The sequence below is a fragment of the Dendrobium catenatum genome, unplaced genomic scaffold, assembly GCF_001605985.2.
Source record: "Dendrobium catenatum unplaced genomic scaffold, ASM160598v2 fragScaff_scaffold_72, whole genome shotgun sequence".
Classification (NCBI taxonomy): domain Eukaryota; kingdom Viridiplantae; phylum Streptophyta; class Magnoliopsida; order Asparagales; family Orchidaceae; genus Dendrobium; species Dendrobium catenatum.
The window spans coordinates 3,097,409-3,169,497 of record NW_021318534.1 but is presented as its reverse complement, the minus strand read 5'-3'; the positions used below and the strand labels follow the sequence as shown (position 1 = coordinate 3,169,497).

Genomic DNA, 72,089 nt, shown 5'->3' with positions numbered 1-72,089 from the left:
TCTGAGGTCCTCTATCTTCACCAGGAGGGTGAAAAAGGAGTGCGAGCATCTCTGCCTTCACCAGGAGGGTGAAAAAGAGGTCAAGGTTCTCTGTTGCACTAGGTTGGTGAAAGGATTGTAAGGGTTTCTCCGCCTAGCTATGGAGACTAAAGGAGAGACACTAAACTTTTAGTGCAATTCTCGAAGAGAAGGACTCTAGGGAGTGGACGTAGGTTATAGTTTGATCAAATCACTATAAAATTTTGGTGTGCTCTTTCTGAATTTTATTTTCTTACAACTTACTTTCTGCATTTTAATTTTTTAGAAATTACATGTTAGAAAGTTATCTATTTGTTAATATATTTATTTGAGCTACTCATCATCACCATAATTAAACATTTTGTTTTGTTATTTCACTTATGCAAATGGTGATAATATTATTTATCTTTAAGTTATTAAAAAAAAAACAAAAGTTTTATGTTTAAAGTAAATTTTTTAAAAACTACTAATTCACCCTCCCCCCCCCCACACTTGGTTGGCCTTCTATTTCATTTAGGCTTAACATCTTACATAAAACTTTCAATTAGTATCTGAGAGGTTCTTACAAGTAGCATTTTAGAAAACCTTTAAAAAAATGATTCATTGGACATTTCAATAATAGAAACACTACGGAGGGTTATTCTATAACTCATCCATCTTTATTTGATAACATACCATTTAATTTTTGAAAATTTTGCATGTCTACTTTCTTGCAATCTATTAATTTTTCATGTGGTTTTTGGCATAAGAAGGTTACTCTACACACTCCCATTTTATTAATGGCATCAAAATTGAAGTATCATTCAATGATTGGAGCAATGAGGATAGGGACTTAACTAAATACAAAATGTTTAACCTTTTTTTTTTATTCTTAAGTCTGAAGGTTACATAAGGGTTTCTACATGCACCACTAATAAAGACATTTGGGATAAACTGTTTATTAAATATAAAGGGACTAGTGAAGTCAAACAATATAGGTTGAACATCTTATTGTATGATTATAAACTTTTTTGTATGTAACCTAATGAAACTATCTTAAACATGTACACTAGATTTACTCAAATTATGACATCCTTGTATTTTTTAGGTAGAGCTTTCAAATTTTGAAAAGCAAAAAAAATTCTTCAATGGATGTATTCACTCTCCAAGGTGGATTTCATGATAGCTTGCATAGTTGTTTTTGAACATTATGTATTGATTTACATTCCTAACCAATTTGTTGATTTATCTTGTTCGGAATGGTGAATTAGTATTTGAACTTACATTTGCTTTATGTCACATGATATAGAGCTTAGGTGTAAACTATAAAAAGGCATGGGGGGCCATTTTTATCTTCCATTGAAACATTCATGTAAGGTGTTTGGTGAAATTCCTTTAACAATTTTTTGTGATATTTTGTGGGCGACTCATGAAGCATGTGAATCCACTTAACCAAATATTGGGTAGCATTTTTCTTTATGTTTCCCCTTGTAAGTTTAGACATCATTTTGCTTGTTAAGTCTTCTCCAAAGTTTCTCTAATGAAGAGTTTAGTTCCCTCTTGTTATTGATGTTTTCATGATGAGTTTTATTGAGCTCTTTTCCTAAGCTTGTGTTAATGATAGGTTTGAGCTATCATAACACATCTTTGTCTCAACATGTGGATTTCATGTCAGGTCTAATGATTGAAATCTTTTGGAATAAATGTAGTTGACTAGCCTTTATCTTTTATTGCAAAGTTGATGTTTTGAATGTCTCTTTGAATAAAAACTTTTTCAAAAATCATTGTTATGTGAATCATGAGAAGTTTTTTGTAGGTTGATAGGTTGAGTTCAATCTAGTAGGTGTAGAAATCATGACTTCCTTACCAACTTATTTTATGTGACTTTGCCAAGTTGTTTGTAAGATATCGTTGGAAAGAGTTCATGATTGTTTGATGTGCATTGGAACTTTGTATGGTGGTATCCTTTATTCAAAGTGTTTCTAATATAATATCTAGAGGTTTGCAAAGGAAATTCTAAGAAAAAAGTGTGGCTTCCTTGAGTAGTTCTTACCCATGAAATTTATAAGCATGCTTGTTGAGTTCGATCAAGCATTGTCTAATGCCTTGAAGGAGTATTTGGAATGAAAGTTTTATATATCATCTCTCTTGCTCTTCAGTGTAATATTTGATATAGATCGTTGGTTAAAGTTTGTCATATTTCAAGCATTTAAATGAATACTTAAAAACATGATTTCTATTTACTTTTGAAATAGAGTTTCAAACATGAGTTGCTCTTCTTTGCTAAGGCTTTCCAAAAGGGGAAACATTGTTGTTGTTGTTTTTTTAAGGAAATATTTGAGCATGGAAAATTTGAGATCATCTTTTCTTTACAAAGTTTAAACTTCTTGCAAATGATACATTGAGGTTCACTTTGCATATATCTTGAAGCATGAATGATTGGGATGTGATTATTATAGCTTTGTACTCAATGTCGTGGGCTAATTTGGAGGAGTATAGTTGATGTTAATTAGAACATTCTCTCTTCTCTTGAGTTTCAAAAATGAGGACATGATAATTTCTTTCTCTTTTCTAAGTATATTTGGCATAAGTGTTGAGTTTTATGCCATGCAATTTTGCTCTTACTCATTCATGTTTGGCATAAAAGAAAGAAGGGTTGAAGGATTACATAAGTGGTTTCTCTAATTTCTCTCATGAAGGCATATGTCTCTCTTACTTGCAATTACATTTATCCTTTGCAATGCTATGTAGTTGTTTATTTATTACCATATTTGGAGAAGTTTGAACTTATGAGTATTTCTCTATATCGCATATGTGATTGGCCATGATAGTTTATGTACTTATGTTGGAGGCTAGTTTATGTCATCATAAATGGATTTTCTTCTGTTAGCATTTAAATTAACATATGTTGATGGATTTCGGTATTTTTCTTTAACTTGTGTTGAAGAGATTGAATAGTCTTTTCTTTTTCTTCTCCTATAAATTAGTTCTCTGTTAGAAGAGTAAAAATGATTTGGAAATAGTATCATGAGTCTTCTTTTTATGCTAGAAGAGTTTTGTATATGGTCTTACTTTGCAAAGTTTTATGAGTTACTTAATGTTGAAGAGTTTTATGGTTTGTTTTATATTGAAGATATTTGTGATTTGCTTCATGATTGGGAAGATTTTCAAATGGCTTTATATTGAAAGGTTTTATGAGTCGTCTTTGGAAAGAGAGGTACTATAAGCTGTTTTATATTGGAAATACTTATGAGCATTTACTTTTATGGTTTGAAAGCTTTTGGATGAATTTTGTGAAGTGTATTTTGCGAATTGTCTTATGTTGAGAAGTTTGGTGATTTTAGTCTCATGAATGCTTTACAATAAGAGGTTTTATAAAACTTTCTTGTTGGAAAGCTTTATAGTTTTACCCCACACCAAATTTAAGAAAAGCACTTGATTATTTTTGTGTCAAAAAGAATTTTTGTAGACGATTTATGTTAGGTTTTATGTAGCATTTCATTTAGAAATTCTTACAAGTCATTTTGAGATTTATAATTTTGTGAATAGCTCTGTGTAGTAGGGTTCTTTAGTGTCTTTAGCGAACAAATGGTTCTTTCTTATTTGAGTTAAATTTCTTTAGTATTTGTTCCTAAAAGTTGGGTTTGGAAGAATGTTGAAGAAAACTTATTTTGGGTTTTATTTTTGGGAGTATGTTCTCCTTTGTTATTTCAAGCTTTATTTAGAGGATAATTAAATTGTTTGAGTTGGATATTTATTCAAGTGCTTTGTTTGGGATGTGGGGACAGGGAAGGGCATTGAAAATACCTTTTTCCCTATTCGTATCACATTGAATTGGGGAGAAGGTTGTTTTAGAGACACACTTGGCTTCAAAGAAGTGTGCCCAACAATAACAATGCCTACATTCCTTTCATTTTTGATCTTGCATTTCTTTTCTCTTTATTGCATTTCGTGGCCTATCTTTTCTTTGCATGTATCCTTTCTTTTGGTTATTTTTTTCTCGCTTGTAATTTAAAATCAAATGCACGTGAAAATGAGAGAACTCAAATGGCAAGTGGCCCGCTGGATGCACACATAATAAAAAGGTACGTTCTTTTTTTATTGCATTTTCATTTCTTTATATCATTATTTGCTTATTAAATAGAATATGTTCTAATACCCATCTTTTCTATGTTTTGCAAGGTACCTTTTGGAAAGCAAAGGATAAGGAGCACTGGAGCACTAGGCGGAGGAGCATGGACAGTCAGATCCGAGCATCAGTCGCCCCCATTCAATCTGATGGGGGCACTACGGGCGAAACCACTGGGTCATAGCCCCTGGTGCTGTAAGTTTTCTTAAAAACTTAGAAAACCTTTAGGGGTCTCAATGATTGTGCGCTCCCCACCCTTTAGGACCTTGTAGAAACTTCATTTTATAACTATGATTGCTTTTCTTATTTTAGATCCTTATACCTATTGACAAATGTATGAAAATTCCTAAGGGTTAGAAAATAAAATTGCTTTTAGTCTCATAACTTTAGTGACACCTAAGGATAAAACTTAAGGACCGAGTCTTAGATAACATATACTTAGGGTGTATGCTCCTTATATGATAGAAACATCAAAATAAAAACTTAGTGACACATTTTTTTATATTTATTTTTCCTTAATCTATTAATAATCAACCGATCAATCATAATCTAACTCTTAAAATGTATTAAAAAATAATTAATTCTTAATCAAAATATTATATATATATATATATAATCATTAAATGGCAAACCTAAACATACATCTAAATCAAATTTAACTAATCTAGTAATCAACTCCTAACCAACCTAAAGTTTAAAAGAGGTAGACTAAAATTAGGGGATCAAATATAAACTAAAATTCATTAGGATAAAATATTTCTAAAGATCAAACCTTATACTAATCTTTAAAATCAATCAACAAATTTGATTAATAAACTGCTTAATTCACTTTTCTTTTTCTAATTTATAACTAACAAAAAATAATTCAACAAAATTGGTTGCCACTGAGTAACCCAGACCTACGAGTCTATTAAGTTAGCTCCAAGAAAGGTGAAATAAATCTCATAGCCTCGGTGTGAAACAAAGGTGGTAATCAATCCGATACTAAAATAAAAAAAATTTAAAATCAATCTTAAAATATTAAGATTTAAACTTCAATTAAAATTTCCCTCTTAGCCCTTTAGCAAATCAAAGGTAGGAAACTATAATTAAATCAACCTACATAGGACATACCCAAAACTACACGACCTACTACACACACATAGACCTGTTTGCTAGGACATGACTTCTAGTTCTAGGTTAGGCTGATGTTCTGTTTTTCTTTCTATCTCTATGTTGTGACGACTTGCATGTGACCCCTTTGCTGTTTGTTTTCCTACTTGCTTTAGTTTTCTGTGATGTTTTACATGATGATTTTTAGTTCTTTTTTTGCACTGTGTTAAGAGCGATAGAATACCCATAGGTTAAGAACACTTTTTATATTGACATTATCTTCTTACAGATGGTCGTGCTCATACATCGCTAAAGCGGGATATAATTAATAATAAATGAAATATATAACTACTACAGGTGCTTTAGCTGCTTAGCTCCGAAATAATAAGAGCACAGCCAAGTATGATTGATTTTGAGCATTTTCATACATATATAACTGCTTGGATATTTTATTATAACTGATTAAGATAACCCTGCAGGAGAGTATAGACTTTTTTTACTTTTCCTGATGTAATTCATTCAGTGTCAAGAATTGTGAAAATTTTTAAAACACGGCATTTTAAAATATGGAGGGGTCCAAAGGGAAAAGAAAATTTTTGTAGAAAATTTCCATTTTCATTTGGGCATCTTTTTGGAGGATGTACTACGAGGAGCTCGAAGAAAGGAAGATGATTCATAGACGAATCAAGGAAGTGCACAATGAAGATGGAAGATAAAAAGCCTTATTTTAAAATTTGCATCATTCCTTAGGAGTAGAACCCAGGTTGTTGTCGGTGGAGCCCGGCCACCACTATTTTTTCTGTACTCTGCGATGTAATATTGTATGGCACTTGCCATGGACTTTGGACACTCTTTTCCATGGTTTTTTTGTTGTGATTATTTTGTTTACTTTATTTGCGTAGTAGAAATGGCATGCTTTTTATAGGTTTTTTTTTAAAATGTGCATGTGCCTAACTCGCTAGGCTCTTAGGAATAAAATTTTTCTACTCGTAATTAATAATAAAATTTTAAGAATTAAGTAACATAGAAACATAATGATTTAGGGAATAGTCAGAATCGTCCTGGGTCACATGCATCTTAATGTATTCTCTCTTCCTTGTTTAGACACTTCCCCGCTTGTGGGTAGAGTCCGAATAATCTGGCCTATGAGGATGACTTGTCGGACCTGGGGAAGCTTAGTCTTTCTAAAAAAATTATTTTTATAAGCCTTTTTAAAACTTTAAGCATATTTGATTTGGAGACTTTGACTAGCATACATCGTATTAGCAACCAACTAAAACTAAAATTTAAATGCATTAGTTTTAGGAGCATAACACCATTCATAAGTGTGGAGTCACTTAGGAAATTCTCTAGATGTTGACTCCAAATTCCAAAGTCTAACCACCCACCTGTCTTTCATATGGACCGGATGTCATGGATTTTATACGATTAGGTGGTTTTAGTTGGCTTCCCTTTTTAGGCAAGGGTATAAGTCCAGATTATATTAGCTAGGTCGTAGGTGTTAATATCGTATGTATGATATTACATCTCTTATAGATTTAGGATCTAAGGCTAGTGGTACAAGCGTACCATTGTATGTCTTATCGATGGGTAAACCTTCTTTTCTTTCGGAGGCTATAAATCCTACCCATCTACGTCACATAGATGACTCCACCTCCATCTTTCCCTCATGTATGTTTGAGGTGCAGTGTCTCTTCTTTTTCTCCAGTTTCCTCTTCTTTAGACTGGCCGAATGATGATTGAACCACATATAGATGATTAAGCCAAAATGAGCCTATCTTCCTTTTTGATTAATAAAGCCTAGAAACTCCTTTGCACTAAACCCATTTGAGAAGATAATCTAACATCCTTAATCAAGAGTTTTCTTAGACCGAGGTCTAAAATGTGATTAACTACGGGGGCTTGCGCCAGTAGGAAATCGATCCCCACATCAAATAAACCCCATTCGAGCTGATGTATCGAATAGGGGAAATCTCGTGAAATTTTGGGTTATATATATTATTATCCATCGAAGTGTGTAGGCAAAATCTGCTATCTCCCATGGCTAATCGTATGTATAACTCCGTCTGCTCTTCCATCGGCCTGCTTTGTCAAGTGTAAAGGCCTACGATCATTTTGTCTGATGGGATAGTGCGGTTATACTCTTTACATTCAAACCCCACAAGCAGAATCTATTCGAAGAACCACAAACATCCTAAAAGATCCATCTATAGGAGTAAGAATTAGGCATGGACTTAGAAAGGAGGTTAGACACTCTGCTTTCATCTCTATGGTAGAACCCTCAAACATAGAATCAAGCCTTATTTGATGAATTCTAGATCCTAGCCATACAAGAAGAATTAAATCAATTTGTTAGGAATAATGTTTGGGAGTTGGTTAGCAGACCTAAGGACCATTGTGTTATAGGAACTTAAGCGAGTTTTCAAGAATAAAATGAATAACTCTGACATAATAATTAGAAATAAGGTTAGACTAGTAGCTAAGGGATATAATTATATTGAAATAATTGACTTAGAAGAGACCTTTTCCCTTACATCTTAGTTAGGCCATTAGAGTACTATTAGCATTTTCTTGCTTTAGAAGATTCAATTTATATCAAATGGATGTTAAGAGTGTCTTCCTAAATGGGGTGATAAAGGAAGACATATATATTGAGAAACCCTTAAGCTTTGAGAACTCCCAATTTCCTAATCATGTATTCAAATTAAAGAATACAATATATGTATTAAAGCAAGCATCTAGATCCTAGTATAAGATGCTGAGTTCATTCCTCCTAGATATAACCTTTATTAAGGGTAGTGAAGACATCACCATATTCCTTAAGAAAGTAGGAGAAGATTTACTCATTGTTCAAATTTATATTGATGATATACTTTTTAGATCCACAAATAAGAATTTTTTTGATGAATTTTTAAAAATAATGAGTGAAGAGCTTGAGATGAGCATGATGGGAGAGCTTGCCTATTTCCTTGAATTTAGTGTGAAGCAAAGGTATGATGGAAACTTTCTTAGCCAACAAAATATATCAAAGTTATCCTTAAAAAAATATAAAATGGATAATTCTAAGGCAATAAATACTCCCATGAACTCTACCATTTATTTAAATAAGGATTATAATGAAAAATTAGTTGATCAGAAGAAATATAGAGAGATAATTGCATCACTTTTTTATTTAACTCCTAATAGACTTGATATTATATATAGTGTATATCTCTGTACTAGATTTCAAATTGATCCTAAAAAATCCCATATGAGTGTTGTTAAGATAATTCTTAGGTTCTTCTAGGAACCTAAAACCTACGAATTTGGTATCCTAGACATAACTCATCTTTTGAAATCATAGAATATTCTGATTCAGACTTTGCATGATGCATGATTGATAGAAAAAGTACCTATGGAACCTAACAATTCTTAGGATAATTTTTAGTTTCTTAGTCCATTAGAAAATAAAATTATATAGCCTTATCTACCGCTAAAGAAAAATATATCACTATAGGAAGCTGTGCTGCTTAAGTCCTATGGCTTAAATATTAAATCATTGACCTTGGACTCCCTATTAGAACTATTGCAATAATGTGTGATAATACTAGTGCCATGTATATCTCAAAAAATCCAATCCAACACTCTCAGATTAAACACATAGATTTTAGACACCATTTTATTAGAGATCATGTAACCAAGGGAGATATATAATTACATTATCTATTAGAATTCAATTAGCAAATATCTTTACAAAACCTTCTAGGAACCTAAAATAGAGGAATATATTATCCTATAAATAGCTTATATTTCAAAGTCATATGATATTCTAATTCAAACTTTATAGGATGTAAAGTTGATAAAAAAAGTATCTTTGGAACATGTCAATTCATAAGACAATTTTTAGTTTCTTGGTCTGTTAGAAAACAAAATTTTGTAGCCCTATCTACCACTAAAGAATAATATATAGTTATAGGAAGCTGTGATGCTGAAGTCTTATGTCTTAAACAATAAATCCTTGACCTTAGACTCCCTATCAGCACTATTACAATCATGTGTGATAACACTAACGTCATATATATCTTAAAAAATTTAATCTAATACTCCTGAACTAAACATATAGACATTAGAAACCATTTTATTAGAGATCATATAATGAAGGGAGATATAAAATTACATCATATAGCTATTAAAAATTAACTAGCATATATCTTTACAAAATCCTTTCCCGATGAAACCATTAACACCTTGAGAACTAGACTAAGTGTTATAAACATTTATGCTTAAATCAGGATGAATTGGAAGTTAAAAACTTAAATATTTTTTTTTTGCTTTTATGTAATTTATTTTGTGATTTTCATGTTTGTTATTTATGTTTGTGATATGCTTTGCATTAATTTTCCTTTTTTTTTCTTTTCATGAAGTTCTCTTAATTATCATACAAAAATTCAAAATTACTCACATTGTACTGTATGATGTCACCTCGTACTATAGGATCTTAAAAAAATATCATATCACTACTCATAGCATATCTAATGACTCTGATTAATCAATTATTAGTGATCGTATTATATGAACACATAATTCATATTATAATATACATGTGGCACTCGTCATTGGACAAATTGAACTAAGTCGATATAATATTAAATATCGTATCATACTATACAAAAACTTGTGCGTACTATACCATATTATGAATTAATAATCATACAGGGAGACGCCTTGGGATGACCATCTTAACATTGATCATCCAGTATGATTTTGATCGTAGTGTGTGCTCAGACTAACCTTTTTGATTGATTAGACTGGACAAATTAAATTCCCTGTATCATATTATATGATCACACATTATACTATATAATATGTATGATTTCTATTTAAAGGGAGTAATCATAAGTATTCTCTTCACTCCAATCCTTCCTCTCAATCTTACACCCTTTCTATATAGGTTCCTACTCTTTGCAATGGATGGTGGAAAGTTCTCAAGGTCTCTCATAGGAAGTTCTTCAAGATGTCTCATTGATCCCCATTTCCCTAAAGCAACTAATGAAGAAGCATATCATCATTATAAGGCTTCCAAGAACACCCCTTCTATAATCATAAATCAAGAAGTTCTGAACTTTTAGTTGCTTAATTATTTTCTTGCACCAACCTTCAATTCATTCTTACTCTTGTATTTCCATTCAACTTTGATATCCTCTTTTTAGCCATTGAATCAACAGTGAGGGCACTACCCTTCTATCATATATCAATAGAATGCCCATAGAGATCACCTTTTAGTACTTCAACCAAATCTTGAACCATTCTACAACCAATAAAAAAGTTCATTCTTTAGCTTTTCTTCCTAACTATAATCTGATTCCTATCAACATCACCCTTAGCAAGTCGTTAATAAATTTCCACTCATATTAACACCTTAGTTCAAGATGCCCGAATCATTCAACACATCTTTTAAAATTTAGTCATTTCAAAAGATAGTGATTGGATAAACATCACACATCTTCTATCCCTTACTACCTACTTTATCATGACTAAAATTGATTTCATTGCAGTTAATTTGATTATTCGATACATTGAAAACCTTACCCACATTAGAGATCTTAAAAATCAAAGAAATCCAAATTTTGAATTAGGTCATATCATTGCCTTTATTCTAGAATCTAGATATAATCTTAAATTTTGTACACCACCTAACCATTTTCCAAATTTTTTTTCAAATATCTATTTTCACATCCTTCATAGTACTCATCATCAAAATGTTCACTCCAAGCTAGAGTGTGGTCTAGCACAAGCACTTGTACACTAGCCTTCTTAGTATAAGATGTTAATTCAGAGATTTGACTAGTTGGAGATTTACTTTGATGCTTATTTCACAGAGCAGTACTAGCAGTATGAGACTAATATGGCATAGTTTGGAGAGTAGTTTCCATCCATTTATCGATACTTTCATCCACCACCACTTGATTAGGGACATTCTTATTTTTAGCATGCATTATTTTAGTGTTTATCTATGTTGTTTTTACCTTTTCATTATCATGTTTATTTTATTTTTGATGTTATGCTTAGTCATTCCTCCTTTTTGGTGATATCAAAAGGGGGAGTAGAATATTGTTGGTAGGTGTTGGTGGAATTTTGAAAACATGTTTTAAAAAAATGTTAGTTTTTTTTTTTGAAATTTAGAATCGACTTTAAATTTGAATCTTGAGACCAAACATCCCATTAGGAGAGTCATACCACTTCGTGAAGGGGAAATAAACCTCCAGAATGGGGTTTAAATCTAAGATTACAAATCCTACCTTGAATATCATGATTAAAGTTGAGAGAGAACCACATATGACCTTGGAAGATCAAAATGGGGTTCAGTCTAATTTCTAACCATGATATTCTAAGTAGATTGTCATTGATCTCATGCCTAGAACATTATAAATACATGATATATCTCCCCTAATGTAGAAGATACCACCGTTTGGTAATTATTCGGGCATGACTATATCGACCGTCGTTGATTGAAATTTTCCAAAGAATATTGATTTGAGCTTTGAAAATTTCTTTTGGGAAATTAAGTTTGAATTTTAATTCTGAAGTCAAACAGACCATTAGAGATGATATACCGCCTTGAAGGATGGAGATAAAATCTCCTAACAGGTTTAGATCCAGAATTATAGATTTTCTCTTAGCTATTGTAGTCTGATTTAAAGGAGAACCACATATAACCCTAAGAGGGTCAAAATGGGATTTAACCTAAAATTAAATAATGATAATTAATAGAAAAAGATCATTAATTTTATATTCAAATTGATGCTAACACATGATAAATATCTTTAAACAAAGAGAATATTATCTGTAACCATCATATGATTATGATGATAATGATCACTACGAAGTAGATTTCCCAAAAGAAGTATCAAGTGAATTTTGAAAATTAATACAGGTTATAAATCTCCAATGAGCGCAAGCCCTCATAGTTAATTACATCATAGGGGGATAGAGTCTTCCACAAAAACTCTCGATTAAAATAATGGCAAGATTTTGTTAAATATTTTCTATATGTGATATCAAAAGGAGGTGAAAATGAAATTTCAAATGGGATTGGAGCAAGACTGAATAGTTATTAATGAATTTAAAGAAAGAATAGTAGGGGACACTTTGAGATTTTGAAACCATCCGGAAGTGTCCCAACTTAATTTAAGTGTTATGTTTTATGTTTTAGATTGAAAGAAGATTTATTTTGAGTTGAATACTATATTAGAAATTTGGGATTATATTTTTGGAGGTTGTGGTCTTATATTTCAAGATCTGCTCTGGATCCTAAATCTAAATTTGGATACTGAACCACAGTTGTCCGAACTTAATTAATACAGTGTTGAACCTGGACTTACCGCAGCCTAGATTAGGGAGCTAGCTAATAACCTAATCGATTTTAAATACATGAGTTCGGTAAATTTTATGTAAGAGTGGTAGGGAAGTTTTCATTAAAGTTTTTTTGGAGAGTTGGGGCCAACATTTAGAGATGGTCCTAAGTGGCTCCTTTGACTTATATTAGGTGAAAATGTTAAATACTGATGCAATTAAAATTTAGACTCTTTTAAATATATTTATAATGCAATGCATGCTAGCCGACACATCCAAATCATGTATGCTTAAAATTTTTGAAAAAGGCTTAAAAATAATTTTTTAGAAGACTAGGATTCCTCAGGTCTGGCACCTCATCCTCATAGATTAGATTATCTGAACTTTACCCGTAAGTGGGGAAGTGTCTAAGGCAAGGAGAGAAGAAATGCAAAAATTATGCATGCGACCTCAGGGGTGATCCCCGGCTAATTCCCTAGATTCGTTATTTTTCTATATTGCTTAACTCATAAAATTTTAAATATTTAATTATGAGTAAAAAAATTTTACACACCCTCACGAGCCTCAAGTATCAAGGCTAAAATAAAGAGCGGCACAAAAACACCAAAAAAATTAAGAAAAATAAGCAATCCTATAGAAAATCAAATCAAATATAAATGAATTAATTAATAAATGTCCATAGGCAAACTTCCTTGCTTATTATATAACCTAGGGTCTGTAGAAAGTAAAGTGGCTGGGCACCACTTACAATAACCTGGATTCTAGTCCTAATAGCGATGTAAGTGACTATGAGTGAGATACTCTTCATCTTCAATTCTTTAGTCTTCTTCTCCTTTAGGTTCCTTGGATCCGTCGTAGTGGGCTACCCAAATAGAAAAGAGGGTACTTCCTTTAAGGGGAATCTTGCCCTTTTCACTTTGGGTGTCAAAAAAGGTGATCCAAATTTGGACTTCCAAATAGAAAAGGAGTATCCCCCTAAGGGGTATCCTTTTATCTTTGGAATCCAACCTTTGGATCTATATATCCCAAGTCAAAGTTCAACTTTACAACTCTTAACATTTTACACAAATTACATTTGATATAAAAATAAAAATTTTAGACTCTCCTGTAAGGTTATCCTAAGCATTTAATAAATCAAAATATATCCCAAGCAGTTGTATATATATTATATATATATATATATATATATAAAGAAGTAAACATACTGGTCACACTCTTTTATTGTTTGTGGGACTTTGGAGTTGAAGCACCTATACAATCATATTTATAATTAATTTTTATTTAGCCCCCTTCTTATTGCCCTGTATGAGCTTGGCCACCAAGAGAAAACTCAGTGAGCATTTAGATCATTCCTATCCTAAGAGTAATCTAATCGTCAAACACATCAATCCTCCATAAAGTATAGTAAAAGTAAGCAAATAAAGCAAGTATAATCATCCACATGTAGTAAAAAACTCAAAAATTCATAACACAACAGAAAAGTAAACACCAGCCTAGCCTAGATCTAAAGTTAGTTGTCATAGAAAACCATCTAAAGTGTGTGAAGAAGGTCGTGTGGCTGGGGTAGATATTAAGCTGGGTAGTTAGTTAGAGTTGTCTAAAGTTTGAATTCGTTACGGCTTAAAGAGTTTTATGTTAGAGTTTAAGTATTAATGTGTTAAGAATTAATTTAGATATATTTTAAAGGTTAAATAATTACTACCTTTATTTCACACCGAGTCCGTGAAGTTTATTTCACCTTTTGTGGGGCTAAGCTAATAGCCTCGTAGGCCTGAGTTACCTAGTAGCAATCGGAGTTAATTAAGTTAATTTAATTGGTTAAAATTAAAGTTAAATTAACATTAAATAATTTAGTTTGTTATCGATTTTAAGAATTTGGTTAAGCATCTTATTAATCAAATTAAAAATTCTAGAATTTTAATGAATTATCATTTTTTTTTCAATTATCAAAATGTGTTAATTAAGGTGTTAAAAGTTGACTTTTAAAATTAAAATTAATTTTGAAGGTTTCATAGTTTTAATAAATATTAGATCTTATAACAAGTATTTAGACTATTAGCAGGCTTAATTTGGAGTTTTTTATGAAAGTTATGAATTTTCGAAGTTTTAGCTTAGATTTTAACCTAGGTTTGACCAAACTTTTACTTTTTGACTTTGGCCAGATTTTGGAGGTTTGACATTTTTAGAAAATAGTAGATTTTAATTGAAGTTGAATGACACTAAATTTGGCCAATCTCAAATTTTCTACAATTACTTATAAATTTTCAAATTTCTCTTAATTATTTGAATTTTAAGATTGTTTAATTAGGAAGGTTTTGAGTTTTAATCCAAATGAACTCCAAACTTCATGGAATCACATCCAAAGGTCAATAATGACCAAAGGAGGTGTTTCCAAGTGTTTAAAATTTATTTGGGGTTTTTTTTAATTATTTTTAATTAATTAATTTATTTATTTATTAATTTTCATTAGAAATTAAATTAAGGATAAATTAGAGGTTAAGTATAGAGGCTTCTATTTTTCCTAGGTGGAGGACTATGTTCTGATCAATTTGAAATATTATTTAAATTTTTTTAACTTAATTTGGATTTATTACATTTTTTAATTTTTTGGGTCCTTAAAGGGGCTAAATTTTGATGAGGCTAATTTTATAACCTAATGATCTCCAAATTTAGTAAAATTTAAACCTATGATTCAAAATGTCACTAGGTTTACTATGTTCAAGTTTCACCCCTATTGGGTGTGTGTACATCTCCCTAGAAATTATTTAGATATTTTCCTAATTATTTTCCTTAGGTGTCTCTACTATTTAAATTGGCTTGAAACTTGGTGTGGCTAATCCTGGTATATATTGAATCACATTAAAAAATTTTCACAGCAAATTACTAAAAATATATGGAGTTATGAATTTTCAAAATTTAGTGTCCAAAATGGACCCATTACTTTGAAAATTCGCATCACAGAAAATTATAGAGCATCTAAACCTAGAAAAATAAAAAAAACATGCCTAAGATGCTCAAGAACATTCCACCAAAATTTGCAATCAATTTGATCAGTGGATTGTAAGAAAATTGGAGAAAATCAAATTATAACAAACTAAACATTTTTTATAATCCAAAGTTCAAAATAAATTAAAATTACTTTAAATAAATACTACATTAAATTATCTTTCCAACGAGCCCAAAAACGTCCAATTTGGTGGAAAATTTTAATTTTCTATCAATTTTGGAAGATTTAGGCATTTTTTGATTTTTTTAACCCAATTTGAGTTAAATCAGCCGCTGGCGCCAATCATTGGCAATGATTGGTGCTATAACGATGGCGGCGAATGGCAACGTGACATGTGGCATAGCGGGACCTGCCACTTAAATGACTCAGCAGTCGATCAGGACCACTGATCTTACCGCAAAAAGATATGACGACCAGAATTTAGCCACGTAGGCACCACAGTTTGGATCAATATGTGCTCGAACCAGGCTGAAAGCGGCGAGCAGTCAGGCTGATCCTGAGCCATCTGATTCTGATGAAAAGAAAATTGGACGACTATGATTGATCGTCGATTTTAGTTCAAAAATGAACTAAACCTTCAAACGCCAATATCTCCCAAAATACTCATCAAAATTTTAAACATAGCTAGAGGGCAATGTAATCTAGCAATGCTTGGAGTTTGAAGGCTCCATGCATTATATATTTGCTACAATTTCAAATTAAAATTTTAACTAAAAGTGAAGATATCTTATAATCTAGCTGATGGATTTCTACGATCTTGGACTCTTTTTTCTCCTATTGATACCCTCTATAGGCTTTTTGAAGAATATGGAGGATTCTAATGGGTGGATGGAAAGTTATCATGGAAACTCCAATTTCTCTAAATAGAGTGCTCTCTCCTCACTAAAATAGTGATTTGAGTCTTGGAAATGGTTGGGAGAAGCTTGGGAACGCCTTAGGGAGTGCTTGAAAAAGCTAGGGAAGGGCTTTGAAAGGTTGGAGGCTACTGAGGGTTAGGGAAAGTTCTCTACACGTAATCCCTTGCTTTTGAATTGGATGGTTAGGATTCGATCTAAGGTGTTTTGGATGCTTGCCATGTGTCCCATGAATAGCCCAAAACCAGGAGAAGGCTGGCACTTGCCTTGAGCCAAGAGAGGGGACCACACCTCTTTTCTTCCATTTGGCTAAACTAAGCCATGACTTGATTAAGAGGACAGGATTAGAAGTTAACTAGTAGAGAAAAAAGCTAACACCTAATAACCTAAAGAAGGTTTTAACTTGGAGAATGGATTTGCTTATGTGGCATGATGAGATGGCCATGGTTTGATCTCATTTCAAGGGTTTGTTAACCCATTGACTTGTTGACTAGTCAAATGGTTAAAGAAGGTTGAGGTGGCAAGGAGGGGGTGTATGTGTGCTGATTGAATCAAGTGGAAGGGACCAAAGGGTTTATAATTAATGCATGGATGAAAGCATAAAGGCTATGACCAAGATCTCAAAGTTGGCTTGATTAAATCAAAGGGTTTTGAGTCACCTCATTAATAAAATACTCCCAAGCCATAGAATGAAATGTATTTAAAGCCTTGGTGAGGTTTAAATGAGTCTTATTTGAATGAATGGTAGATTTGACCCAAATATGTTAGATTTGACCAGACTTTGATTGAGTTGACAAGTCAACCAATGACTGGGTCAAAGTGATCAATCAAAGTCCAAATAACTGGATCACATGTTTAAGGGAGTTTGAATGAGTTTGATGTTGATTTGAGCTTGAATTGAGTGAGTATGAAGTTTATGTTTGGGTTGGTCAACCTAGGCTGACTTGGTCAAGTAGGTTAACCCAGGGGCTATGATTGGGATTAGCAAGTTTGAAATAACATTTTGAATGTGTTGGAAGAGGTTCCAAGGCATGGGGAGGTCATTTTAGTCAAAATGACTATTTTGACCCTTAAAGGGCTTTTAGGTCAAACTAGGTTGACTTGGTCAACCATGTTGACCCACGGTTTGAGATTAGGTCTAATGGGTCCAAAATAATATTTAAAAATGATTGGAGGATGTTTCAAGGGTTGATTAGGCTAGATCACATTAAATTTTGGTCAAAAGTCAAAAAATCCCCTTAAGGGGCATTTTGTTCATTTTGGCCTCAAGTCCCTTCTAGGTCAAAGTGAATCCAAAAAAATGTAGATTAATGCTTAACAAATCAATATCAAAGGCCTGGAAGGGATCAAAAAAGATTTGGAAGGGACTCTAAGTTTAGTATCCACTGGGTGATAGGTTCGGTGGCATGGGTCATAAATATTTGAAAGTTTTGCAACCTTTGGAAATTAACCTGGTTTTTGGGGCTAGAGCCCTCCAAATGAGTCAAATTTGAAGGGTTGACACTAGAGACATGTCATATCAACATACTCTTGATATACTCTGAATCAGGGGTCAATTGACTAGGTTTTAAAGTGTTTAAGAAAACACTAGAAAAGGCTTTCAGGACTTAGGTTCTTAGCCATTAATTTTGGTATGGATTGACCTAAGATCTAAATTGATCCTAAGGTCTATGGACTAGAAGGATTCTAAGATCTAGATACTAAAAGGAGCCTAGGGTCTAGAGTCCAGGAAAGGGTCATAGTGACCTCATACAAAAGTGAGGTCAACAGTAAGTTATATTTCTACTTTACTATGAGTAGTCTAATAATTTATTTATTTCTTATTAATGATTATGCATCTTCTAATTCTTCTAATTTATTATTTTAAACTAAAAAACCTCTCTCGCTATTTTAAAAAAACTCAACTAGTAAAGGGGAGCTTTATACAACAACAACAACAACATCAAGCCTTTATCCCACTACGTGGGGTTGACTACATGAATCATTTTTCTCCATTTTATCTTATTAAAAGTCAATTTCTCGTTTAAATCTAATAAAGAAAGGTCATTTCTAATATTTTCTAACCAAGTCTTTTTAGGTCTGCCTCTACCTTTCTTAACATAAGTTAAATCTAATACCTCTACTCTCCTAACCGGGTCATTGGAAAGCCGCCGTTTTATGTGACCAAACCATCTAAGGTGACTCTCTCTAATCTTATCTTCTATTGGAGCTACTCCAACATTTTCATGTATATGCTCATTTTGTATCCTATCTCTAAGGCATCATATGGTTGGCTTTACATTTTAGAATCTAATTTTGGTTTAAGTTGATATTTTATTAAAAAGTTGGGGCTTACATTCCAACAACATATGTTGAAAGAATTGCCCGAAAGGTGAGGTCTTATAGGGTGATTTGGAATCAACCAACACCTCGTACCCTAAAACTAAGGTGAGGACTATCGACAGGTAGTGCCTCAAACTTAAATCTAACAAGTGCAAAAGGGACTTACAAATTATACCTCACATAAGGCGTAATCTGCCCGACCTTTGGATTTATTGTCCCACCTGGAAGGGACTACTAGCTAGACTCTCTTAATCACTTTTAAAACTGGCTCATCTGGTCTTAATGCAAATGTAGAGTGGGAAGGTTATTTTTATTTAGAAATATAGGGCTTATAGCTTGGCTTTTAGGCCAAGATGCCTAATTATGTGGGTATGTATATACTGACTCAAAAAAAGAAATATTTTTGTTATATAATCCTTAAGGGCTTTTCTGCATGAGACACTTTAGGCTATGCATGTTTATTTTAATTTCTTAAAAACTTGGCTCCTTGAAGGGAGCCATGTAAGTTTTCTTTTAATAGAAAAACATGGAGCCTAATTTCATTTTTTAGATTGCTTATATTTTAAGTGGTAAAAAAGTTATTATCCTAAGAGCCTACCGCAACAAAGTCTAGGCCACACCCAAACAATGTAATAGAAGAAACCTAGGAAAAATACATGCTTTTCTAATGCGCACCCAGTAAACACATCAACACATGCTTATATACAAATCAAAACAAGAGTGTAAATAGTGTCCCAATTATTACAAATATGTTTGACAGCTGAATTTCCTGCCATTATATAACCCAGTTAAATTTATTACATACTCTACTTGTGGGGTCTTTAAGCTTTTCAAAAAAAGATATTTGGGTTTCATCTCCAAAAAAGGTACATCCTTCATATTTCACTCCCTTCTTTTGCTCCAAACCCCCACAAGTTTTACATCCTACTTCTATCAAATATATTTGAAAATATAAAAGGCTCGAACTTGTAAAATAGAGTTAGACAGCAATTTATATAATCATCACATTATATTCCCAAAATTGGCCTAGCACTTAGAGTGCTAAGCACCTGCTTCTACCCTATTGTCCATGCCTCTTGGGGGGTTTTAAGCAGTGCTTGCAAGCAAACAGCATTAGCATAATCATGACATTTACCCCCTTTTTGGACATGGCCACCTGCACAAAAAAAGCATTTATATCTTTCTATACTAACCACTTAAAGGCAAATGCCCACAACGTAGACAATCCAAAAAGTAATCACTCCAGAACATCAATCATATGAGCACACAAAGAAAAATCCTAAACCTAGTATGCCTAAGGGGCTGTGCACCTAAGTGTGTGAGGTTTGTGTGATATGTCACGCTAAGGGTCCTCTTAAAATTTGGATCTAAGGAAGGAATGTCCAACATGTGGCTTTTGAGCTCAATGTTGGAGGAATTCTCCTCCAAACTTTTGGAGTTAGGAGAAGAGTGAATTCTTTTATCTTTGAGGCTAAATAATGAAAAGAAAGAGAGTCTAATACATGGCTTTTGGGCCAAGTGTTGGAAGAGTTCTCCTTAGCTTTTGGAGCTAAGAGGAGAAAGTAGGGATCTGACATTTAGCTTTTGGGCTAAATATTGGAAAACTCCCTCTAGCTTTTGGAGCTAAAGAGAGGAGAAATCTCCTTCAACTTTGGAGTTGGAGGGGGAAAAGAGAGATTGCAACTTATGGGTTGTAAAATCATGAAAATCTTTGAACACTTTGATGTCCAAAAAGAGGGTTGCACCCTTCCAACTTGAGTTTGGAAGAGTGGAGGGAAATAGGACTTTTGAATCCTATGTTTGGGATGAAAATACTTATTGCTTTTGGTTCAGCAAGCAAGATGATTTGGAACAAGATTGGACAACTCAACATGGGTTGAGTGTGAGAGAGTTCCATACAACTTTTGAGTTGTAGGAAGGATGAATTTCTCTACAATTTTGGGTTTGTCGAAAGAGAGGAAGGTGCAAAGTGCAACTTAAGGATTGCGAATTGGAGGAATTCCTTTGAACATTTGGTGTCTAAAGAAGGGCTTCATTCTTCCAATTTGAGTTGGAGGAATGGAGGAGAAGAAGATGCAACTTGGAAGTTGCAAACTCTTGAAAGTTCTTTGAACATTTAGTTATTCAAAGAAGGAAATACACTCTTCAAATTTAAGTTAGAAGAATGAGTGCATGAAGATGGATTTGGGTGCTTTCCTACAATCTTGGCTTTTAGGAAAGAAAGAAGAAAATGCAACTTGAAGGTTGCAAAGTGGAAGATTTTTTTTGAACATTTGGTGTTCGAAGAAGGGGACATTCACTCATCCAATCTGAGTCAATAAGATGAGAGAAATTCTTACAACTTTTGAGTTGTAGAAACAATGGAAGGAACATGCAACTTGTGGGTTGCAAATCCATAAATATTCTTTAACATTTGAAGTTCAAAGAGGAATGCACATTCTCGTAATTTGGAATCTTAGGAGAATGGGATAGTTTTCTATAATTTTTTGGATTGTAAGAAAGGGAGGATGAGATGATTTCCTACAATTTTAAATCGTAGGAGAAGGGGAATTAGGATTTGAATTCTAAGACCGATAGATCATTCATTGGTTTTGTGTTCCAATGAATAAATGGTTTGATAGATTTCCCAACACTTAGGGGTTGAAATAAGGATAGTCTTAACTTGTTGATTTTGTACCAACAAACAAGAGGGGAAAGAACCTAAGATTTAGTTCTAAGGTTAAAGGACTCATGAAATAATATGTTTAAAGGCTTGAGGAGCCTTAGAACATCTTGTATGAGAAGAGATCAGTTGGTTTCTTGTTTTCCAACAAATGAGATAGGAGAAACTCAGAATTTGCTTCTAAGTTCAAGAACTTAAGGCATGATGTATTTTAGGATTTAGAGAAATCCATAACACAATGCATGATGAAGAAGGGTGATAGCTCATAAGATAGATTAGGAGACATGCAATGAGGTATTTGAAGCTTTGAAGAGGCTTCAAAGGTCATGCATTGAAGGAGAGGAAAATTGTTTGTTGATTTTGTCTCAACGAACAAGAGGTGGGTGACTTAGAATTTGTTTCTAAGACTTTGAACCACATAACGATATTGGTTGGAGCCTTTGGAGGCTCCAAGTTATCACACATGAGGGAATGTGTGTTGGTTTTATGCTCCAATAAACAAGGTGGGAGAACTTGGAAGTTGGTTCCAAGCTAGAAAGAATTTATGCAATGACATGTTTGAAGCTTGGGGGTTCTCCAAATATCATTACATTTGAGATGTAATTTGTAGTTTTTTTTTTAACTACAAATTGAGAAGGTCATCTACCTATATAGGTTAGGCAAATGAGATAGGCTAGATTTAGAATCCTAAGCCTAAAAAGAGAATTCTTTCATTGATCATTGTGTCTCGAACGAAAGAAAGAAGTAGCTTAGATTTTGGCTCTAATCTCCAAGATTTTCATATGGTGATAAGTTGGAATTTTAGAGGATTCCAAATCATTCTATAAGAGAGGATAAATGTTCATTTACTAACTTTTTTTTGTTAGCAAATGGAAAGGGGACTAAGGATTTGTTTCCTAAAATCTTGATTCACGCACTATACTAATTGGGATTTAGAGAACATCCCAACAACTAAGAATGAGGGACATGTACATAAGGAAGAGAACCTCCTACTCTCCTACAACTATTTTGGATTTGCTTGAAAGAGGGAAGGTTAACTCCCTAATGCGTTGGAGGGTTTTCCCAAATTAAATTTGATATGATTTTGGGGATTTGGAAGTTTCTAGGAAAATCCTAAAGATCTGTTTTGGCAAGATCTAGGAGAAACCTAAAAGTAGACATGTGATGGTTTGTAGCTCCTAAGTTAGAGCTAGGATTCACACTATCTCACATTTGGAGCCTTGAGGATGTTCCAAAATAAAGGACGATGGACAAATGTTTGTTGATCTTGTATCAATAAATAAAATGCCACGAACCTAGGATTTTGGTCATAAGTCAAAATGATTTATGCAATGAGGTGTTTGGAGCCTTGAGGTGCTCCAAACCATTATACATGGGGAAGGGAAGACTTTATTAGAGAATTCCTAATTCAAGAAACGATTTCTCAATCAATTTTGGCATGATTTGAGAGGTTGTATATGATGGATTTACTCCTATGACCCTTTTTGGAAAGACAACACATGGTGTCATCTAAGGAACCTAAAGACATAGGATGGAATTGTCATTAGGATCCCTATGGATAGGTTCTAGGAATTAGTTTACTAAAGTCTAAGGAAAACCTAGGGGTGAAGGATTTCGATTGTCTTTTCAAAAGCCTCACCAAGTGCCTAAGTTATGTGTTAATACCCTTGACCCGTCAACTTACAAACTACACTAAACATGCTTAACAAACTTCAACTTGTGATGGGGTGTAATCTATAAGCTCCTTTAAGCCATAGACCACTCCATCTTTGCTCTGCAAGCACCCATAAGTTTGGTGGACACATTTATGGTTTTGCAAATTGTAGAAGTACAAGGACCATAGCCATTGACAAAAAGTGAATATTCAAAAGGCAATAATTCACATAATCTCAATTTAACATTAAAAAATATATATAAAAGCACATAAAAAGAGAAATTTCGCTTTGTCTCCCTAAATTTAGAGATGCCCAACGATGCTTCCAATCAATCTATTGGTTGTGGGATTTGAAACATGAACAGGTGATGCTCATAAAAGATCCCACAAATTCATAAAAATAATTGGAATGCATGTTTGAACATCTACGAAATTTAGAGGAGACGGTGGATGTCATGGCAGTGTAAACCTATCATGTGCATATATTAATTTTGTCATAACATGCAAGTTTTAGGGATATGTTAACGCATACCACACTTAGATAAGAGACTCCGCGCTTCTACACTTCATTCGACATCGAATGAGCCACTAAACCTAGGATTTAATCGTAGGTAAGGGCAATAAATATGACGTGAATGTTATTTGCATGCAAAAATAGGGACATTAAACACAAATTCAATGCCCCATTGCCTTGCCGCCATCCTTTTAGCTCTCACATGAGAGAAAATCATGAAAAATCACTTGATTTTCATGATTTAAACAAGTGGACAGCGAAGATAGGATTTCGGCAGACTAAAAAAATTAAAGTTTCTAGGGACCTAAAGCTTTGGATCGTCAACCACATGTCATTGGCTAAGGAGCCTTAAGGTTTCGCCTAAGTTTTAAAGTTATACCTCTCCCGGTTTGTTTTAGTGCTCTTATCCAAGTTCTGGCTCGTTGTCCAAGCTCCAAAGTCGCTGCCCAAGGTGATTTGAAGGCTCCAAACTACTGTTTGGAGGCCCTCTTTTGCTGTTTGGAAGTCTCCAACAGCTTCCAACTTACTACGAACTCGCTGGAATTAAGAGGGGAAGAGGTAGAAGCCTTATTCCGTAAGAAACGCTGCACCAGCCCAAATCTGGGTGAAATCGAAGGCTTTGGAGCAAACTGGGAGGCCGGCGGCTCCAAAAAAATGGTAGATGGGAGGAAATCGAGCCCTAGAAGGTTTTCTCGAAGCCTTGGACAGGTCGGACTGGATATCCGCACGCAAGAAGAGGATTTTTGCCTCTATCTTTTGCTCCCTGTTACTCCTTCTCTCGCTCGCTCTCTCTGGGTTGCGGGATGGATGAACGAAAAAATAAAAGGGAAGCCGAATGACTCTCCCTCTCCATCTCCCACTCTCTGTATGAAACGCCCGAAGCCAGGCGCCGCTCGAACCATCCCATCCCACTACCTCATTGCATGAAACGAGGAAAAATTTATTCGAGTAGATTTTGCTGCCCAATTGAAGTCAAATTTTGTGGGACTTGAGAAGATATCTCAAATTTTGATTTGAGAACCAAATTCAGACCAAATGTATTTATTTGGGTTGAAATTGAGTTTGAATCGAACTCGAATTTGATCAATTTGGGTCCGATCGAGTTAATTTCATGAAATTAAACTTAAATCGGCATCGAATTGTGTTGAATTGGGCTCGACGGGGTTTGATTGGGTTTGATTTGATTTTAATTAAATTAAATCAAATTTAATTACACTAAAACAAATTTAATTTAATCAAATTGGGATCTAAATTGAGTCAATTTTATCTCAACAATGATCGATTGAGTCAATCGAGCATGATCGAGCCTAGTCGGGCTTGATCGGGGTCGAGTCGAGATGAAAATCTACATCAACAACCACCTTCATTTGTTGTTCCAAAACTATAGCCACCATGAATGTTTTTAAAATCATCTACCTCTCTACCAAAATGTCCATTTAAATCTCCTCCAATATAAACTCTTTCTTCTAGAGGTATCTTTTGTAATAATTCTTCTAAGTCATTCCAAAAATTTAATTTAGAACTCATATCCAAACCTACTTGAGGAGCATAAGCACTTATAATATTAACAATCTTATCCTCAACAATAATCTTTAAAGCTATAATTCTATCTCCAATCCTATTAATTTTTATAACATTATCCTTCAAACTCTTATCTATAATAACACCTACACCATTTCTAGTACGACTCCTACCCGAATACCAAAATTTAAATCCTAAACTATCAATTTCCTTAGTCTTCTCTCCAACCCATTTACTTTCCTGAATGCACAAAATATTTATATTCCTATGAATCATAATATCTATTAATTCCAATAATTTTCCTATAAGGGAACTTATATTCCAAGTTCCTATCCTAATTTTAATTTCATGGACTAGCTTCTTTGCCCACATCCATCCTTGATATAGGAACCCTTTCATATTTAACACTACACCCGGGCGCTAGTGCAGCGGCCCTTGCACACTTGTCACTGTATTCAGGCCATACCGCGTGTCGCTTCAAGGGGACGCCCAAGCATTAACACTATTTCTTAAAGGATTCATGTCATTATTATTCGACAAGTTTTACGCTGGTTGTCGACTACCTAACGCAACCCTCCACTTTTCTCATCCAGGACTTGGGACCTGGCAATGGTAGTGTTAAAGGGGAGCTTTATACTTAGCAAAATTAATTTGAAATTATAACCAACAATATTTTTTATCATAAAAAGTGGGAGATTATTCCAAATCTGGATCAAGGTCTTATAATTTTGATGATAATAAATATTATTATATTCTCTACTTTGTTATCTCCTATTATTATTATTATTACATATTTATTATTGTGTATTAATATTTTAGGTCAACTATACAACGCACAAAGTGATCAACACAAGGCTAGATAAAATAGGGTTAAGACTTTTTAAGAGTATGTATTTCTAATTTTATTAATTTCTATTTTTTTAAAGTCAAAGTCATGTATTTGGTATATGCTAAATTTGGTGACTATGCACACACAACACTTAGGGGAGTTAGATAGTGAGAGAATTAGAAGTGTAATTTTTTGGAACAAATCATATTGCATGATATACATCGTATTGTACGATTAGCTATTCAAAAAATCATTATAATGGATAATTGGCAAAATTAAGGCTATTTAAACTCATTGTAATGTACGATCAAGATCGTATATGATGATTAGTTAAAATCAAGATCTCAACCACCAATCATAATTTAGGTAATATTTTAAAATTCAAAATTTATACTAATTATACCACACGATAGGCATTGTATTATTAGATATAATCAAATCTGGCCTAAATTAATCTTATAATTAAGGCAAAAAATTAGATTAGTTGATCCAGCAAGATCGTATTGGATGATTGGACCAATTGAACTATATGACCCGATCTATGCATGAGAAGATATTTATTCTCCGACAATCATACGAGATAATAATCCAAGTTGATTAAACTAATTATAATGGATGATGGTTGATATCATATTGGACGATCAGTTGATTAAATACTTTTTGTGAGAACTTGTATTTAAGTTCTCTTCATATACTTATTTCAAGTCATTGGCTATTGGGTTATATGGAGAGAGAGCTGTGAGAAGAGATCTTGGAGAGCTTTGGGTAGGAGAAAGGAGAGTTTGTGTATGAGGGAGGAGTGTGAGGGGTTTTCATAGGGTTACTCTGAGAAAGATTCTGCCTTGTTTCCTCTGAGTGTTTTACTTGGTTTCTTGGGTGGCTATGGGAAGAAGATCATCAACCCAAAGACCGTCGAGATTCTCTGCTTTCACCAATAGGGTGAAAGTGGAGTCTGAGGTTCTCTGACATCACTAAGATGGTGAAAAAGGAGTGAGGTTTTTTGCCTTCACCAGGAGGATGAAAAAGAGGTAAATGTTCTCTGCCACACCAGGTTTATGAAAAGATTGTAAGAGCTTCTTCGCCTAGATATGAGGGCTAAAGGAGAGACACTAAAATTTTAGCAAGTACTCAAAGAGGACTCCAGGGAGTGGATGTAGGTCATTATTTGATTGAACCACTATAAAATTATGGTGCATTCTTTCTGAATTTTATTTTTCTTCAAATTGTTATCACTTTGTTTTTCTTGAAATTACATGTTATAAAGTTATCTATTTGATGATGTATTGATTTGAGCTGCTCATCATCACCATAATTAAACATTATGTTTCATAATTTTGCTTCCACATCAGGTGATAATTTTGTTTGTTTTTAAGTTATTAAAAAGAAATAATAATAATAATAATAATAATATAGTTTTGTGTTTAAAGTAATTTTTTAAAAACTATCAATTCACCCCGCCACTTAGTGTGCATAGGGATAGTTCACCAAAACTTAACATCCTATATTGAACTTTTAGTGACTATCCTTTAAAAAGAGCTTTTATGTGTGAAGTGATACAATGAATATTTTATATCATTTTCTTGTGCTTTTAGCTTAAATATGGATGCTCAATTTATTTTCTACTTTTATTTCGCAAATTAATGAAGGTGTAGATGACTAATTGAAATATTTTACTCTACCGACAAAGATAATAGCTAAAATAATAATTTTACCATTTGCTAAAGCTTTTAGAGTACTTGAACAATATATAAATCTTCTATGTAGTATATTTTCTCATATGTATAAGATCTCTTATTTTTATTCCTTGATCAAACAAATTTTGTTTTATAGATTGAGCCATGATTAGTTTTGCTTTTCATTCATTTGAATTTAAATTAAGATTGACATAGATATTTGACTACTAATTTGAGAGTGGGTATTTGTCCTACGCTTATGCTCACTACCCATTTAAGAATGTTGAACATTTTGAAAAGAACTTATCTGGTCATTTTGTTATGAAGGGCGTCGACCAAACTTGTGGATGGTTGATTCTTATCAAGATTTACTATTAATATTTAATTGCATAGTCTCTATTTTATTTGTTCTGAATGTTGTGTATTCTCTAATTTTCCAATTTGTCATCCTCTATAAACAAATATCTTTATATTTAGATTTATCATTCCCTTGATTGCTTTTAAATTTTAACCATTGCTGCTACTTTAGGAATTCATAGTTATACTACATACAAGTTCTTTCTTGTGTGTCTTTTAATACTTATTTTCTTTATTTTGATCACATCATTATTTTCATTTAAGATAAGAGAAAAAGTACTAAGTGATTCCCCACGTATTCCCATTAGATCAATTTAACCTTAAAATGTCACATTGCTCTAATTTAGTCATTTGACTATACTAAATTGATTCAAAAATGCTTGAACATATGGAGGTCAACTTTAGAGTCTAAAGGTTTTTGCTTGAGTAGATTTAAAACAGAATATATGGAGTGTAATTTTAGTAGCAATAGACCTAGTGAGGGGATTGTGACTTTGGGCGATCAAGTCATTAATAAGAGTACATGTTTTAGATATCTTGTAACTATTATTCAAAGTGATGGTGAAATTGATGGGGATATTATCAGCAGAATTCAAGTTGGATGATTGAAGTGGAGGAATGCATTGGGCTTATTGTGCGATAGAAGAAAAAAAACCCCTCAAACTTAAGGGAAAATTCTATAAGATGGTGATGAGACCTGCAATGCTTTATGGTGTCGAATGTTGGCCATCCTCAAAATGTACCTTGTCCTTAAGGTGGAAGGATGAGAACTGTTTCCTATTCTTTCATAGGGCTTCCATTCAGCTTTATAGTAAGGTAGATCCCTTCCATCGATCTAGGACCTCCATTGATCCTATTGTCCCTTGCGATGCTCCCCTGGTCTTCTTAGGTTCCAGGATCACTTCCATGTCCTCAGTTAAAATCACCGATAGTGAGGAGGATGGTGTGTGATCTCCGATAGTGCGCTTCACTTGTGATACATAGAATACTGGATGGATAGATGGATGATGATGCTTGTAACCTCAGACGATAGGCTACTGCCCCAATGCAATCCATTACCTTATAAGGACCAAAGTAGCGTGGGAATAGCATCTCATTCCTCCTCTTGGCTAGTTTCTTTTGCATATATAGTCTTAATTTCAAATAAACTCTGTCCCCATTTGTGTTTATCTTCCTTCTTTTTCATAAGTTGTTGAGCCCTCAATATATGCCTTTTGAGTTTTGCTAGTATCCTGCCCCTCTCCTCCAAGTACTGATCTAAACTGGACACTAGTGTAGTGCTCTGCCCATAGGGGTGGGTACCTTCCATACAGAATCCTAAAGGGGGTTGTTTGTGCGGCTGTGTGGAAGGATGTATTATACCAATACTTTTCCCATGCTACCCATTTGGCCCATAGTTTTGGTGTGTAAGATATAAAAAAATGCAACTATATCTACATGTTCCTATTGACTACCATTTGGCTTCTCGTCTGTGGGTGTATGTTGGCTCCTTTTTAAGATCGTTACCTACAACTTGAATAGATCCCTCTAAAAATGGCTAAGGAATAATGTCTCTGTCCGATATTATTAATATTTGAATGCCATGTAAGCACACTCTCTCAGATAAAGACTGTGGTAACTAATATAGTGGTGTAGGAATGTTTCAGTGGAATGAAATGTGCATACTTGCTCAATCGTTCTACCACCACCAGTATCATTGAATTTCCCTCTGAGCATGGCAAACCCTTGATGAAGTGCATGGTCACTTACTCCCAGACCCTTTTAGGTAAATCTAATGATTGTAGTAATCCCCTATTGCCATGGTCAGGTACTTTTGCCTCTAGCACACATCGCACCTCACTTCAATGTCTTCCACATCCCTATGCATCTCTGCCCAATATAGCTAAGCAGATAGTTGGTTGTATGTCTTCTGTACTTCTGAATGCCCCTCTATCACACTTCCATGAAATTCCTGTAGATGCTTGGGAATGTAACTTGAGGATCGTTGGAGTACAAACCTCCCTTGGTAGAGTAGTTGTTTCCCCCTTAGAGCATAAATAGAGTGATTGTTTGGGTCATTCTACAACTCTTCTCTGATCTTCCTCAACCCTTCATCCTGTTAAATCTCTCTCCTTAATGCTTCCCAGTCTAAGGTCATTGGTGCTAATAATGCTGCCAACTGTGGTTCCTTGACCCCTTTGGACAATGCATTTGCTTCTTTATTTTCTAGGCTCAGTCAATATTGGATCTCAAAGTCATATACAAGGAACTTGGATAGCCATCTCTAGTGCTACCCCATGACTATTCGATGCTCCAATAAATACTTCAAACTCCTTTGGTATGTTCTTACTATGAAATGTCTCCCTACAAATAGGGTTGCCACTTATGAAATTCCAAGAAAATTGCCAAAAGCTCCCGTTCATATGTAGACTTGACCTTTGCCTTGGCTTTGAGCACTTGGTTGAAATATGCATTTGGTTTCTAATTTTGCATGAGTACTGCTCCTAACCCATAACCTGATGCATCTGTCTCCACCATAAATGATCTCCCAAAATATGGGAGCGCCATTGGTCATAGCAGTCTTCAACTATTGGACTTTCTTTCTCCACTTGAAGTTATCCTTCTTTAATTTCTCTATTAAAGTCTTGTTATGGTGTCGTATCCCTTCACAAATTTATGGTAATAATCGGTAAGCCCTAATAACTCCCATAGCCCCCTCAAGTTCTTAGTAAGAGGCTAGTCCATGATAGCCTAAATCTTGAACTAGATTGCTGATACCACATCTCTAGACACCACATGCCCTAAATACTCAATCTTTGATTACCCAAATGCGCACTTTTTCCCATTGGCAAACAACTGATGCTCCCTCAAGGTCTCCATTATTATCTTCAACAGATCCCAGTGTTCTGTCTCAATCTTGCTGTATATTAATATATCATCAAAGAATACCAAGACAAACCTTTAAGATATGGCTGGAACACTCGGTTCATAAGTGAATGTAAAGTGGCCATGGCATTATCGAGGCTGAAAGGGATCACTAGAAACTCATAGTTCCCTTCATGTGTCCTAAAGGCCATCTCATGCATATAAAGCTTGCTTCATCTTGATTTAATGTTATCCTGACTTCAAATCACTCTTGGAGAAAATCACTGCCCCAAATAACTCATCTAAGAGTTCATCAATCACTGAGATGGGAAAATTTTCCAACACAATTTCCTTATTCAAAGCCCTATAATTCATATAGAACCTCCAGCTACTATCATTCTTCTTCACCAATAGAACAGGACTAGAGAAAGGGCTCACATTAGGCCTGATGATCCCTGCTTCCATTCGTAGGTGATTTTCCCTTCTTAAATCGGCTCCCCTCCTCTCGTACAGAAGTTAGAATTTTTGCATCTATTTCTTTTCTTTCTAATCTCTTATTCTAACTTTCTTATAGTTGAGGCATTCCTCTGTTGTTTGTAGGTGGCATCCCCTACTAAAATTCAGGGCCCCTCTCCATGTGTAGAAGTTAGAATTTTTGCAGTCGTTCATTTTCTTCTTCTCTAGTCTTCTTCTTACATTGGAGTCATTCCACTGTTGGAGATAGGCAACATTCCCCTATCAAGTTTTAGTGCCCCTCTATTGTACAGAAGTTAGAAATTTCTCTTTTTTTTTTTCTTTCTCCTCCCTCATTCTTACTTTCTTACAGTTGAGGCATTCCCCTATTTATTGTATGTGGCATCCCCTACTAAAATTCAGGGCCCCTCTCGGTGTGTAGAAGTTAGAATTTTTTCCTTGTTCTTCGCTTCTGCTCTTCTTCTTGCATTGGAGGAATTCCACTGTCGGAGATAGGCGGCATTCCCCTATCAAGTTTTAGTACCCCTCTATTGTGTAGAAGAAGTTGCGATGAGAGGCTATCTTCTTAATAGATAACTCTTGACAGAAAAAGATCCATTATTGCTTGTATGCGAGGGCGATTTGAGAAGACCTGGCAGTGATAGTGTCTTAGAGGAGAACCAGAAGTGATGAGTGTATGAGAGATTTTTTATGCTGTTCAAAAAGAAGTTCATCATCGATAGATGACCGAATTGAAGTTCGTTGGTAGTCAATGATCGAGTGGAGAGCTGAATGAGAGAGTTTGAAGGTGCGTCACAAGTAGCAGTTGAGTGAGAAGCTGATAATGGCCGATATAAAGTGAAGGACAGCCGGAAAATATCAAACGAATGACAGAATGATGGTAGGAGTCCAGTGACACTTTGCCCATGCAATATGCATCCATACTGAAGTGTATCGACAATAGATATCACTGAATCAAGGGGCTGGAGCAGTGTGTTATGCTGACATTCTGGCAACACACGTATAGTGTCAACTGAGTTTAGGCCCGAAGAAGACCAACTTGTAATCTTTCTTTGAATAAGAAGTCATAGGAGATGCTTGATATGCAGTAGAGATGAAGCCACTTAAATCCACTAAGGATTTTTAATTAATTTGAAATTATTTGTTGCTTGATGATAGTAACTTGTACGAGTGACGCCACTGTACTTTTTACTTTCAGATTCTTGCAAAAATAAACTTGTTGTATAAATTTTTTGTAATGTAACTCCATTGATATTGAATAAGGAGTTGAGAACTTGTCCTTCAAAGCAAGCTGAAATACGATTGCATCTTTAAGACATGTTTTATATATTGCCCCCCATATTTTTGTGAGGTTATTTTAGACTACTAAAGTCTTTGTATGAGTGATAAATTTATCAATCACTTGCTTTCATGAAATCTTTATAGTGAGAATTTTGTTCACTCAGAGTGTTGCTCAATGATGCTGACCTTTACAGAAGAGGTTGCGAGAATTCACCAAGGATGTATGGCCTATCTAAGGTTATATGTCAGAGCCTTTGTTCAACGACATTAACTCGTATGGAAGAGTTCGAAAGAATCCACCAAGGATGTGAGACCTATCCGAGGTTGTATGTCGGAGTCTTTACTTGATGACATTATCTTGTATGAAAGAGGTCAAGATAATCCACCAAGGATGTGAGACCTACTCGAGGTTGTATGTCGGAGCCTTTGTTTGACGATGTTAACCTGTATGGAAGAGGTCGAGAGAATCCACCAAGGATGTAAGACCTATCCAAGGTTATATGTCATAGCCCTGCTTGATGACGTTAACCTGTGTGGAAGAGGTCAAGAGAATCCACCAAGAATGTAAGACCTATCTGAGATTGCATGTCAGAGCCCTGCTCGATGACATTACCTGTGTGGAAGAGGTCGAGAGAATCCACCAAGGATGTAAGACCTATTCGAGGTTATATGTAAAAGCGCTGCTCGATGATGTTAACCTGTGTGGAAGAGGTCAAGAGAATCCACCAAGGATATGAGACCTATCTGATGTTGTAAGTCAGAGCCTTTGCTCGACGACATTAACCTGTATGGAAGAGGTCGAGAGAATCCACCAAGGATATGAGATCTATCAGAGGTTGTAAGTCAGAGCATTTGCTCGACGACGGTAACCTTTATGGAAGAGGTCGAGAGAATCCACCAAGGATGTGAGACCTATTCGAGGTTGTATGTCGGAGACTTTGCTTGATAACGTTAACCTATACAAAAGAGGTCGAGAGAATCCACCAAGGATGTGAGACCTATCCAATATTATATGTCGGAGCATTTGCTCGACGATGTTAACCTGTATTGAAGAGGTCGATAAAATCCACTAAGGATGTGAGACCTATCCGAGGTTATATGTCGGAGCCTTTATTCGACGATGTTAACCTGTGTGGAAGAGATCGAGAGAATTTACCAAGGATATAAGACCTATTTGAGGTTGTATGTCGGAGCCTTGCTCGACGACATTAACCTATGTAGAAGAGGTCAAGAGAATCCACCAAGGATGTAAGACCTATCCGAAGTTGTATGTCGGAGCCTTTGCTCGGTGACGTTAACCTGTATGGAAGAGGTCGAGAGAATCCTCAAAGGATTGATTTTGCTTTGATCGAGAGGGGGCGAACTCGCGTGTATCCTGAATCAAAGATAAAAAAAAGGGTCTATCTTTAAACTGTTACTACCTTTTTGAGGTCAAGATTAAGACCTTTCTTAAGGAGTAGAAGTCCAGCAGGGGACTGCATGAAGCTTATTATTGATCGAAAGTATTCTTGCATTTGCTAAAATTTTCCTGACATATCATCTTGATGTTGGAAGTATTGGAGGGATCTTCTTGACCAAAATTGGGGTCAAATTTGCCCCCCGGTCTGCATCTGATGTAACAATAACTGATGTTAGAAAGTTGATAAGAGCGATCTGTTAATATTGGAGCAAAAGTTTCCCCCCCAGTCGGGAACCACTTTCCCACAGACGGCGCAAAACTGTTGCATCCAGGGGTATTCGCGACAGTAGAGAAATATAAAGTTTAACATCTTAGCATTGTACGAAAATCAGGCACGCAATCAAATAAGAGAGTGTGTAGCATTCATAGGAGACACCAATATTTTTATGTGAAAAACCCCTGAAAAGAGGAAAAAACCATGGGGATTAGCCTAGTTTGAATAAACCCACTAGTATTGCAGTTAATTACAAATGAGACCCTTCATTGGGAGAAGGCCTTAGCTTGATGTACATTTTATAGAGTATATTACATGATGTGAATATAAAGAATCACTATTGATGTGTTTGTTTGGTCGGGAAAACCATAGTCTGGTAATGGAGGTCAGAAAGATTGTAGTCTGTGGACGACGTAAGTCAGGAGGACTGTAGTCGACAGTCGACGGATGTCGAAAAGACTGTAGTCGACGGGCGAATTAAGTCAGGAGGACCATAGTTGGGTGGCAATATAGGTCGGAAGAATTGTTTTCTGACGATGAAGGTCAGAAGGGCGGCATTAGGTAGAATGCCAATAATGGAAAGAAATCCATCTTCGCATAGACGTCCAGTGAAGTTCGATAACCGGTAGAAGTTCGGAGTCGGGTAGAAACTTGGCGATGTGTGAAGGTCCAGCAGGGGACTGTATGAAGCTTATTATTGATCGAAAGTATCCTTGTATTTGCTAAAATTTTCCTGACATATCATCTTGATGTTGGAAGTATTGGAGGGATCTTCTTGACCAAAATTGCGATCAAATTTGCCCCTCGGTCTGCTTCTGATGTAACAATAACTGATGTCAGAAAATTGATAAGAGCGATCTGTTAAGATTGGAGCAAAAGTTGCCCCCCCAGTCGGGAACCACTTTCCCACAGACGTCGCAAAACTGTTGCATCAAGGAGTATTCGCGGCAGTAGAGAAATATAAAGTTTAATATCTTAGCATTGTACGAAAATCAGGCACGCAATCAAATAAGAGAGTTTGTAGCATTCATAGGAGACACCAATATTTTTATGTGAAAAACCCCTGAAAAGAGGAAAAAACCATGGGGCCTTTCCTAGTTTGAATGAACCCACTAGTATTGCAGTTGATTACAAATGAGACCCTTCATTGGGAGAAGGCCTTAGCTTGATGTACATTTTATAGAGTATATTACATGATGTGAATACAAAGAATCACTATTGATGTGTTTGTTTGGTCGGGAAAACCATAGTCTGGTAATGGAGGTCAGAAAGATTGTAGTCTGTGGACGACGTAAGTCAGGAGGACTATAGTCGACAGGCGACGGATGTCGAAAAGACTGCAGTCGACGGGCAAATTAAGTCAGGAGGACCATAGTTGGCTGGCAATAGAGGTCGGAAGAATTGTTGTCTGACGACGAAGGTCAGAAGGACGGCATTAGGTAGAATGCCAATAATGGAAAGAAATCCATCTTCGTATAGACGTCCAGTGAAGTTCGATAATCGATAGAAGTTCGGAGTCGGGTAAAAACTTGGCGATGAGTGAAGGTCCAGCAGGAGACTGTATGAAGCTTATTATTGATCGAAAGTATCCTTGCATTTGCTAAAAATTTTCTGACATATCATCTTGATGTTGGAAGTATTGGAGGGATCTTATTGACCAAAATTGCGATCAAATTTGCCCCCCGGTCTGCTTCTGATGTAACAATAACTGATGTCAGAAAGTTGATAAGAGCGATCTGTTAAGATTGGAGCAAAAGTTTCCCCCCAAGTCGGGAACCACTTTCCCACAGACGGTGCAAAACTGTTGCATCAAGGAGTATTCGCGGCAGTAGAGAAATATAAAGTTTAATATCTTAGCATTGTACGAAAATCAGGCACGCAATCAAATAAGAGAGTGTGTAGCATTCATAGGAGACACCAATATTTTTATGTGAAAAACCCCTGAAAAGAGGAAAAAACCACGGGGCCTAGCCTAGTTTGAATGAACCCACTAGTATTGCAGTTGATTACAAATGAGACCCTTCATTGGGAGAAGGCCTTAGCTTGATGTACATTTTATAGAGTATATTACATGATGTGAATACAAAGAATCACTATTGATGTGTTTGTTTGGTCGGGAATACCATAGTCTGGTAATGGAGGTCAGAAAGATTGTAGTCTGTGGACGACGTAAGTCAGGAGGACTGTAGTCGACAGGCGACGGATGTCGAAAAGACTGTAGTCGACGGGCGAATTAAGTCAGGAGGACCATAGTCGGCTGGCAATAGAGGTCGGAAGAATTGTTGTCTGACGACGTAGGTCAGAAGGACGGCATTAGGTAGAATGCCAATAATGGAAAGAAATCCATCTTCGCATAGACGTCCAGCGAAGTTTGATAACCGGTAGAAGTCCGGCGTCGGGTAGAAACTTGGCGATGAGTGAAGGTCCGATGTCGGGTAGAAGTTCGACGTTTGTTGGTGGCCGAGGAGAACTCCGGTATCACTTGGGTGGAGTTTTGGCGTCAGGGGGAAACTCTGTTGTTACTTGGGCAGAATTTCAGCATCCCGTGGAAGTTAGGCAGAATTCTGGCATCCTGTGTAAGTCGGGTAGAATTCTGTCGTCATTTGGTGTTTGGGTGGAACTCCGGCGGTGGTCGAGGAGGAGTCTCTTCCCTCCTATTCTTCTCTTCTTCTTCTCCTCCTTCTTCTTTCTCTTGCTTCCCCCCTCTCTCAAGAGAAATGACAGGTCTATTTATAGATTTTTTGGAGTGGCATGACCCATAAATAGATGAGATATTAGGGGCAAATATGGAGTGGTTCGGATGAACGGTTGATATTGAATCCTTCGATTGTGGACCGTTCATTAAGCATTTGAAGGTCTTAATGATGTCGGAATTCAGCGATCTTGGGGTCGTTGGATTCGATTATAAGCTCGTCAAATTCGGAGACCGTTTGGTAACTCGAATTGTGGTACAAACTTTCCAACAATGCTTTGGGTCCTCAATTCGGACCCATTTGGGCTCGGATTGAGTTGAATTTGGTGTTGTTGAGTTCGTATTTTTGAGATGATCAGTTCGACTGTAAGTTTGCTGAAATCGGAGATCAGGTGATCCCGGATTTAATTTTTGAAGTTTTCAACTTGACTTTTGCCTCAAGATTCGTGCCCGATCAAGCAAATTTTATGATGAGTGATGATGTATCAAGAATAAATCTATTAAATGGATTTTAGGTAGTTAAACTCCAAGGGTTTTGCTGTAAGTAAGCAATTAGTTTGGCCAAGCAACAACTCTAAAGAATATAACTTTTTTTTTTTTTTTTTGGCGTTCATTAAAAAAATTTGCATATCTTTTCATCCATAGTAGCATTTGGGCTAAATTTAGATTAAGAAAATCCTTTTAGTTCACATTGAATGTTTCATTCAAGTCTATTTCTAGGGAAATTATTCTGTACAGTCATCGGAAGCTAGCCATTCGAAGACAAATCAGGGCGCGCCACATCACTTTTTTTTGTTGATGTGTACTGATATTGTGTATCGGGTGATGTGGTATATCCTTACTCGCCTCCAGACCGTCCATTAACGACACTAAATAATTTCTCCTATTTCTATGATCACCTTCAATTTGGAAGCATACATTTTATTATGCCCTTATAATAGGAAATAAGATGGAGATGAAGAAGAAAATTGAAATGAATTGCAGGCGGTAGAGAACGTATATAGATGTTGAATACTCGTTCAACTACATTTTTAGCCACCTCAACCCCTATACTTACTAAAAAAAAAAATAATTATGAATTTATGCTCACATTAATATAATTATGTTTAAATATATATATTAATTTAAATAAATATCATAATATTAAAGTTCATGTTGTAAATTTTTTCCTTTTTTTTTTTTGAATAAATATCGCAATATGATAAAGAGAGCTAATTTCTCCCGTTTTTTAGCGCAAGCTACGAATGCAAAAAAAGGCATTTTTTTAATTTATAACATAGTCTAGATCATATACTCCTTTATTGACTGCGGGAATGAAGCCTTTCTGTTGAATAATAAATGGTTAAGAGCATCTTTCTCCTTCCAAAACCCTATTTAAGGACGTGATAGGCGAGGTGAGGGATAACAAAGAAGCGAGAACCTTTGAGAACGAGAAGAGGAAACGGGAAGAACAATTTCACGGTAGACCTTCATCAAAGAGCACTTGATTTGTGACATTGAGGGCCGACGGATTTGGCATTGGGTATAATTGGCCGCGACAGCGTTTGGGAATAATACTTTTAGTTTCCGCAGGTATCATTCGATCGTCCTATGAATCCGGATCGGACATTTATTTTGTATTCCATTGATTTTATATTATTCGACCTTTTATTCCATTGATTTTATAGGAAGCTTAAACGAAGCAAGAGAGAGCAGCCGGCAGAGGGTCAGTGGTTTTGCAATTAGGGCATAAACAGCAGATCGCCTGTGGCAATGACCTTCAAGCGCAGAAATGGCGGGCGTAACAAGCACGGCCGCGGCCACGTGAACTTTATCCGCTGCTCCAACTGCGGAAAATGCTGCCCCAAGGATAAGGCTATCAACAGGTTTCTGGTGAGGAATATCGTGGAACAAGCTGCCCTCAGGGATGTACAGGAGGCATGTGTCTATGAAAATTATACTCTCCCAAAACTCTATGCTAAGGTTCAGTACTGTGTTTCCTGCGCTATTCACTCTCATGTTGTAAGAGTTAGATCTCGCACTGCCAGGAGGGTTCGTGAGCCTCCACAGCGGTTCAGGCACAGGGAGGATTTGGGAAGACCTGGTCCACCTCGCCCTGGTGTTGCTGGCGTTGCACCTGTTCGCCCATGAACCAAGACTGTCCTGGTTTCAATAATTTATCTGGTTTCATTTGTTTGAAGTTCCTTTCAGCTTTTGTGCAAGTCTTGAGACTGCATCTTTGCTAGCAACATTTTTGTATTCTCATATGTTGAATTTAAGTATTCTGTAGTTTCTTAGAATAAAACTTATAATTATTAAATTTTATTATAATAAATTTGAATGCCAATATCATAATCCAAGTTTTAAATAATTTGAGCATAACATTTAACTTGTTTGTTTGGTACTCAATTCTTTCACCAAGAAAAATAATGTGGGATAATTCTATAATTGTCTAAAAAATAGTTTCATAAATGACTTAAATATCGATGCAATAAATCATAAATAATTTCAAGCATTAATTATTTGTCGCTAAGGAGATTAAGTTTATTAATCCAAAATTCTTTTTTTAATTGAAAATTTAAATTAATTTTTTTGTACATAAAGAATTTAGAAAATTATGAGTTTTGATTATTTTTTAAACTAATTAATAATTTTGTCGGAGCCGAAGTTGAAAATTTTGTAGGGCTACTAATTTCTAATCACCTTATTCTAAATGAACTATTTAAGAGCCCATATATAAGAAAAAAAAAAAAAACTGATGCGAAGTTGAAAATTTTGTAGGGCTACTAATTTCTCATCGCCTTATTCTAAATGAACTAATTAAGAGCCCATATATAAGAAAAAAAAAACTCATGCATAAATTGAGTTGATAGACTTGAGTTTTGCATTTGATGCACAATGATGTAAAAATCTTGTAATAAATATAAAAATAGAATTTTATCAACCAAGGAAACAAAAAATATGAAAATTAGAAAATTTTAATTATTGAAGTTAAATAGGATTATTAAAAACTTGATTGATTATTGTCTAAAAAATTAAAAATTATAGTACTATTGACTAGATCAACCCAATATGTCTGCCTTTGCCAACTTAAGAGATTGAAATATTCAACTCGGTTAGCCCAATTTTATTGGCATGCTCAATTTAGCCAACTAATTTGATTAACAACCAATGAGCTTACCTCCCCTCTCTGTGCTAATCTTGGCAACTAATAAAGAAGGAGAGATTGTGTGCAAGAAAATGCAAACCTCATTCCACATCTTTTTAGGTCTCAAAGACGACTATGATAAACTTTAAAATGAATGATATATTTGAGATTTGATATAAACTAGTAAAAATGCCCGTGCATTAAATGCACGTGGCTAAAAATTTAATAATAAAGATTTATATTATAAATATTTTAATTATGCTATCATTATTAAGATAAAAAAATTATTTTTATAAATAATTATAATAATTATGATAAATTTTATATGATTAGGTAAATAGTTTTTATTGATATGGAATTTCTATCATTCATGAATTATTTTGGAATTAAATTCAGTTTATTAGTTAATAAACAAACTATTTATTATAGTTATGTAAAAGTAGTAATATGAATTTGTGTGCGTATTTAAATAGATGACATGTCAACTTCATGAGTAAGATAGGATTGAATTCAAAAGTTATACAATAACAATTCATTTAAACATGAACATGCTTATAGACATGGATAACTTTCTTTAATAACACAATAATAAAAAAAAAAATTTTGCTTCAGAGATATGCAGATTTTCAATCCATATGTGATATAAAAAATGGTCCTAATGCTATGAATGCTATCAAAAATATTTAAATTAATAAAGAAAGATTTATGCATTATATTGAAATGTAGTGAAAAATCAATAATATGAAACTGAATAATTTATTTTCAATATTTAAATATAACATTTAAGTTAAGACTCAATCGATTAGACACATATCAATTAAGTATGTCAGTATGGATTTGAATTTGACTCATAATTATAAAAACATAAATTGATTTGTATTTTGAAGTGATAATAAGAAGAAATTAGAGTTATCAAAGTCTCAAGATTTTTAAGAAAAAGCTATAGAGCTTCATCATTTTTGTTTTCATCAAATCATAAATTATTGAATTAAGAGAAATAATATTTTTTTTACCTCAATTTCTCGCAAGAACAATAACGACTAATAAGGAAATCAAAAATTCATTTGATTTTATGAACTAAATAATCAATTGAATTCAAATTATAGCCATAAATATATAGGTCAACAACAAATAAAATTATATTTGCAGTAATATATATAAATCAAAGCCGTGAAACATGTGAAAGAGAAAGGGTCTAAGGCACGTTTACCTTCCTAGTTTGAACTACTCTCGCAAATCTCAATAGTCGATGACCACCGTCCGGCGATCACGTCCTCTAAGGTCTCCTTCCGCTTTGACCCGGAGAGGGAAGCAGAAAGCTTACCGGCATGCTGAAGTGCAATCACCGAAACTGCAGAATTGGAAATTTAAGATATCGTGAAAAGGAATCGTCATAGAAGTTGAATTGGCTGAAATAATTGGATAAGCCACCGGAGAAGAAGACTGAATGTCAAGCAGAAGAATCAAGATCGAGCAAATGGTGAATAATTGGTAACCGAGGCTTAAACAGGCATTAATTTGTGTAAATGAAATTTGAACTTATAAACGGGCATTAATTGGTCCATATTAACACTAATTGGTAATTGCATATGCTATCAGAGAAAAAGGCCAAAGGCCGAAGGCCAAGTAGAAACGGGGCGAAATAATAGGTAATCGAGGAAGGCTAAAAAAATTAGGGTATTAATTGGTCAGTATTAGAACTAATTGGTTTAAATTAAATTTTAAAAAAGCAAGATTTATTATAATAGTAGTATTACATTAAATGAAACACATGACAGTAAATAAATGAAATAATAAATGTTTTGCAATAAGTGAAAAATAAAAGAATTTGAAGAGCATAAATTAACGTTGTAGATTAATTTAAAATTTACAAATGAACGATCAAGATTTGCTATGAGTGAAATCTCAAATCACTTTTATATAGTAGCATAAATATCCAAAATATGGAAGTTGAACTGTAACCTTCAATTCAAGTATCTTCACAAAAAAAGTGAATAAGTAAAATCTCAGCTAAAATCAATTTAAGTATCAGTTTATTTATATTTTTCTTTAATTAATAGGCCTAGGCTCAAGCTAGCAAAATATGCTAAGCTATATTACTATATAAAGTAATCAGCCACAACTTCCATCATAATTTTATTGTGAAAGCCTAAATTACTCTCCAAAGGCTCTTTCCTATTATTTCACTATTAAAAAGAAAAAGAAAAAATTACTAAAATTAACCTGAATAATTTTAAAAAATAAATGACCCAGGAGCTAATAAGGAGAGTAGCTCCTTTTCTTATGATTAGCGTTGGTATAGCTTATTAAGTGGCCTTTGTTGTGTGGCCTAAGAATGCTCTGTATAAATAAAGTTGTAAAATGTTAATAAGATAGATTTTTGATTTGGTTCAATTGATGTCTTGTTTTTTCCCTGTCTTCTTGTCCGTTTTCTGTAACTTGGCCTGAGCCAAGGGGTGAAGCGGGGTTTACAGGTGAAAGATTCGGAGGAGCTCCTCCCCCAGGAGCAGCAAGGTCGCCGTTCTCTCTCTCTCTCTCCCTCTTCGGAGACTAGAAGCAGCGTCATTTGGTATCAGAGCCGGCAAGATGCCGCCTCGACGTAATCGACAACGTCCTGTCCGTGACATTATGGTGGAAGATTTGCAGCGTGAGGTCCGACGATTACAACAAGAGCTAGCCCAGAGAGATCGACAAGAAGCGGAGAACCATCAAGAAGAAGAAGAGGTTAATCCTTTCCATCAGGATTCCTCCAGCGAAGAAGGAGACTCTCGTCGACGGCATAGGCCCGTCCGGCCGACCTTCAGGGATGATGGGGGAATCAAGATCGACCTCCCTGAATTTGAAGGAAGACTCGATCCAGATGAATTCTTGAATTGGATACATACCGTGGAGCGGGTCATTGAATTCAAAGAAGTAGCTGCGGACAGAATCGTTAAGCTGGTAGCGATTAAGCTTCGGAAACACGCGTCGCTGTGGTGGGAAAACCTGAAGAGGAATCGAACCAGGGAAGGTAAATCTAAGATCACGGATTGGGACAAGATGAAGAAAGAATTACATTGCAAATATCTTCCGGAACAGTATCGTCAAGAACTGTTCTTGAAGCTTCACCGACTGAATCAGCGTCAGTTATCTGTGGAGGAGTATGCCGCCAAATTTGAACAATTGGCATTGAAATGCGATCTCATCGAGCCGGAGGAGAATACGATAGCGAGGTTTCTGGATGGCCTACAACCCGCCATAGCTCACGTGGTGCAGTTACAAACCTTTTGGACCCTACAAGACGTAATCAATCTGGCATTGAAGGTGGAGAAACAACTAAAGAGCACGCCATCTAATCATTCTAGACCCAGGGAAGTGTGGGAGGGTAAATCTGCCCAAAGTTCAAAAGGTGGGACATCCACGTCGCAAGGGGCGCCGACCACATCCTCATCAGCTGGGCGAGGGTGGAATTCACCGTCGAATGCTGCAGGGGCCACCTCCGCACGCAAATGCTTTAAATGCCAAGGTTATGGACATATTTCATCCAATTGTCCGACGAGGAGGGTCATCACTGTAATTGAAGAGGAGGAATTGGAAGCTAACGCTGACCTACTGAAAGAAATGGGCAAGGCCGAAACTGGGGGATCTCTGGAACCCACAATCATTTGTGCTGATGAAGGTGAATTGCTGGTCCTCTGCCGGTTGTTAAATACTCAGAGGGAAGAACCCGTCCAACGTCATAATCTCTTCCGAACAAGGTGCACCATCAACAATCGGGTGTGTCAAATTATCATTCACAATGGCAGCTGTGAAAATATAGCTTCGTGTGCGTTGGTGGAGAAGTTGCAGATCCCCACTGAAGTCCATCCGCGCCCTTACAAACTATCGTGGATCCAACGGGGAAGCGAGGTTGAGGTGTCCAAACACTGTTTAATTGCATTTTCTATTGGCAAATTCCAGGATCAAGCTTGGTGTGATGTGCTGCCCATGGATGCCTGTCATCTCCTGTTGGGCCGGCCGTGGCAGTATGATCGACAGGCTCACCATGATGGGTCCGCCAATACTTATACAATAACTCACAGCGGAGAGAAGTTATTGTTGATGCCAATGGAACCTCATGGCAACGACTGCGCTAAAGAACCAATGTTAATGAATAGGGCTGAGTGTCAGCTAGCCCTTCGACAAACAGATGAGGGATACCTCCTCTTGCTCAAGGAGAATACTACCGCGCAAACAGAATTACCCAGCGAGGTACAACCCGTGCTGGATGAATTCCCGGATGTGTGGGTGGAAGAACTACCCGCAGGATTGCCACCTTTAAGAGAAGTGCAACACGCGGTGGATTTGCTTCCAGGGGCAGTCTTGCCCAATAGACCACCATACCGACTTAGACCCGACGAGCACATGGTATTACAGCAGCAGGTAGAAGAGTTGTTGGCCAAGGGCTTCATCCACCCAAGTGTTAGTCCGTGTGCAGTACCTGCACTATTGGTGCCCAAGAAGGACGACAGCTATCGAATGTGCATTGACAGTAGAGCCTTAAATAAAATTACTATCAGGTACCGGTTTCCTATTCCCCGAATTGATGACTTGTTTGATCAATTACAGGGGGCGACCATCTTCTCCAAACTCGATTTAAGAAGCGGCTATCACCAAATCCGGGTGCGGGAGGGTGATGAATGGAAGACCGCTTTCAAGGTGAGAGACGGACTGTATGAGTGGTTGGTGATGCCCTTCGGGCTATCCAATGCCCCAAGCACCTTCATGTGCCTCATGAACCAGTTGTTCTAAACCTTCTTGAGCTGGTTTGTGATCGTCTACTTCGATGACATTCTAGTCTACAGCCCTGACGTACAAGTCCACCTGCACCATCTCCGGCAAGTGTTGTCGCTGTTACAAGAACAGAAGTTGTACTGCCACCCGCACAAGTGTCGATTCTTGGACACTCGAATCCAATTCTTAGGATTCATAATATCAGCCAATGGGATTGAGGTAGACCCGAGCAAAGTAGAAGCCATAAACAGTTGGCCCATCCCCAGTTCGTCAACTGAAGTGCGCCGATTCCTTGACTTGGCGTCCTTTTACAGGCGGTTTGTCGCCAACTTCAGCTCGGTGGCTGCTCCCCTTACCGATCTACTTAAATCGGATTCCTTCACATGGACAGACAAAGCTCAGCACAGTTTCCAACAGCTACAGAGGAAGGTGACCTCTGCCCTAGTGTTACGTCTACCTGACTTCGACAAAGTATTCCAAGTGGATTGCGACACCTCGAATGTGGGCATTGGTTCAGTACTGAGCCAGGAGGGACAACCGGTAGCCTATTTCAGTGAAAAATTGAATGAAGCTAGGCAAAAATACTCTACGTACGATAAGGAGTTCTACGCCACTATCCGTGCATTACACCACTGGAACCATTTCCTTCTTTGTAAGGAGTTTGTCCTCTATACCGACCATGCCACACTCAAGTTCTTGGATAACTAGAAGAAGTTAAGAGGGAGTCATGCCACTTGGGCTGAATCACTCTTCGCTTTCCAATTCTTACTTAAACAAAAATCCGGGAAGAATAACCAGGTCGCTGATGCCTTAAGTCGACGATACGTACTGCTGCAAACATTACACCACAAGGTGGTCGGGTTTGAAAATATTAAGGTGCAGTATTCCATTGATCCCGATTTCCAGACGGTGTGGGCCACTTGTCAACACAGCTCTCAACCCCTGTTTCACCTGCAAGAGGGATTTCTCTTTTTTCGATCTTATCTGTGTATTCCATAATGATCGTTTCGGCTTGCTCTCATTTTCGAATTCCATTATGGGGGGTTGTCCGGACACTTTGGACGTGATAAAACGCTGTCCATGCTAAAGGAGAAGTTTTACTGGCCGACCATGCGACGGGATGTACTTCTCTATGTGAGGGGCTGCCGAGTGTGCAAGATAGCTAAAACTCCGGTAACTAATGCAAGCCTTTATATGCCACTACCGGTACCGCTCGGCCCCTGGGAGGATGTTAGTGTAGACTTTGTTCTAGGGTTGCCCCGCACCCAAAGAAACAAAGATTCGGTCATGGTGGTTGTGGACCGATTCTCCAAGATGGCTCATTTTATAGCCTGCAGCAAAACTCTGGATGCCACCCACATCGGCGACTTATATTTCAGAGAAGTTGTCAAACTTCATGGCATTCAAAAATCAATTATGTCCAATCGAGACGTTAAATTTCTTAGCCATTTTTGGCATACCTTGTGGGGAAAATTGGGTACACGACTCTAGTTCAGTTCGGTAGCACATCCGCAAACCGACGGACAAACAGAGACAGTAAATCGTAGTTTAGGCAATCTACTGAGGTGTTTTGTTGGGAAGAACCTGAAACAATGGGACCTTATACTACCTCAGATTGAATTTACATTCAATCGTTCACCCAATAAAACCACGGGCCGCAGTCCCTTTGAAGTCGTGTATGGCTGCAATCCGTTGACACCCTGCGATTTAATTCCAGTTAACAGATCGCCGACTTACAGCCAAGAAGCGGAGGAAAGGTGCAAGGAGATCCAGAAATTACATCAGCAAGTACAAAAGGAAATTGAAAAACAAAATGAAAAATACAGAAACCATGCCAATCGGCGCCGGCGAGAGGTGCAGTATCAAGAGTGCGATTTGGTTTGGATCAAATTGAGGAAAGAGAGATTTCCCGCCAGAACCTGCAGCAAGTTGAAGCCCAAAGCAGATGGACCCTTCAGGATTGTGAAAAAAATCAACAACAATGCTTATCAAGTAGATCTCCCAGGTGATTACAACATTTCGGCTGTTTTTAATGTTGCGGATTTAACTCCCCACTACAACGTGGAGGAGTTCTTCCCCACCCCGGAAGGATGATGTAGGAGCTAATAAGGAGAGTAGATCCTTTTCTTATGATTAGCGTTGGTATAGCTTATTAAGTGGCCTTTGTTGTGTGGCCTAAGAATGCTCTGTATAAATAAAGTTGTAAAATGTTAATAAGACAGATTTTTTATTTGGTTCAATTGATGTCTTGTTTCTTCCCTGTCTTCTTGTCCGTTTTCTGTAATTTGGCCTGAGCCAAGGGTTGAAGTGGGGTTGCAAGTGAAAGATTCGGAGGAGCTCCTCCCCCAGGAGCAGCAAGGTAGCCGTTCTCTCTCTCTCCCTCTTCAGAGACTAGAAGCGGCGTCAACAAATAAATTTTATTTCAATAGAAAATAACTTGATGCTTTCTACTTTGCATGTTGGGGCTAAAAGCCTCCGAATATGCTGAATAATTTTCAGATTACACGAGGCATAACTGCTACAAAGCGACAAAGACCTCATAATATGTTTCCGTACTCGCTTTGGCTCGAACGATTTCTCTCAAAATTCAAAGAGACTAAGGCTTCGTTTGGGACGACATTTTTACTTCTTCTTAAATCAGCTTCTTAGTATAAAAATTTTAACTTTTATACTAAGAAGTTATTTTAAGAAGTAGTAAAAAAGCCGTCCCAAACGAAGCCTAAGTGAACCAAAAAAGGAGAACTAATAGTTAGAGGAGTGAATGGTTCAAAACTCTTTGTACCACGTCTAGTTTTAATAGTTTTATTCTAGAACAATCACAGAAAAACGTTCATATGCTCACCAAAAAAGGCAAAGCTCTCAAATAAACATCAAATAGAATATATAAGATATGAGTCAGCTGAATTCACCGTAAAGCTTTTGTTGATTCTGATCACTCCATATATATAATCAATCCGTCAACAATTATACATAAAATAAATTAAAAGAATAAATTTTTAATTTTGTCGAGCATAACCAATAATCCATCATTTTCATAAGAAAAATTGTACCGAATTACATCGTCCACTCAAATGAGCGCTAAACAATTGAATAGACGAATGCCAAACATTCAACCAACCTCCTTTTTCCCTCACAATAACTTAAAAATGTCATTTAAACAAAACCCGAGCTCAAAATGATAGCAATCTCAAACTAAAAATCCACTACTTCTAGACCCAAGTGATTCAAAAAAGTCCACTAAATAGAAATATAGCTGTATCGATGGTGGGGGTTAAATCATCCACATGGTTGGAGATAAAGCTGATGAGAGCAAACTACTCTTCCCTACTCCAGAATTCCCGATGATCAGGATCTTGAAAGAGTAATCATGGCCACTCCCGAAGCCCGATGACGAACCCATCCGGCATCAATTTCATATCTTAGGGCGCAAAATCTCCTCATTCTCTGTCTTTGTTCCTTCACTTTATGTATTTTCACCTGCACTCTGGGGGTTGGTAGGCTGGGAGAAGAAAGGAATAGTTGGAGGAGATACAACGGTACTGATGATACAACAACATGTAGGAAGACTATGTATTAAAAAACCCTAATAATAAATGAGGACAAGATTAATGAATTAGGGACTAAAAAAGTTTGGCAATCGTCTATTCAATTATTGTCGAACACACCCAAAAATTCCAATCCCTTATCCCTAAACTATGGATGACTTAAACCACAACAAAAGTATAGAAAATAACATTGAATCGATCACCTCCTTAAACGTGAGCAGGAAACAAGCAGAAATCAAGCTAACTGAGAGCGGATTGAGGATTCCTACCTCTCTATTACAGCCTCTTAGCTTGGCAAAGGGAGGAAGACGAAGAGAGAAGTAGAAGATCGAGGAAGGAGGTAAGGTAGAGGCGAACCATTAAAGCTGAACAAGAGAAGCCCAAGCTTCTTTAGCGATTCATTCACAACTCTTCACGTGAAGCGAGAGCTCCCATCTTGATTTTCGATTCGACCTGAGAAGAACGCAAATAAGCTCTTTTTATCGTTTCTTTGCGATGGACGGGAGTGGGAGGGGAATCGGAAGAGGTATGAAACACTCGGAGGTTATGTGAAGGGTTTGTTTTTTGGGATTTTTACATACATACCACTTTATTACATATATATTACATATTTAACACCTAAAAGTTAAATATTACACCAATACCACCTAAAATCAATTTTTACCTCAGAAATAACACTCCGTTAACAGCGAATATCACTCCATTTTACGTTCCCGCCTTGATTTTTCGTGGTCGAACCCTGAAACCCGTATTTGCTCTTCTACGGAACCTGTTCCTCCATGCGATTTCTTCCGATTTCCTCTATGCGATTTCTTCTACCGAACCAGGTGAATTTTCTTTGGGTTTTTATTCCGATTTCCACCATATTTGCTCTGCTTTACCCGACAATCTATTTTATTCACCGGTTTAGTAGTAGTATATATATATATATATATATATATATATATATATTCACCTTCTTCGAAAGAAATTGGGTATTTTCATCCACCGTAATATTTTGGCTAAATTTAGATGAAATACATCATTCTAGTGCACATTGGATGTTTCACTCAAGTCTATTTCTATGATCACCTTCACCAAGGAAGCTTTTAAGTTTTATTTCCCGGAACCTGTAAGAAAACAATGAAACAGAGAAAAGGAGTAACAAGGAAAGGAAATCCTCTGTAAACTGGCCGCCGCACTGGGGAAGGTGGAAGTGATTTTGTAAGGGCTTCTCCGCCTAGCTGTGGGGGTAAAGAAGAGACACTGAGTTTAGTGTAATATTTGGAGGGTGCCTCTGAGGAGTGGACTTAGATCAAGTTTGACCGAACAACTATAAATCTGGTGTATTCTTTCCTTTATTATTTCTGCATTTAATTTCCGTATTGTGTTTTCTTTGTGGTGGATTTTGGTTTGGCTTTTTTATTGAGAAAGATTTTTTAAAATACTAATTCACCTCTGTCTTAATTAGCCTTATACTAGTTCCTAAGGGCTTAACATCCCTAATGAACTTTCAGTATAAACTTATACATAGTGTGTATAATGCTTGTACATAGCATGTACAAACATATACATAGTTTTTTAGGTTGTTTTTTGGATTATGAATAAAATTTTGCCTAGTGCATTTCTTTTAAAAAATATATGAGATATATAAAGCAAAAATGATTCGAGCACACGATAAACTAGTTCACCTAAGAACTTTCCAAGTATTAGACTTAGTTTTGGTTTTACAAAGACCCATTTTAGCTCATCAAAAGATAGGTGGTAAATTTTAGCTAGCTTAGGAAGGTTCATTCATGATAAAGAAGGCATATCAAGATGTATCTTATAAGTTGCTTGATTGTAAAGGAGATCATCCAATGTTACCTATAAATAGATGATATCTCAAACATTATTATGGTGGATAGTGTTAGAGGAGAAATATTATAATAAATAAAATATTTTTTGTCATTATTTTTGTGTATTACTTGAATATATTAAATTTATTTGAAACAAACTGGTTCTAATAGATAAGACTGGGTCAAAAAGTAAATATTAAATCTTATAAGTTTTAAATTCCCCAAATATTAAATTATATTCTTAAATAAATGGTATAAAGTCCTCTACTGTATCCTTTCTTTTAATGTTATGGTGGTTTAATCATTTAAATTCTCTTATTCAGGAGGTGCCTCTCGTTTGCTCTTCCATCTTCATCTAAATCAGCAATTTAGTATAAGTCCATTTGCATAGCATCCTATATGATTCATTAAAACTTGCTAGTGGTGGAGCAAGCCCATCGTGGCACCATCTTAATTTAAATCTGAATATGATCTTATATGGTTGGGAATAAATATGTGATACTCTTTACATATGATCATCCAGTCCTTTAAGGTTGGTTATAAATCAGTGATAAAGTCATCCTTTCCTCATGATTATCCATTAGTGGTAGAGCAATCCCCTTATGGCACCATCCTAGTTTAAATCTAAATTCAATCTTTTATAATTGGATATAAGCCTATGATAAAGGCTTTCTTTTCATATGATCATCTGCTAGTTATGGAGCAAGCCCCTCGTGGCACCTAGTTTAAATCTAAATTTGCTACTCTAAGGATGGGTATAAGTTTATGATAAAGGCTTCCTTTCCTCGTAATCATCTGCTAGTGTTGGAGATAGCCCCTCATGGCACCATCTTAGTTTAAATCTAAATTTGATCTTCTATGACTGGTTATAGGTCCGTGGTAAAGGCTTCCTTTTCATATGGTCATCTACTAGTTGTGGAGCAAGCACCTTATTGCACCATCCTAGTTTAAATCTAAATATGGTCCTCTGATGATAAAGGCTTCCTTTCCTCAAGATCATATGCTATTGGTGGAGCAAGCCCCTCATGTCACCTTCCTAGTTTAAATATAAATTTGATCCTCTATGTTTGGGTGTAAGTCCATAATAAAGGCTTCCTTTTCATTCGATCATTCGTTAGTGATGGAGCAAGCCCCTCATGGAACCATCCTAAATAAATCTTAAATCCAAATCATCCATGTTTAGGTATAAATTTTTCCATTCTTTAAAAGTGCCATATAATTTATTGATATAGGCTTGATTCCCCTTATATTTTCATTTCTTCTCTTAGACTGGAAACAAGACTTTTAAGTCTTAACAAATCCATATATTTGGGAGCTACTATCCTATTCATATTTTCAACCACTTGTCCAAGAGATGCTTGAAAGTCCAATAGAATTGTTAAGCTCTGATGAACTAGCGTGAGGCTAACAAATAGGGGGGGGGGGGAGGGGGGGGTGAATTGGTAGTTTTAAAATTTCTTAAACAAAAAGAAAAATCTTTTCTTTAAACCTTTTTGAATATTTTAAAACAAACAAGATCAACCCTTGATGTGAAAGAGATTAACAAAACAAATTAGAGATTTTAAGCATACAATCAACCACAAAATATTAAAGTACAGAAATTAAAATGCAAAAAAGTAATAAGAAAGAACACAAGATTTATAGTGGTTCGATTAACTTGACCTATGTCCACACCTTGGAGACACCCTCTTCAAGTATTGCACTAAACCTTCTATGACTCTCCTTTTGCTCTCATAGTAAGACAGAGAAGCATTTACAAAATCTTTCCACCGTCCCGGTGAGGCAAAAAATCTTGAATCCTTTTTCACCCTCCTAGTGAAGTTAGAGAATCTTGAATCCTTTTTCACCCTCCTAGTGAAGCAGAGAACCTAAAACCCTTTTACTCTCTCCTAGAGTAAGCATAGAACCTGATTTGATGCTGATGATTGTCTCCTTAGAGCCACCAAGGAAGTAAGGACGAAGCTTGAAGAAGACGAACGACTCCTTGCTTTGAGCAAATTTTGTGATTCCCCTCACAAATGCCTCTCAGAAGATTCTCCCTCTCTCTCCCAAGCTCTCCTTCTCCTTCGCTAAGTTCCCTTAGGTTAGGACTTCAGCAAAAGATATTTTAAAGAGATAATGAAAGTGTTTAAATAGGGAGCCTCCAAAAGAAGCCCTAATTTTCAATTCTGCGCAATTGATCATTTAGGATGATTAATAGATAATCCTGTATGATTAGTACAAAATAGTCAATTAGACCTGGACGAACAGTAATGCCTTGGATGATTAGTTCAGTAAGAATAGGAATATCATCGTGGACGATTTGAGAATCATCCTGGACAATTAGTTTAAATCTTCTGAACATCATCCAGTATGATGAACAACGATCCATGATCATCCAACATAGTTCCTTGTCATCTCGGATGTTAAGGGAAATAATCTAGGATGATTAGTTCAAAAATTATGGCATTCATCTGGGACAATAGGTGGTGATCCCTTATCATCCCAATAGCTTCGCTATCATCCAGGATGATCACCACCGATCATCCTGTACGATTGTATCGAATTAATAATTACCATAATTATCTCTTAATCAAAGGATTAATTTAGGCATGATTATTCTGGATCATCCAGGATGATGTACATCATCCTTTACGATTAGCACAAAATTTGAAAAAGAAAATCATTACCTAAACTGTGATTTATATTGATCATCCTGTACGATATAAATTGTCCAGGATAATTAGTTAAGCAAACTTAATTATCAGGGATGCCCTAATTAGGATTTTTATTTTAAACTGATCATTTAGGATGATTTAGGATCATCTTATACGATATGATCAAGTACCGAAGAAGTATAAAACTCAATAAATTTCTCACCCTGAGTGTATGTGTGCAAGGTTACATAACTTGGAATACATCATAGTATATTTGACTTAAAAAATGGTAAAAGATACATTGAAAATAGATGTTACAGACATACTCAACCCTATTTTACCTGATATTGAGCTGATTTATATTGCAAGTGATCTTATGGATCTAAAAGGTTATTAGGCAGAGTAAATAAAAATATATATGCAATAGTATCAGTAGTAGAAAAACAAGAATATTTGTTATCATCAAAATCAAAGTACTTGGATATAGATTTGCAACAATGCTATCCTAGTCAAGTATAAATCTATTTAAATTTAAATAGATACATCAAATAATCTTTTGGATTCAGTTAATCACTTCGGTCTATGCCGAGATGTGTGATATACTTTTTAAGTTCATCACACCTATTGGAGGTCCATTTGTTGACCCCATTTTTGAATGAGGTTAAATCTCTCCATTTCAAGCACCAATATTTAAACCTAAATCATTAAAATATATTTTAAAATATAAATCTCATTCATCACTATGTTTTGGCATAGGTGATTTCATCATTGATCCTTAATACCATTACTTAATAATCACCCTTAAATATCATTAGATCATCTCATCTACCACTTCATAATCACCCTTAATTGATAGTGGTATGATTATTGCAAAGATAAATTCCCTGCAATCATTGACCTCCATTCATCAATTCAAAACCTAAATCAATATCAAGCTCTAAATCCATCAATTGACAATCTCTAGTGGTTGTTAGCTGATTACATATTCAATAACTAATGATCATCCATGATTGTCAATGATTTTAGAATTCGAAATCCTAAATCCTCCTATATCATTATCTAAAGAAAATTTAAATCCAATCCAATGATTAAATCCATTGATAAATTCAAAACTCCAAAATCCAATGTCAAAACCAAACCTAAAATCCCTTGGTCCATAACATATTTTGAAGAAATCTTCATTGCACTACAAACTAGCCAAATAACATTGGATTCTTGATCTATCACTTGTATATTGATTAGATAGGTCCCTAGGGTCAACCACATCAGTTTGAAGGCATTTTAAGATCCCTAAATCCTAAAACTCAAATATTTTCATAAGCTACAAAACCTTCAAATATTTATCTTATGATTTTGACCTTGGAGGCCTCTTCAAACTAATTGATCATGATCATCATCACTAGCATGATGTATTAAATTAGTATTGAACCTTGGTTGACCTTGGTTGGCCATGGTTGACCATGGTTGACTATAAAATCCTAAAACCCTAAACCAGTAAAACTAAATTTTCCATAAACCTCAACATGAGAAAGTCAAAACAATCCATGTAACCTTCTCCAAACATATCCAAAATATAATTTGGAGTGCATTAAATCAAATCCCAAACCCTGGCCAACCCTTCTTGACCAAGTCAACCTATTTCAACCAATTACCCTTTTGTCCTTTAAATTATATAACATGCATGGAGACACAAATAAACCTTGGAACCACCTCCAACAAACCCTAAACAATATTTAGAATGTATTGAACCAAGTTCCATCCCTTGCCAAACTTGGTTGACCAAGTCAACCTAGGTTGACCAAAGTGCCCTTTTATCCATTAAACATGTATTTTTAACTAAATGACCCCACAAGGCCTTGCGACCAGTTCCACATGTCCAAAATATCATTTAGAATAAGTTTGACCCACCTTTGAACCCCCTTTGTCAAACCTAGTTGACCAAGTCAACCATGGTTCAAAAAAATATGTTATATATACTTTAAAATTTTAAAACTCTAAAGTTTAACCACATCATTGAATCAAACTAATGAGGATTATTCATAAGGTCAACATGAGTCTATTAAAAATTTTATAGCCCTCGGCCCATATGGTTTGGACAATGGGGTTGAACTAAATGCTAAAAATGGAGTTTTCTTGATCTAAATCATTACCCTTGTCAAAATAAATTCTAAAATTTACTCTAAGTGGTGTGTATTAATCCCATACACACTTCTCGAGAGTTTGAACCCACAGTTTAATCTAATTTAAATGTATGGGTTGAACCAAGCTCTCCAAAACTCTTATCTTTGTACCCTTGAGCAACCTAGCCCAATTTGAACCTAACTAAAGGTTTGCATCCACTATAAAACATTCTCCCCATAAGTCATGCCAAACTCAGTCCATATGGGTTACTGATGTGGCAATAACATTCCAAAAAACCTCTCTTCAATGATTTGTTCAATCCTAACTCCCTCAACAACCAACCATATACTTTTAAACTCTCCAAAATTTTTCTTTGAGCTCCCATTGATTAGTAAAAAAATTATTTGGAGTTGGGAGGAGATGGGACCCCCTTCACCTTCTATTATGCTATTTTGATACGGTCAGGCAGATAGTCGGTCTACTTTTACTACCTCACTTTTAGGTTCTTCCCTTGGCTTTGCCCCTACTACAGGGTAAGGCTAGGGGAGAACCCCCCTTACTTTTTCACCCTCGTGGTGACTTTTACCCTCAATTCTCTCTTTAGCTCTGCCCTCGCTATAGGGTAAGGCTAGGGGAGAACCCTTTACCTGCTTTTCACCATTGTTGTGATATTTACTTTGGTTCTCTCCTTGGCTCTACCCTTGTCAAAGGGTAAGGCCAAGAGAAGGCCCCACTACAAGTTCACCATTTTGGTGATACCTTACTTGTGCACTGCTACTTTACACTCTCTCCTAGGCTCTGCCCTCGCTATAGGGTAAGGCCAAGAGAAAATTTTCCTTCTTTCTTCCACCCTTTTGTCACCCTTTTACTTGTGTTTTTCACTATACTCTCTTTGGCATAGTTGGTCAATGCCAACACGAGCGATTCACTAGTCGTTCATCGCTCATGTTGGGGGTCCGTTTGTTGACCTTGATTTTATCAAAGAGTTTGACTTGGTCAATTTGACCAAGCCAAGATTCAAGACCTATCCCAATCAATTTCTTGGGTCAAACTGAGTCTGTTGAGCCTAGACCCAGGTCTTGGGTCAACCTGGTTGACCAGGTCAACCAGGGTTTACCCAAATTGACCTTGACTCCTTCTAATGGATCTAAAATTAATTTTAGGTCTCCTTGAGCCCATTTCTCCCCTCCACTGAACTCAGTAGGTTAGATACAGCCCATTGACCCAGACTTATACCATGGGTCAACCCAGTTGACCAAGTCAACATGGTTTGACCCAATTGATCCATTAGACCCTTTTGAACCTAAATCAAATTCTAAGTGTTTCAAACCCTTGCTTGGCTCAAGACCCTCAATTCCTTGACCTACTCGACTGGTTTGACCAAGTCAAACTCTGACTTGGTCAAATCAAGTCTTTAATAGGTCAAATTAATTTTTTTAATCAAATTTATGACTCATTAATGCATTAATTAAATTCCATTGATTTTAAATTGCAATCCACGGCCAATTGAACCTATTTTCCCTCATATTTGGCCCTTGATCTCATCCCAACCGTCCACCTTAGGTTTAGGGGCTTTAAATAGTGGAAATTAGGTCAATTTAAGGACTTTTCACTCATACTCCCTCTCTAGACCACCTCAACGCTAGAAATTTTGTGTGAGAGCTCTAGAGAGATTCCTCTTCCTTCCCCCACGTCGAACCTGAGTTGATTTACCGACGATCCAAGGTGAATCAGGGCTCGAGGTCAACCAGGAACTTATTCGTGGACAGTCTACAAGCTTAGAGAACCCAAGATCTACTGAATCCACCGTGTGGATTGAGGTATATCTCAAATCCTAGCTAGAACACTTAGAGTTATTTAACTTTTCATAGGATGAATATTAGTCTATGAAAATTATACCCCACGATTTGTTCATGTATAGATCATATGTTTAAAATTTCATCTGATTTCATTTTGTATTTTGCGAGAACAAAGCCATAAACGAGATTAGGGTTTCAGTTTTGCATGCGTTAGACCGGTCCATCTTTCGGATCGTTGATCTCAAGATCAACGGTTCCGATCAAGCCTTTCTGCGGATCTATCCGTCAGCAGGATTGATCTGACGGACGAACTTTCGGTATGATGAGATCAGGATCATCCGTTTATATAGCGGACGATCCAACGGCTCTGGATCAGGCCGACGTGGAATACTGGTCTCGGCCATGATTGCGGTATGATTACCGCAATCATTGGTTGGCAGCGCAATCATCATGCCGCCGCCAATGATTGCCTGCATTTTGGGAGCAAAATCGAGTCGGACACGTGGCCTGCCATCGCCGTTTTGATTTAAAATTATTTTTTTAACCTTATTTTCTTCAAAAAAATGGCCAAAAATCCATTTTTGATCCGAAAAATTCATACAATATACCGTTTCGATCGTATTTTCATCCTCTATTATTTAAAATTAATTTCAAGTAAAAATAATATATATATTTTGAAATGTATTTAAAAAAGTTAAAAAAATATTTTTAAATTATATTAATTAAGTTATCCAACAATAATCACTTATTGGGGTCTAGGTTCAACGAGAGCTCCCCTGCTATTATTTTAAAAAATGGCTTTTATTGTGCAAAACTTCAAAAAATCATAACTAATTTAATTTAAATCGGATTTTGGCATGCCATACCTCATTCTCCTTAGAAAATTGCAAACTTTATTTTAAAATTATTTCTAGGGGTTGATTCCTGCTATACGGATAGATTTCCATCTTAGATTAATTATTATTTTTAGTATTTTAATATTATTTAGGTAATTAATAATATAATTATTTTCAAATTAAAAATTATTTTCAAATTATTTTGAAACCTTATTTGGGTGGTCAGTGGGTCTCCCCTATATTTATATAGATATGAATTGATCTATTTTCAATTAGATTATTTTCCAAAAATTATATATTTATAATTATTTTAAGTATTTGCAAAATTATCTATATATGTTAAATCTTAATTTTGGGAGACCCACTGTGCATGAAATTTTAAACATGGATTGTATGTGTGGAGAGCAATCATGGGGGAGTGGATTAGTGGGTGATTGAGTCTCAATCATTCACTAATCCCTTCATTAGATGTATTTACTTTTCTTGTATCGTAGCTTGCATGTGTGGGATGCACCACCACTTAGTTTAGGTTCTCCTAAATCTAAGGACATGACTTCTTTATTTTATTTGTGTATTCCCATGCATTGTTACCCAAGGGTTAGTAAAAACGTCACTTCAAACTCCTACAACATAGTGACACCCTAAGGACAACAATTAAGGACCTCTCTAACGAACTTAAAAAAATTATAAGAGCTAGGGTAGATTACTGATTGATATGAAAACTTCAACAATTAAACTTAGTGATATCATAAATGTTTCAGAATTTCTAGGAATTTTTAGGAGCATTTAGACCCCTTAATTAACCAACCCTAATTTATTTGTTAAATAGGGACCGGCAGCCTTCTAAAAATTTCAATAAATACATTTCAACTCAGAAAATTACCTACCATACCTGAAATTGCCAAAATATTATCCCCAACCTTAGATAAATAGGGCTCCTTAGTTTGACTTTAGGTTGACCCTTAATTTAACCTTAGGTGGAAACTGCCTTTTATCTTATAATAAATCATTAAAAAATATCAAAAATCCCAAATTTTCCCCAAACACTTGGGAACTCTTCCTTATGTCATTTATGACCTTTGGAGGTGATTCCAATCATTTTGGAGCTGATTTGGATCAAAATCATAAAATCAGCCCTTAAGTTGATAATCTAGATAATTCCCATAAATACCCAAACTTTATAAATCTGAAACTAATTGTAGAAAATTTAAAATTAGGCAAACTCACTTGCATTAGACTCCTATTAGGGCCTAGTATTTATTAAAAATATTAGAATTCCAGAAACCAACTTAAATTAGAAGTTAAACTTTTTTGTCAACCCTAGCCTATAGTCCAGGGTCCGAGACTAGAAAATTCATAACTTTGCCTAGGAAACTCCAAATCTAGCATACTACCCATCTAACTACTCAAATTAAGCTCTAGTTTTACCTAAAGTGTTAGGAACCCCAAACCTAGCTTTTTTTTCTGTAGTGACCTTTTGGACCCCCTCAGCCTAGTACCTAGGAGGACCCGGGACTTTTCAAATTTGACTATTACAATTTAAACTTCAAATATCACTACCCTAAGCTTTTAAAAAGGGTCAACAAACTAAATTAACTAAAATGAATCCTAATTCATTAATATTTAAACTTTAATTAAAATTGTCTTATCTGGCCTATAACAAACCCGTGACTGTGATCAGGTCGTATATATTACTACCCATCGGGATGCGCTGGTGATAGCCGTTATCCTCAATTGTTAGTCATATGCACGATCCAATCTATTCCTTCCAATTGGCCCAATTGTACGGTGCTCTTTCGAAGGTCCACACAAGACTCTTGTTAGATCACCATCTGAGGCCCAGAGTTTTTTCGGATCACCACCTGACTCTCAGAGTTCTGTCAGACCACCACTTGATGTAAGAGTTCTGCTAGATCACCACCTGACATTGGAGTTCTATTGCACCACCACCTGATGCTCGGAGTTCTACCAGACCACAACCTGAGGCCCAGAGTTCTACCGGACCACTACCTAACTCCTAGAGTTTCATCAGACCACTAAGTGACCCTAGAGTTTTGCCAGACTGCCAATTAACAACTGAATTTTCAAGTTATGCCATACTTCTAACATACCACCAAGTGGCACTGGACTATTATCCCTATTTATCACTAGATTTTAACCTTACGATTGGCATTTGTAATCTTATTGCCCTTAGGGATGAGCCAGCTCACTGTAATCTACCCAAACACTAGTGGAATCATTTTAGGCTAGGCCAAGCCCTCGTGGTTTTTCCACTTTCTAGCATTTTCATGTAAAAAAAAATTTGTATTCTCTATATGTGAGCTAGATATCTATATAATGCTAAGACATAATATTATCACTTTATCACCGCGTATATTCTAGCCCATAATAGTTTGGTGCCATCTATGGGAACTCAATCCCACTATCATACGCACCACTTTAATGGCCAACAAGAATAATAATCACATTTTGGGAGCTTCCCTCTCTAACTTACACCAATCCAGGAATCAGTTTATAAATCATGGACTCTAAGTATTTGCCTCTTTTTTATCCTGGAGAAAAATACTACTGGAGAAGGAACTTTAGGACCTTCCCTAGAAGACTGCATCATGAAGATGGTGGAATCTTATAATGAGAACCTTCAACTCCTACGAGAGACTGGATGACTAGAATTAGAACTACATGAAGAGATTCTTCTCCCACAAGATCCACTAGAGATCGAAGATGTTTAACCTGAACATATTCATGTAGAGATTCCACTCTCTCTTCCAAGGATGTATCATCCTACACATCAAGATAGTGAGCTTGCTGACACAATAAGCTCTACTCATCCTTCACGAGCAGGTTGCCAACCTTACATTCTTCTGGACATCCCTGAGGACTTAGCTCGATAGCACATTATTGGGTTTTCTTGTAACGCCCTACATCATGAATTACAAAGATTAGTCTGAGAAGAATTCCTCGTAGGAGGTATACGATAATCTCATCATCAGTGAGACTTCCAAGAGTCATCATCCCGGACCGAAGCCATCTTTCAACACCCAATTCTAGTATGATTCAAACTACCGAGCATCGATTCCTATAATGGGACATCTGACCCATACGATCATATCGATTACTGTAGGACCATCGTGTATATAAAACGAGCCTCAGATGTGCTCTTATATTAAGTTTTTCATACCACCCTCAAAGGATAAATATGAATGTGATTCTATTTACTTCCAGCTAGAATAATCTTCACCTTTGTCAAATTGGCCAAAGTATTTGTTGAACAATTTGTCATCTATTAGAAAATTATTAAGGATTCTTCTTATCTCTTTGGGATTCTCAATAAAAGAGAATCACTTAGGGAGTATTTCCAATAATTTTTCACTGAGGCTCGGCAAACTTCAGGAGTATATCTTGAATTATTGAGAGGAGTTTTCCTTGGAGGCCTCTGTCCTACGCCTTTTTGTCCATCGCTTATGTGAGACACAATTCATTCGTATGCTAACCTGACCCATTATATAGAGGCACAAATATCAGTAGACGAAGCCATCAATGCTTATATGAAGCAATTTGAGTAACCTTTCAAAAAGAAAAAAAATGCTCTTACAATGAATAACACATTCTCGCAGCAAAAGAAATAAGGGAAGAATCTCTATTGCAATGATAGAAGTTTTGAAAGAAGAAGAATATACACCTCTTAACGCATCTTGAACTAATGTACTGATGGCAATTCAAGATAAAAAAAAAAAAACTCATCCATTGTGTTTTAATATTTTTCTTATTTAAAATGAATAAATTGAGGTTATAGACTTGAGTTTGAATTTGATGCATAATGATGTAAAAATCTTGTTATAAATATAAAAATAGAATTCTATCATTCAAGGAAATAAAAGTATGAAAATTTGAAAAATTTTGTTATTGAAGTTAAATAAGATTATAAAATGCATGAATGATTATTATGTAAAAAATTAAAATTATAGTACTCTTGACTAGACCAGCCCAGTATGTTTACCCTTGCCAACTTAAGAGATTGAAATATTCAACTTGGTTAGCCCAATTTTATTGGCATGCTCAATTTAGCCAACTAATTTGATTAAAAACCAATGGGCTTACCTCCCCTTTCAGTGCTAATCTTGACAACTAATGAAGAGGGAGAGATTGTGTGCAAGAATATGCAAAACCTCATTCCACATCTTTTTAGGCCTCAGAGTTTACTATGATAAAGTTTAAAATAAGTGATATATTTGAGATTTAGCACATCTTTTAAGCACATTGAAACTTTCACTCAAGTCTATTTTTATGATCACCTGTAAGGAAGTTTAAGTTTTACTATGCCCATATGATCGGAGATAAGAAGGAGACGGGGAAGAAAATGTCATCCATGCTCCATCAAATTCTAGACCTAAAAGTTTATTTGAGTGTTTGGGAAACGAGAAAATAATGTAAGAAACCTTAGTTGAGGAAAGAATACCAAGATGATTGAAAGAGAAAGAAATATATATGCAAATTAAAATGAGGGAGATAGTTGGGTTGTTGTTAAAGGGTGGTTAGCTTGCTATTCATTTAATCAGATAAGTTTTTTGATCTAACACAGGAAGTATGATAATATTTTGTGTTCTATAAGAAATAATATGCAAAATGATTGATAGAGAATGTCAATAATCGAGCAATGGTCAACAATCAATGAACTTAGTAATTAGTAAGGTTGAACATTACTAGCTGGTGAACATCAAACTTCAATCATTTTGCATGCTTTGTGCATTGGTTGATGGGTAACTTAAAAAATTGGATAATTTTAACTGTACAAAGTTCGAAGGCAATTTGACCCCTTAAAGATATCAAATAATTTTCAATTATGCTTTTAAGTATCATATTTAGGCTCATTTAGGCTTTGTTTGTGATAACTTTTTTATTGATTTATAAAGTAGCTTTTTAGTACAAAAAGTTTCAAATTCAAAATTTTATACTACAAAGCTATTTTAAAAAACAGTAAGAAAGTTTTTCCAAATGATGCCTTAGATAATATTTTTATTTAGTTTCATTTAGACTCGATCTTATATATAATTTTGATATTGTTGAATTATCTTGTTGAGAATGATTATTTATTATTAAAGTAAAATAAAAATTACCTTAAAAATAAACATTTTAACTCAAATATTTGAGCTTTGAAATCATTCATATTTATTCATTTTGAAAATAATAATAAATAAATCACAAAATATAAGACTAATATTTATGATATTGGAGAATTAATATTTTCCAACTGAAGCGTTGCAGATCCTTTTATTTATATTATATAATATCTAACTATAAATAAACTATCAAATTCATGCTTTTACATTTTACATATTAAAATGTTGAAATATTAATGAAAATAAAATTTAAATTAGATTTTTATTTTGAATTTTAATATTTATATAAAATTTTGATTTAAAAGAACAACCATACAACAATAATAGCAGTTAGAGGTGGGGGGATTTCTTTGTATATTTATTAAATGAATTCAAGCCTTCATTATGGATGTTTATTTTAAAAATATTGATGCATTATCTGAATTATTATTCTCTTCTACTATACGGATATATTATTTTTGTTCCACATCTCCTCATATGTTCACTATTACTACTAATGAAGGTGAATAGGGGAAGAAAAATTGATAAATTTTGACATTTATCATCATTTGCTTTGAAGTGGATCAATGTCGTTATTGTTATTTGATCACAAAATTTTAAAAATTTTTGCAACCAATGTTGATTAAATTTATAAGGTAATTATAAATGAAAGAACTTGAACTAATTATAAGAAAAAGTCAAAACTGTATTTTTATTAATAAAAAGGGGAAGAACAATTTGCACTCAAAGATCAACATTTGATCACCAATTCAACAAAAAGATGGGGAAAAAAGAAATAAAATAGAACAAACATCAAAGAACAAAGTAAATATCCCATACGATAGTCTTAAAACTTATTGAGTTTGAGCTAAGGAGAAGGGCGTTTTCGTTGAGCTGGACTTGGAGGGGAGAGAGGTGGTGGAAAAATTTTTGAAACTGCCCTCCTATAAAGCAAAATTAAATTCTGAGATGCACGTGGTTTCTCCCTTGATAACAACATCAAGCCTTTATCACATTACTTGAGATCGGCTACATAAATCTTTTTTTCTCAATTATATCCTATTAAGAATTAAATTATCATTTACATCTAAAAGACATTTTCTAATATTTATCTATTTATGATTTTTTGGACCTATCTATATCTTTCTCTAAACTTTAGTAGTATTTAATAAATCCTATAAATCCAGGATTTAATAAATCTTGAGTATGTTAAATCTTGAAAAATTAAATATTGTTAATAAATCCTATGAAACTATTTGGCAACTTAATCAAGGATTTAAGGCATGTGGTTTTCTTTGCAAGTTTCTGAGGTGGCTCGGGCTGGGGCTTTAAATTCTAATTTTTTCCCTCAGGCTTGTCATAGAGCTGGCTGTGGTTTAAATTCAGGTGCTCTAGCCCCGTGTGTCCATCCTGGTAATCCTTTGCCTCATGTGGTTCATGAATGCTTGAAAGGGTCGGCTCCTGCAGTTGTTAATTTTGGTGGGATTGTGTGTGGGGATTCATGCGATGCCCCTACCTTATCTTCCCCTAATAGTAATGCTGGTTTAGTTCATAATGATTTTGTTTATGTGCCGGTTAACTTAATTAGCCCTCAAGCCTTGGTTTATCATGAGGGGGATAATTAGGGTTTAAAAATGAGAAAGCATCTAGTGAGGCTGATGATCCTGGAAATTCTTTTGCTTTGTTGCGTGATTCACCGGTTGTTTCTGTTGTCTCTCGTGGTAAGGCTCGTGGTAGGGGCAGACGTGGTCGTTAATGGCTGTGGTTTTCGTGTTGGTTTCCTTCTGGTTGCCCTTTTTTGGGTTTGTGTTGTGGTTGGACTGGATGGTTATTGGTTGCAGGTGGTTGCCTTTATTTGTTATTGCTTGATATTGTTGCATAATTTTGGAGCTCTCCGATTGTTTCTCATTTGGCCAGGCTATGATGTGGCTGGGGCTCGCTTCCCCTTCGGCTGGCTCGTGGCAACCTTTGATGATGGCTTGGATTGGCTGCTTCGCGTGTTTCTTCATCAAATTGGATGGTCTAAGCTTGACTTTAGGGAAGCTGGGAAGTTTCGGCCTTTAACTGAGCCCTCATACCTTATATTTGATTTTGCTTTCTTGTCGTGTTGCTTCTTTGATTTTTGTATCTTGTACTGTTTTTTGTGTCTTTAATGAAATTTTAGTTATAAAAAAAAAGGCATTTGGTTCATTTAGAAATTAAGTTTAATGTTTTATAAATTTAATTACATTTTAAGTATGAGTTACTTATTAATTTTAATAGTAATTATAATAATAAATAATTTAATTAAAAATTAGCTTAATTTTAAAAAATTTAATAACTAATTATAGTATAATTTATTAAATTATTTGTTTTGGTGATAATTTAATAAGGATTTTGTATCTAACTAACTTAATAATTATCTTATTATTTAATTAATTTTTTAAATAACTAATTATTTAACTAATATTCCTACTAATGATTTAATTAATTTTAAAGAATTTATTAATTAGTTTAAATATTTATTATATTGTTAATTATTTCATTAATGATTTAAATATTCTAATGCTAATTAATTATTTAAATGTTATTTATAATGCTATATAGTAATTATTTCTATTTGAAATTAAATTTACTCCTACTAATTATTTTGAAATAATTAATTATTTAAATAATATTCCTACTAATTATTTAATTAATAATTTAATTATTATTTCATTAGTTTAATTATAAATTTTATTATTAATTATCTCATTAATCATTTAAGAATTCTACTGCTCATTAATTATTTAACTATTATTTATATTATTAATTATATGTTTAATAATGTATAAGATAATTATATTAATTTATAATTACTAATAATATTACTAACTATTTTATTAAGTTAAATTAGATAATTAATTTATACACTAATTATACTATTAATTATTTACTTAGTATTTTATTAATAATTTTATTAATTATTTAAAATATTATTTAATTTGTTTCACTTAATTATTAATATTTTAAATTATATTAATTAAGTTATCGAACAATAACTTAGGCCTCATTTGAGAGGGCTTAATTTCTCCTTTTCAATTTCAAAACGACAACATTTTTTTTTGGCTGGTGTTTGTATGTGCCACTTTTGTATAAATAATGCTTTTTAGAGAACTATATTTTTGTATTTTTTACTGTTTGGTTGGATTTAGCTCAAATCCACTTGAAATCTGACCTAAATCCTGAGATTTGGTTTTGAAGGGGTAAATCAATGTTAAAAAGTAAAATGCAATTGTTTCCTTTCAGGATTTAACTATAATGTCTATATTTACTAAATGAATTTGGATCAATATTATGTAAAATTAAATTATTTAATTCTCAATATCTACACGAAGATAAGAATATTATCATTCATATTAGAATTGTTGCATCCAGGAGTATTCGCGGTAGTAGAGAAATATAAAGTTTAATGTCTTAGCATTGTACAAAAATTCAGCACGCAATTAGATAAGAGAGTGTGTAGCATTCATAGGAGACACCAATATTTTTCGGTGGAAAACCCATGAAAAGGGGGAAAAACCATGGGGCCTAGCCCAGTTTGAATGAATCCACTAGTATTGCAGTTGATTACAAATGAGGCCCTTCATTGGGAGAAGGCCTTAGCTTGATGTACATTTTATAGAGTATATTACATGATGTGAATACAAAGAATCACTATTCATGTGTTTGTTTGGTCGGGAGAACCATAGTCTAGTGACGGAGGTCAGAAAGACTGTAGTCTGCGGATGACATAAGTTAGGAGGACCGTAGTCGACGAGCGATAGATGTCGGAAAGACTGTAGTCAGCGGGCGACGTAAGTCAGGAGAACCGTAGTCGGCTGGAAACGAAGGTCAGAAGAACTGTTGTCTGACGACGAAGGTCAGAAGGATGGTGTTAGGTAGAAGTCCAATAATGGAAAGAATCTATCTTCACATAGATGTCCAGCGAAGTCCGATAACCGGTAGAAGTCCGGCGTCGGGTAGAAACTTGGCGATTAGTGAAGGTCTGGCGTCGGGTAGAAGTTCGACGTTTGTTGGTGGCCGAGGAGAACTATGGTATCACTTTGGTGGAGTTTTGGCATCAGGGGGGACTCTGTCGTTACTTGGGCAGAATTTTAGCAAATGGTGGAAGTTAGGCAGAATTTTGGCATCCCATGGAAGTCACGCCGAATTCCGGCGTCATTTGGAGTTTGGGCGAAACTCCGGTGGTGGTCGAGGAGGAGTCTCTTCCCTCCTATTTTTTCTCTTCTTCTTCTCCTCCTTCTTCTTTCTCATGCTTCCCCCCTCTCTCAAGAGAAATGAGGGGTCTATTTATAGATTTTCTAGAGTGGCATGACCCATAAATAGATGAGAGATCAAGGGAAAATATGGAGTGGTTTGAATGAACAGTTGATATTGAATCCTTCAATTGTGGACCATTCATTAGGCATTTGAAGGTCTTAATGACGTCTAAATTTAGTGATCTTGGGGTTGTTTGATTCGACTCGTCGAGCCGCCCGATTTGACTATAAGCTCGTCAAATTCGGAGACCTTTTGGTAACTCAAATTGTGGTACGAACTTTCTAACGATGCTTCGGGTCCTTAATTTGGACCCATTTGGGCTCGGATTGAGTTGAATTTGATGTCATTGAGTTCGTATTTCTGAGACAATCAGTTCGACTGTAAGTTTGCTGAAATCAGAGATATAGTGATCCCGGATTTAATATTTAAAGTTTCCAACTTGACTTTTGCCTCGAGATTCATGCCCGATCAAGCTAATTTTATGATGATGTATCAGTTACCCTTTTATTTTCAGATGTCGAAGCTCTAGAAGTTCGAAAATAGTTGTTCCAAAATTTTACATTGGCTGAATCGTAAAAAATTGCGTTCCAAAAGTTGAACAATTGCACAAACTTGCTCATAGAGGCCTCGTTGAGCTCTAAAAGTGTCAAAATTGAGTCCGGAATGTCAAAAAACATATCTAAGGACCCCCAAAAATGTATGATTTGGACCGTCCGGGCCAAAAATCGGGCCCGGACATGGGTGGACGACCAAACCAGCCGGCCAGCCTATTGGCCGCTGCTTGCCGCCGGCGGCACCGGCGAAAGTGCCGCTTGAACCGGCGTGCGGTTAGGCTGGCGGTTAGTGATATTTTTTTTTGGGGCCCATAAAAATTCTCAAAAAATTCTGAAAAGTCCAGAAAATTTCAAAAAAAAAATTAGAAAAATTTGAAAGTTCAGAAACTTCTAGATACCTCTCTCTTCCTCCAAAAATGCTATAAATACCCCTAGGGCCAAGGGGAGATTTGCACATTCTCATTTTCTGCTTCTTTCTTTCTAACAGTTGAGGCTTTCCGCCGTTTTTGAGTAGGTGAATTTCCCTACTCAATTCAGTGCCCTCCTCTTGTATAGAAATTAGAATTTCTTCTCCTTTTTTCTTCTTTTGGCTTTCTGGCAGTGGAGGCATTCCGCCGTTTTTCGTAGGTGAGTTTCCCTACGTAAATCGGCGCCCCTCCTCTTGTACAGAAGTTAGAATTTTCTCCTCTTTTTTTTTTTCTATTTTTCTTCTTGGTCTAGAGGCCTTCCGCTGTTTTTCGTAGGTGATTTTTCCTACTTAAATCGGCGCCCTCTTTAGTGTAGAAGAAAAAGTTTTTTCTCCTTCCACTGTCTTCTCGTATGACTATCTTCTTACAATCGAAGCATAATATGTATAAGTATTATACAAGCTATATACAAGTTTATACATGTTATGTACAAGCATCATACATGAATTATACAAGTTTATACACGCCATGTACAAATATTTTACACACTATATATAAGTTTATACATGCTATGTACAAGTATTATACACACTATGTGCAAGTTTATGCACGCAATGTTCAAGTTCATACAAACTATATACAAGTTTATACATGCTATGTTTAAGCATTATACACACTATGTATTTATTTGTAAACAATATATGTAGGCATTATAAAAACTATATACAAGTTTGTACATGCTATGTACAAGCATTATACATATTATGTACAAGTTTATATAAGTATTATAGATGCTATGTACAAAAATTATACACACTATGTACAAATTTAGACAAGCATTATACATACTATATACAAGTTTATACATTCTATGTACAAGCATGATACACAAAATTTACAAGCATTATACACACTATATACAAGTTTATTCAAACATTATAAACACACTATGTACAAGTATTATATAGACTATGTACAAGTTTATACATGCTATGTATATGAATTATACAAACTATGAACAAGATTATACACATTATGTACAAGTTTATACACGCTATGTATAAGAATTATACACACCATGTATAAATATATTCACGTTATATATATAATTTTTATACACTATGTGCAAGTTTATACATGCTATGTATAAGGCCTATAAATATTATGTATAGTTTATAAAAAGTATATACATAATTTTTATACACTATGTGCAAGTTTATACATGCTATATACAAGCCTTAAACATGCTATGTACACGTATTATAAACACTATGCGTAATATTATACAAACATTGTACATGTTATATACAAGTTTATATATGCTATATATAAGCATTATACATATTATGTAAAAGTTTATACACATTATGTACAAGCATTATACACACTATGTACATGTTATATACGAGTATTGCCCACACTGTACACATGAATTATACACATTATATATAAGTTTATACAAGCATTTTACACTATGTTTAATGCTATATACAAGTATTATACACAATATTTATATATTTATACATACTATGTACAAGCATTATACACTCAATTCATAAGTATTATACACTCTGAAAAAGTTTATATACACTATATACAAGTTTATACAAGCTATATATAAGCATTGTACATATTATATACAAGCATTATACATGATATATAAAAGTATTATACACACTACATATAAGTTTATATAAACATTATGCATACTATGTAGAAATTTATATACGCTATCTATAAATAATATACACACTATGTACAAGTTTATACATGATATGTACAAGCATTATACATATTACGTATAAGTTTGTACACATAATGTATAAGCATTATCAATACTATGTACAAGTTTTACATGCAATATACAAGTATTATACACACTATGTACATATTTATACACGATATGTACAAGCAACACACTATAAATAAGAATTATATACACTATGTATAAGTTTATACACGCTATATATAAGCAATATACACACTATGTACATAGTATGTATAAGTATTATACATACTATGTACAAGTTTATACATGCTATGTATAAACATTATACATGAATTATACAAGTTTATACACTCTATGTACAAGTTTGTACCTGTGATTAAGGGATTAATTATGGTTAAATTTTGCAATCGGATCGTCCTAGATGATCTGCATATCGTACAGGATGATGTTTGCCGACATACTTGATCAAGTCAAAATACCATAATTTTTCTTCTAATCATCCTGGACGATCCATAATATCGTCTGGGACGATCTGTACATTTTTTGTACTAATTGTCTTAGACTATCCAAATATCATCCATGACTATCAGGTTAAATTCTGCATATCGTACTGAACGATCCTGCGATCATCCAGGATGATTCTGGGCGCCAAAATTGAGTTTTTTAGGATTTTCTGAAGCCCTCTTTTTAAGTACATCATACAGGATGATCCTGCGATCGTCCTGGACGATGTTTGGCGTCGAAATTGAGTTTTTAGAGTTTTTGAAAGCTCTCTTTTTATGCATATCATACGAGACAATCCAGCGATCATCCTGGATAATAATATCGATTTTGCAAATCTATTTAAAGACCTCTTGCTTTCTCATGAAGAGCGTCTTTGGCAGCCATTATTGCTTCGTTCTTTTGGAGGGAATTTGAAGAGAGCTTAAAAGGGAGAGAGGAAAGAGTGGAGTTTGAGAGAGGGAGAAGATCCTTGGAGGGGGTTTCAAGGGAGTGTGGAGGGGGATTCCACATGGTTGCTCCGGTGAGCTTGCACCTTAGTACCATCAGATTCAAGGCTTGTCTTGAGGGAACTTCTTGGAAGAAGAAGATCTCCTACATATAACAATTTTCTTTTGGGCTTCTTTCCACTTGGCTTATTATTAAAAGTAAGATAATTAGTTTCATGTTATATTCATAAATACACATCAAATATGCCTTTTACATTATTGGAATAATTTGGCAGAATGACTTGTCCCATGGCAATGCTTTTAGCAAACTATTTAATTTTTATATTAGCTAGATATTTTGTATTGATAAAATTTAATAGTTGTAATTAATTTTCTATTCGGCCAAAGCCTTCTGATCAATGCAAAGGTTGGCTTATTAGCATTGGAACTTTTACTTTTTTTTGTAACATCATGGCTCAAAATTAAACAAAATAGTGTTGAATTGGAGCATGAAAGCCATAAAATTTTGTGTACTTGGGGTATTAAAATATTCAATTTTTTGGTTAGTGAAGTAATGAAAGTTTGATTATGAGTTTCATCTTCCATAAAGTGTGAACATGTTATTGTTCAAGTTTGTTTGTTTAGTTAATTAAACGATCACAAACGAGCTTTAATCAAACCGAACAACGAGTAGCTCGTCGAACGTTTGGTTCGCTTGCAGCCCTATTCAAGGATATCTTGTGCCCCTTTGGCAATGATATTTGTCTTGCTATCAATGTGTTGGCAACTGATGCCAAATGTAGCAATTTGTTTGGTATGTTTTGTGACTTCAACTCTAATAAATAGTTTTGATGTTTGACTTTCTTATTATGGTCATTCAATATTGTTTGCATAATAAATTTATATTATTCTTAGTAATGTCATAAATCAATTGATTAGAAACATCTTACGTTACAAATAAGCCTTTTTTTAAAAAAAATTTTGTTTTTTAAATTTTATTCACGTGCATCATATGCACGAGTGTTTAAAGATATGTCTTCAAACAAGATTGATCGTACAAATATCACATGTTATCCGGAGGAATTAAGCTCATATTCACATCTAGGTAAAATAGCATTTAATTATATTTGAAATGGAGTTAACTATGAAGGCAACTTTAAGGTATTATACAAATTTATGTACACATGCCAAATGATAAAATATAAGTGCGCATATAAAAAAAATTAAGATTATATTTATATGAGTCATGTCAAAAATCTAAATTGACATATAAGTGCACAAATATATATATATATATATATATATTTCACCCCAAATTTTTTGAGAAAATTGACCATCAAGCCCAAAGCAATTTAAAAGAGATGGTCAAGATTTTATTTAGGTGAGAGACAAAATTATTGAGCCATTTTAAAGCCATTTAATTATTTTTAAATTATGTTGAGTCGGCTTGAGTAAAATTTATGCGCACTTATATTGCTTAATTTGTGTAACATCTCAAACTATTATCTATTGAGATATTGTCCACTTTGGCCTAAAGGCCTCATATTTTT

General features: G+C 35.1%; 2 protein-coding genes and 1 long non-coding RNA gene across 3 annotated transcripts; 2 read left to right on the top strand and 1 right to left on the bottom strand.

Annotated features, from left to right (window-relative positions):
• The first annotated feature begins 38,644 nt into the window (after positions 1-38,644).
• On the top strand, positions 38,645-39,037 carry LOC110100345 (40S ribosomal protein S26-1-like). The gene has a single exon (XM_028695684.1). It carries the CDS (start codon positions 38,660-38,662, stop codon positions 39,035-39,037), a length of 378 nt encoding a protein of 125 aa, XP_028551517.1. The 5' UTR covers positions 38,645-38,659.
• A 3,583-nt stretch (positions 39,038-42,620) lies between these two features.
• Positions 42,621-45,494, top strand: LOC110100337. Its single transcript, XM_020827788.1, has 2 exons — positions 42,621-44,725; positions 44,816-45,494. Exons 1-2 carry the CDS (start codon positions 42,621-42,623, stop codon positions 45,492-45,494), a joined length of 2,784 nt encoding a protein of 927 aa, XP_020683447.1.
• A 2,304-nt stretch (positions 45,495-47,798) lies between these two features.
• Positions 47,799-48,884, bottom strand: LOC114579865. Its single transcript, XR_003701092.1, has 2 exons — positions 48,689-48,884; positions 47,799-48,325 (listed from the first exon to the last, which is right to left on the bottom strand). It is a non-coding gene; the product is annotated as an uncharacterized LOC114579865 (long non-coding RNA).
• Between the last annotated feature and the right edge of the window lie 23,205 nt (positions 48,885-72,089).

Coding starts and splice junctions, on each gene's coding strand:
- LOC110100345 (XM_028695684.1), top strand. CDS start 38,660: ATGACCTTCAAGCGCAGAAATGGCGGGCGTAACAAGCACGGCCGCGGC.
- LOC110100337 (XM_020827788.1), top strand. CDS start 42,621: ATGCCGCCTCGACGTAATCGACAACGTCCTGTCCGTGACATTATGGTG. Junction 44,726..44,815: donor TTCAAGGTGAGAGACGGACT/GTATGAGTGGTT, acceptor AACCTTCTTGAG/CTGGTTTGTGATCGTCTACT.